Genomic DNA, 72089 nt, shown 5'->3' on the forward strand with positions numbered 1-72089 from the left:
TCGTGCTAGTGAAACACCACATTTCGTGTTTTCGAAAGGACTAATTGGCAGTAAGAGTACAGCCCAGGTGTTTGTCAAAGGTAAAAAGGTTTAACTGCCTACTTGACACAGCCTACCATCCCTAAGTCTTTCTATGATTGACACCTGACAGAATTCGAGATTAAGCCACTCTATGATCTGTTAGAGGTAGAAGGGGCTAATGGACAGCAAGTACCTTACTTAGGTTATATAGCAATTACTGTAACATTTCCGAAAGAATGTTTGAGATTGCTGGCTAAAGTGTCCACACTGGCATTGGTAGTGCCAGATACGCAAGTTGCTTCACAATCCCTTATGTTGATTGGCACAAATACCAATGACATTTTGTACGACATCTACTGTGACACTAACACCACAATTTATCAGCCGGTCCCATACGTTTACAGAGCTGTTGTTAAAGTGCTATAGTTCAGGCGGAAGCAGTCTAGCATTAGGCATCATGTTGTGGTAAAATTACCAGGCAGGGGTCCTCAAGTTGTTCCAGCAGGGAAGACTGTGGTCTTAGAGGGCAAAACTGTAGCTCGTGGCCTCCAAAATAAACGGTCTGTTGTTCTCGAACATCCGCCCTTATCTGCTTTACCTGATGGGCTGTTGGTGAAAACTTGCTTGATGGATTTCCCCAAGCAATCACCCCGTAAACTTCCAGTTGTAATCAGCAATGAGTCTGATCATAATACTTTCATCCCTGCAAAGTGTGAGACTGAAGTCAGTGCACACCATGGTATTTGCTCACAGGAGCACAACTTGAGAGGTACAGCTGCGAGTAAACCACCCCAGAGGTCGAGTTTAAAGTTTGATTTTGGGGAGTCTCCAGTTCCCTCGGAGTGGAAGAATCGCATCACTGATCTTCTTAACAGCATGCCAAATGTTTTTCGCCACTTGACCTATATTTTAGGAGGACAGACAGAGTCACGCATTGTATAAAACTCTCTGATGAAACCCTTTTTAAATACCGTGCTCGACCAATACACCCACAGGACATTGAGGCTGTCCGTGAGCACATTCAAGAGTTTCTTGAAGCTGGAGTAATCCGAGAGTCGGAAACTCCTTTTTCATCACAGATCGTGGTAGTTGGCAGTCTGAAGTATTGTGTATCTACGAGCAAGCGACGGAGCTCATAAACGTGTCAAGCTCAAACTGCGCAGTTAACGAAGTATCATCATAGAAGGAGAGAAGAAAATTAAGAATAAATACATATCAGTATTTATTCTTAATTTTCTTCTCGCCTTCTATGATGATACTTCGTTAACTACGCTTTCTTCACTTAGTATTATTATTATTAGTAGTAGTAGTAGTAGTAGTAGTGGTGGTACTAGTAGTGCTCCGAATTTATTATTATTATTGTTATTCTTATTACTATTGTAATGCACCCGCGCATGTGTGCAAAAAGCCTAAAACAATATTGTTTTATTGTGTTTATGTGCTTTAAATTTACACTTAAAAATAAACACTGCTTTTCGCAAAGTGAAAGTGAGTTGCGTGTGCGGCTTTTTGATTAAAAAGCTGATAAACGCGTGTGCAGATATGAGCAGATTTAACGATAAAACTACATACATGAAATGAAACAAACACAAAAATATGCGCTACTCGCTGAATACAATGCGACAGCAGGGTTTGACAAGAGCAGACAGAGCACTTTATGCACGTGCAGTATACCCACTGTGTGCTCAACAGCTCGATTCCGCGACTTCTCAATTCTGTGCGTGCTCGACTCTACCTGCATGCGCATGCAATTTTTTTTTTCTGTGAGTGCTTGACTCTGGCTGAACTTTGTCCAGTGTTACAAAACTGCCACAAAACCAGCCAATCACAGACATCCACACACTACTTCTGATTGCCTGTTCCTTCTCTATTAGCTGGCAACATCGACCGCATAACGCATGCTATAATTTGTATAGCGCTTTTAAAATAGTCATTGTCTCAAAGCAGTTTTACAGAAAGGAAGAAATTTAAATTATATTATTATATATAATTAGAATACAAATGAAAAGTAATTATATAAGGGAAGCATTGTAAAAAAGGTGTATTTATTTATAAATATTATAAACAAATATTATAGTATTTATTTTTTATTCAATGAAGTATTAGTATATACCAGTTTCATTTGTCCATTTTTTTTTATTATTTACTAATTTAATTATTCATATAGCTCATTGTTAGACCACATCGACTAGTTGCGTTGCTTTTGCTATGAATACTAAAATTGCTGCATGATTCAACATAATGCTAAAAAATGTGTTTATGCAGTAAACCCATGGGTAAAAACCATGATTTAAAAATTTAATAAAACACGAATATATATAAGTGCCATTTTAATTCAAATCCAACATTTTAATGGTCAGTAATCGGTGCATGGGCATCAACTCGCACGCTCTGTAATAATCTATTGTCATTCATATTGACGTTGTTTTAGAGCTCTTTACTAAAGCATTCTCTAGTTAGTAAGTAAGTAAGTAATAAGCAAATAAAAGAGAAATGAATAAATAGCTTTACTTTAGTGTAGTAAAAGTAACCTAGCAAGAGTTTATATATAATGAAAATATTATGTATAAAGAAAATCTAATTTATATATGTGTTTAATTAAATTCTTAACATTTTAATAGTGTTTGTTGCAGACATTTACACTATTTTTGGGGAAGAGCTTGGCTTTTACAGGCTACTATACGCTGATCAGCAGTCGACGCCCCGCCGTAACCAGCAGATCAAAGGAGCAGTTATCGGCTATGACACGTAGCTTCTGAGTTTGGAGGCCAGGGTTGGTTGGTTGGTTGGAAGCATGTTTGAAGGAGAAGATAACATCGCAAACACATACACAAACTCTCCGTGCATACACACCCACAGTACAGTATGAGACGCGTGTGCGGACACACACAAACTCTCTATGGAAACACACATCTCTCCATGCAGATACACCGTGCAGAGAACAACTTCGTAATACACCTGGCACACACATACACTCACACACTACAGGCAATTTGGTAATGCCAATTAGCCTAAACTGCATAAGTTTGGATGGTGGGAGTGTTACACTTGTCTCTGGTCTAGGGTCAGAGAGGAGGTAACAAAGAAATCAACAAAAGCAAACTCTTAGGGGGAAAAAAAACAAAACAATATTAAACAAATTAACTGTTTCTCCCCAGTCCCAGCACTCCAGCAAAAGACCACACTAACTTGGTAATTAACAAAAGAGAGTTTTATTTAAGAAGTTCAATGATGAAGGTAAGCGAATCATACTTCAGGAGGGGAACCAGGCCAAAATAACAAACAAAGCTAACTTAACAGAGGGACACTATCTAGTCTCACAAAGAAATTAAAACAAACAACAGAAGTCTTACCTTACTCCCTTTCTAACCAAAAACAGGAGAAAACTTGGGTCAAAAACAAATGGCGTCCACCTCCCTACTGCTCCAACAAAGTAAACCAGTTTAATATTATAAAGAGAAGTCTTAGATTTTTGGCAATCTTTGGTAAGGTCATACAGAGTGAAATTACAACAAGGACACTGCAACACCTCTAGAAGTCCCAACGCAGGGGAACACACAAACAACAAACCAAACAATAGCATGCACACTAAGCTCGGATAGGAGAAGAAACAGTCTCTGGTGGCGGGGCGGCACAGAGTAGGCAGGAGAGAGTGCTTCACACAAAGTCTCCAGCTTTATTTCCAAAGTCTCTTCTTCAGTAGCCAATCAGGAATCAGGACAAGCCAATGGTGGATGATGGCAATTACCAACAGCTGAACTTCATTAAGCTTTGCAGTAAGGTGGACGAGAGAAAAGAGAATGAGAAGAAAAAACCAAAACACGGCAAAACTCAGATTACATATACACACAATATTACAAATAAAAATAATTACGTCTTGGAACGTAACACCCCCATCACCAAATTTACAACTTATGGCTTGTAAATACTTTTCAGTGTATCGTAATGCAAAGTAACTTCTCAATCACCATCACACTCACAGGCCCTAGAGAGTGCATCCGCCACCACATTCTCTGAACCCTTCTTGTGTTGAATGTTTATGTTATATTCTTGTAGGAAAAGTGACCAGCGCATCAAACGCTGATTAAGGTTGCACATACGAGAGAGAAAAATCAGAGGGTTATGGTCAGTATAGACAACAAGAGGCATACAACTTCCACCCACATAAACCTCAAAATGTTTGAGAGCCAACACCAAGGCAAGAGCCTCTTTTTCAATTGTACTGTAGTTCCGTTGATTCTTGGAGAACTTCTTGGAGAAGTAACAGACAGGATGGTCCATTCCTGCACAATCCTCCTGTAACAGGACAGCACCCGCTCCTACAGCACTTGCATCTACTTGTAGCTTAAATGGAGAAGAAAAGTTAGGGGCAGAGAGAACTGGAGCATTGCAGAGAAGGTCTTTGGGAGCAAGAAAAGCACTCTCACACTGAGGGCTCCAGACAAATTTTTTCACAGTGCTAAGGAGGTCAGTTAAGGGAGACACTACTGTTGCAAAGTTTTTACAAAAACCCCGATAGTACCCCGCCATTCCCAAAAACCGGCGCAACTGACGTTTGGTAAGGGGAGTTGGGATTTCAACAACAGCAGCCACCTTGGCTGTCACAGGCCTTATACAGCCTTGGCCCACCTTTTTTCCAAGGTAAGTTACTACCGCTTTAGCAAACTCACACTTCGCTAGATTGAGAATTAAATAAGCATTGCTCAGTCTGTCAAATACCCTCTCTAAGTTGTTTAGGTGGCCTTCCCAATCATGTGAGTAGACCACAATGTCATCCAAATAAGCGTCACAGCCACCCAACCCGGACAAAACTTTCTACATAAGCCTTTGGAAGGTCGCTGGCCACCAAGCACGGGGAGAACATACAAACCCCATGCACACAAAGACAGGACTTGAGCCTGGCCGGAAATCGAACCCGGACCCTGGAGGTACAAGACAACAGTGCTAACCACTACACCACCGTGTCGCTCAGCTAAAACTCAATCTCCCTTAAACAAAACTGCTGTTTACCCCAGGTGATTCATCAACAGCCTGTGATTTTGCCTGGCTAACAATTGGATCACCCCTTCAGTTTCTGCCAACAATCTCAGGGTAATTCTTAACAAACAACAGTCATTTTCGCCACACATTGCTAATCTTACTTGCTCTTGTTGGTTTCTTTTTTACAACATAAGAAAAATTATTATCATTTTACACAGGCTACACACTGCTTGTTCAGCCCTTGTTATTTCAAGACTGCAACTCACTCCTGGCATGTCTGCCTTTGTTTGGTGGTGGTGGTATACAGCAAAATCTCTGGCAATCTTTAAATAATGACTAAAGACATATCGGTCTTCAATAACCCAGCCAAAAAAAAAAAAAAAACTTTCCAAAAGGGTTTTACACTGGGTTACTTAGTCACTTAGTAACCCAGTGCAAGGATTTCTTAAATGACAAAAACTTTAAAGAACTTTTATAAGTCGCTCTGGATAAGAGCATCTGACTATGCATACAGTATGACTAATGTATGTAATATTTAAATTAAAAAAGCTAAAAAAGGGGGGCCCTTTACTGTAAAACTATATAAAATACACTGTTTAGCCAAAAGTCTTCGCTTGCCTGCCTGACTGAGTTGATGTGCAGACTCTGTGCAGGCCAGTCAAGTTCTTCCAAACCCAATTCTCACTCATCCATGCCTTTATGGAGCTTGCTTTGAGTATTGGTGCACAGTCATGTTGAAATAGAAAGGGAGTATTCCAAAACAGTTCACACAAAATTGGAAGCATAAAATTGTCCAAAATGTCCTGCTATAATGAATCATTAAGAGTTCCTTTCTCTGTAAGTAAAGGCCGAGCCCAACTCTTGAAAAACTACCCCAGTTTTAACTTGACTGCACACCAGTGCACATTTAGTCTCTGGTATAGACACTTTATTATGTTACTGTGCTGTTGTACTCATGCACACAAACACATACGCACATAATTTCTCAAAGAAAACACACAAGCATACATATTATGAGCACTATGAATATAAATTACTGACGATACTAGATATAATTAAAGCGAAAGGCCAGTTCTTCACTATTAAATATATTGTGTTGGCATATTGCTACCTATTCAGAATGTAGATAAGTAGCTATGAAAATACCACTATATAATATGGAACTATACATCATATAGCAGTACGGTCACATTAGTAAGCCCTAATATATTACAAATAAAATAAATGAAAATACATTTATTATCAATTTCAGTAAGAGGAGCAGGTAATACAAACTATCCAGCATTCAGTGGCATCAGCTAGCTTAGCTGTTGTAGCAAGCTAATACTTTCTGCATAATTTCTGTACTAGCTTAAGTATAAATCGATATTTGGATTTGGAACATGGAACTTAATGTTTACATCAGCATGCTACTTTTTACTTTTTCTTCAAGAGATTTGTGAAGAAGAAACTCTTAACTCATTACATTTCTTACATGCAGCCAGTGGATCTACCACATGACTGTGTTTTAACAATCAGCCGTAGAAGCAATAATCACATGACTCCATTTGTCCAATCACCCACAGTAACAATAACCACATGTCATCACATGACTACACACAAACTGGTGGCATAGCGAAAAAAAAAATCTTCAGCTGTGATAGACAGGGAATGAAAACATAAAATTAGCAGAGGCATCAATCTCCAATGCTACAACAGAAGAGGATGAACACAACTGGCCTCATATACAAATCATGTTTCGCTTACACAGTACAAAAGAACAGCTTCAAAATGTCTTCTCTGTCTGCCAAAACAGACAGACATTTCAGCATATAAAAACTTCAGTAAGTTTATTAGTAGTAATTTAGCGGATGTTTTATTAAATGTTGCAATTATTTTATATAAAATAATTGCATATACACTAACCTTAAGGATTATTAGGAACACCATACTAATACAGTGTTTGACTCCCTTTCGCCTTCAGAACTGCCTTAATTCAACGTGGCATTGATTCAACAAGGTGGTAAAAGCATTCTTTAGAAATGTTGGCCCATATTGATAGGACAGCATCTTGCAGTTGATGGAGATTTGTGGGATGCGCATCCAGGGCACGAAGCTCCCGTTCCACAGCATATGGACCCAGCCCTTGGACCACCTAAAACTTAAATGGCTGAAGGGCTAGATACCAGTAAGTGATCACCTTGTTGACATCATTCATGTGGAAACCCCATTGGAGCTGGGCATGATTTAAACAGAGGATGACAAAGCACACCAGGAAAGAGTAAGGACCACCCACTTGATGGCTAGATGGTCCTTCTCCATGGTGCTCTACTTTTTAAACCTCAGATAATAACCAGTCAGCCCCTCGAACTGCCTCATAACCTTTTTGTATTAGGTGTCATTGTATTAGGTGTTATGAAAATGACTGTAATTCCTAAATAGGTAATGCCACACTTTTGTCACACACCTTAAATTAAAGCTAAAATGATTCACTTTGTTTACATCATAAATGTTCAATTTTAATTTCAACAGATTTGGTTTACAAAGTGCACAAACTAAAACTGAGGATCTAAGCCACATGTAAGTAGCATTTAAACAGGCTAGTTGTCTAAGGCATCGCCTGGATAGTTTAAACTAAGTAGGGCCTTTTTGTCTCCCTCTAGTGGCCTCATACAATAATGTCATCAACACTCTTTTTTTAGGTTAACCACAGGCTGACAGTGCATGTTAAATCATATTTCAAAAGTTCATACTGATTTCTACATGGTATTTTGCACATTTCATAGTGCCTCCATGCCCATTATCAGAGCTTATAACCACCAGCTTCTTACAATACTACAAATATCTATCAGTCACTTCTGTAGGTTAGCTAATGTCTACATACCATACTGTTTATAGGCATGTACAGTGGTGTGAAAAACTATTTGCCCCCTTGCTGATTTCTTATTCTTTTGCATGTTTGTCACACTTAAATGTTTTTGATCATCAAACACATTTAACTATTAGTCAAAGATAACACAAGTAAACACAAAATGGTTTTTATTATTTAGGGAGAAAAAAAATCCAAACCTACATGGCCCTGTGTGAAAAAGTAATTGCCCCCTTTGTTAAAAAATAACATAACTGTGGTTTATCACACCTGAGTTAAATTTCTGTAGTCACCCCCAGGCCTGATTACTGCCACACCTGTTTCAATCAAGAAATCACTTAAATAGAAGCTACCTGACACAGAGAAGTAGACCAAATACATATGTACTGGATACATACTTACACTGGGTTAACTAGGTTAATAACCGCCTCCGAGTGGTGCAGTGGTAAAGTACTCGCCCTATCATCTGGAGATCGCTCGAGAGAGCTAAATTGGCAGAGCTCTCTCAGTGGGGAGAGATGAGAGGTACTCCCACATTTATCACGACTCTACGCCATGTCTGTGAGCTCGTGCACACATAGGGAGCGGATAGCTCAAAAGCTAGACATCATGCCAAGATCCAAGGAACAAATGAGAACAAAAGTAACTGAGATCTATCAGTCTGGTAAAGGTTATAAAGCCATTTCTAAAGCTTTGGGACTCCAGCGAACCACAGTGAGAGCCATTATCCACAAATGGCAAAAACATGGAACAGTGGTGAACCTTCCCAGGAGCCGGCCGACCAAAATTACCCCAAGAGCGCAAAGACAACTCATCCGAGAGGCCACAAAAGACCCCAGGACAACATCTAAAGAACTGCAGGCCTCACTTGCCTCAATCAAGGTCAGTGTTCACGACTCATTAAGGCTCGTCTCAATTTTGCTAAAAAAAACATTTCAATGATTGCCAAGACTTTTGGGAAAATACCTTGTGGACCGACTAGACAAAAGTTGAGCTTTTTGGAAGGTGCGTGTCCCGTTACATCTGGCGTAAAAGTAACACAGCATTTCATAAAAAGAACATCATACCAACAGTAAAATATGGTGGTGGTAGTGTGATGGTCTGGGGTTGTTTTGCTGCTTCAGGACCTGGAAGGCTTGCTGTGATAGATGGAACCATGAATTCTACTGTCTACCAAAAAATCCTGAAGGAGAATGTCCGGCCATCTGTTCGTCAACTCAAGCTAAAGCGATCTTGGGTGCTGCAGCAGGACAATGACCAAAAACACACCAGCAAATCCACCTCTGAATGGCTGAAGAAAAACAAAATGAAGACTTTGGAGTGGCCTAGTCAAAGTCCTGACCTGAATCCTATTGAGATGTTGTGGCATGACCTTAAAAAGGTGGTTCATGCTAGAAAACCCTTAAATAAGCTGAATTACAACAATTCTGCAAAGATGAGTGGGCCAAAATTCCTCCAGAGCGCTGTAAAAGACTCATTGCAAGTTATCGCAAACGCTTGATTGCAGTTATTGCTGCTAAGGGTGGCCCAACCAGTTATTAGGTTCAGGGGGCAATTACTTTTTCACACATGGCCATGTAGGTTTGAATTTTCTTTTCTCCCTAAATAATAAAAACCATCATTTAAAAACTGCATTTTGTGTTTACTTGTGTTATCTTTGACTAATAGTTAAATGTGTTTGATGATCAGAAACATTTTGGGTGATGAACATGCAAAAGAATAAGAAATCAGGAAGGGGGCAAATAGTTTTTTACACCACTGTATGTGAAAAATAAAACATTTATTTGAATTTAAGCTCAGTAATTAAAAATAGCCGCTTTTACTTTTTCGTTTTTACATTTACATTTACATTTAGGCATTTGGCAGACGCTCTTATCCAGAGCGACTTACAAAAAGTGCTTTAAAGTTTACATCACTGGATACATACTTACACTGGGTTAACTAGGTTAATAACCGCCTCCGAGTGGTGCAGTGGTAAAGTACTCGCCCTATCATCTGGAGATCGCTCGAGAGAGCTAAATTGGCCGAGCTCTCTCAGTGGGGAGAGATGAGAGGTACTCCCACATTTATCATGACTCTATGTCTGTGAGCTCGTGCACACATACGGAGCGGATAGCTCTAAAGGAAATTTGTTCCGCCACCAAGGTGCCAGAACAGGAAAGAGTAGATGAATACCGCCCTCGATCCATAATACACAGTGTTAATGCAATACTTTTCTGTGAGAAATACTTGATTTCCTGGAAAAAGTTTAGGGGTGCCAACAATTTTGGCCATGACTGTATTACCAACAGGGATATTCCCAATGTAATGTACTTCCACTTGGAGACATTTTTTTCCTTAATATTAGGTTTATTTTTGAAAAAGGCATCCTCCAGTACCTACTGTGGAAACAAAATTGAAGATGATTAAAATGAGCAATAATCATCTTTGTTCTACCTACAAAGTATATGTTAGTTTTACTAGATACTTTTCAGCAAAAGTAATATATTACGATTATTTATTTCTTTACTATTATAGTAATATATCTAATATATATAGTAATATATCTAACACTAGTTATTATTTAAGGATGGTCTTTATTTTTGCGTTACTTTTAAATTTGCTACTTTTTCCAAAATAAAAGGATAGTCATGTACCTTTTCTAAATAAGTCATGGGATGTGGGTGGATGTTGGAAGCAGTGCTGATGCAGAAGGTACAGTATGCTAGACTAGCAAAAAAACAAAACAAAACAAAAAAAACATTGTAACCAGAAGCAGTTTTCCACTATCTTTTTCCCAGTCTTGCCAAGAACTTGAAGGACAGTATGCATCTAGATCTTAACTTGTCAGGCAGGGGCAGAGATATAAAGAGGTTAGGAGGAAAAGAACCAAATTGCAGATTTACAGCACCTAAGAGGGCGTGGCTCAGAGGCAGTTGAACTCTTCCGTGTTTTGGGGGAAAATCCTAGAGATGTAATACAGTAAAAAAGCCAGTAAATTAGTCAGCGGTACATAAATCCAAAAGGGAGAGGGCGGCGATGTAATCGTGAGCCAGTGCAAGAGCTCAAAGTCAATGAGTCAGTCAGCGATGCGAAAATCCAAAAGGGGGCGAGCAGAGACAGGATCATGAACAGAAGCGGGAGATCAAAAGCAGCAAAGAAACATATAACGAACAAGATTCAAAACGAGATACTAGAAGCGAGTACCGAGAACAAGTGGGGTCAAAAATGTAATCATGAGCACATGAGGAAGAAGACATGACAGTGTGGTAAAAAAGGAGAGATGACGGCGGTTCATGAGGAAATGTGATATAACTTTGCCATAGGCACGGGGCTCAAGAAGTTTTATAGACTAAACCTAAGTACAATTGCATTATGATGCCTTAATCCTGATTCACTTTCAAATCAACACCTCATTTTCCTCTTGCTTAGGCTATCAATAGCATTGATTTTGGTATATTTCAGAGCATGATGATTCATGTTGTGTTATTAGACATACAATTAAGCAGAAATAATGCTACAACACTTAAAGAATACACACACTATTGCATTTTTTACATCCAGTTCTATTAGGAATGTTAAGCTCAATTATCACCATATTAGACACACCATATTAGACACAATGCATAAATGAGCATTAAACAGTGCATACATGTGCGGTTATAAAGGCATTATTGTCAAGTACCAGAGTAAAACTCAAAGTGCTAAAGAAGCACTTTATGCATTGAAACTAAATACTTTCTTTCTTTATTTCATTTTCCTGCCAGTTTCTCACTGAGTTTCCTTATTTATTATTATTATTATTATTATTATTATTAAAACTCAACTAATACATATTTATTGGTAACTTGCAAATCAGGGCAGTGGAGGCTCAGATGATTTAGGCTTTTGATTGCTGATCAGACGATCGGTTTCAGCCTGGAGTTTCAGCCCCCCACCGATGGTTGTGCTCATTTAAGTGTTGCAAAGGAAAGCAGGACCCACAATCTACAGGGTGAGAAACATGTAGAGTGGTCAGTGTAAGGGCAGAGCATAATCAGAATGCTTAGACCGATACACAAACATTAAACAGTACAAGGGCACAATGTAACAGTCATGATCCACTATGAACAATGAAAGTCGTCCTACAAGCCCCGCCCCCCTCTGTTATTCCTGCTGTTATACCCCTATCTCACCTATGCAATTTGACTCTCGGTGAGAAGCGGTGTTAGGCACTGTGAGCTGCCACAAGTGACCGTCCAACATTCCGCGAAGTTCTGCAGAGTCCATGAGGACCAACGCATGTAAAGATGGAAACAAAATCACAGCGCCAAAACTCGCATGAATCATGGTAAACCATACTTACGGCCACCATGCGAGACTGCATACAGTAAGTGAGATGGGGTATTAGTAGTTAACAGATTATGGGACAAACTTTGCTGAGTGATGATAGTAGAATAATTATAAAGGTCTTGACTAAAACAACATGCATGAGGAATCACAAAGGAGTTGTGTCAATCAATCTTAAAATGTTTAAATATGTTTCAATCTTCACTTATTTTCTATACCGCTTTATTCTGTATTTAGGGTTGCGGGGACCTGGAGCCTATCCCAGGAGGCTTAGGGCACGAGGCAGGGTACGCCCTGGACAGGGTGCCAATCCATCGCAGGGCACACACATACACACACTCACACACACTATGGGCAATTTGCATATCTTTGGACTGTGGGAGGAAACCGGAGTACCCGGAGGAAACCCACCAAGCACAGGGAGAACATGCAAAATCCATGCATACAGAGACAGGAATTGAGCTTGTCTGGAAATCGAACCCAGAGCCTGGAGGTGCAAGGCAACAGTGCTAACCACTACACCACCATGTTTCAATCTTAATATGTTTAAATTATTGCATCTGTAAGTGGCCTCTAGAGGTCATTCTTTCAGAGTCAGTTTATTTATGTGACGGGGTTTGTGATTATAAGCCCAGGAACCTGTATGACCTATCAAAAGTTTCGTTGTTCAGATGTCTTTTGTTCAAGAAGCTCAGCGCATACTGTAAATGCTTTAAATACTGGGCTTTATTTGTAAATCCTTTGTTATACCAAAGGCTTATTTAACCAGCTATTTGTGTGTTTATTTTTAGTTTTCAGGTTTCTTATGCTGATTGTAGAATAATAAAATCAGTTGCACCCATTAGAGACTCTCTGCCTTTTATTCAGAAGCCGAGGGCTGCAACAGCATCAAATAATTCCATTTGCTACCCATATGTAGTTAATTTTACTCACAAAGAAAAACTAAACAACTTGTGGAAAAAAAAATTATTTAATGAATAAATGTAAAAATTAAACATTTTATGTTTAGACGATCAGTACATGTAAGTGATTGTCCTTTTCAATCTATTACCTCATCTTAATAGCTGTTACACTACTTTATCAGTTACAATGTTTTTTTTTGTTTTTTTTTTTGGTTTTGTTTAGCTGAAGTTTATTGGCATTAAAGATCTTCTCAACATAATTTGAAACTTTGGAAGCACAATGTACTGATAATAGTAATTAAAAAAAAAACGGAATTTAAAGCAGTCAACATGTTAAAATATTTATTTAACATAAAATTCAATAACTTTAATGATCATAAATTTAATGATAAATTATAATTTTGTTATGTACAAATAATGTATGATGTTTTGCCCCTTATGGTCACTTAATTCAATATTAATATACTGTAGCAAGTAATGTGAACCTCAAAGAGCCAGTGGCTAATTGTATAGTAAAGATCATTAGTTGCCCTCTATGAAAGTAAATGTATATCATGTTGTAGTCCTTTAAGAATTACAATACTCGAGGGCTTTAAAGTATTTTGTATGGCCTGGTATGAAGAAAGATACAGTGTATCCGAAAAGTATTCACAGTGCATCACTTTTTCCACATTTTGTTATGTCACAGCCTTATTCTAAAATGGATTAAATTTATTTTCTTTCTCAGAATTCTACAACACCCCATAATGACAACATGAACAAAGTTTACTTAAGTTTATTTTCCACATTACATGTACAGTAGATCTTGTCACACATGTCAGCTCGTGGGTAAGCCAAATCAGACTATTCCTCCAGCATCATTGAAGCCCATTTCAGGAGGATGATCATGGAATTTATCACCCTATTTATTTCTCCAAGAATTTTTTTTCAGCTCAACTATAATACGGTTGAAAAAAGAACTCTGAAAATACTTCCTGTCTTATTGTTAAGAAAATAAAATGTTGAATGAAATTAATCTAAATTTAGAAGTTCACATTTGTGTGTGTGGGAGGTGTGTGTGTGGGTGTGTGTGGGGGAGGGGGGCTACAACCTGCAACATGTTAATTCGCAACCATTCATAAACTGGAGAGAGACGCGGGAACGAGGGAGGTGTGTAGGAGTTGGTTGTCTTAGAGAGAGAGATTTTGTGATTGTGAATTTTGATATTGGATTGTGTATTCTAAGCTTTTTGCCTCCCATTGTCTATGATTATTGCTTTATCCCTTTGGTTCGGTTGCTTGGCTCTTTTTATATATTTGTAGATATTTTCACTGCATGTTTGTGCACCCACCAGTAATAATACATTTTATTTATAAGCGCCTTTCATAACACCCAAGGACACTGTACAAAAACAATCAACAAACAAATGTGAAATACAAACAACCAAACAACACAGAAAAAAACAAGCATGTACAAAAAACAGTGAATTCAAGGAGAATAAGCTTTAGTGAATAGATAGATTTTGAGTAGTAGGGGTGTGGTTGCCAATTATTTGGGAAAGACGGAATTTATTCACTGTTTTTTGGTTTAGGTAGTTAGTTATTATTTTGGCCTGGGTCCACCTCAAAGCTGATCCTGGTGTTCTTCCTATTGCCATCTCAGGGAGTTTTTTCTTGCCACTGTCGCCATCACCCTTGGCTTGCTCATCAGAGACATTTCATTCATTCATCTCATTATTATCTAGACCCATTTTTCTCACACATACACACTTTGAAATATTTTCTTTTCTAAAAAATTCTTTCATTTTTGTGAAGCTGCTTTGAGACAATGACCATTGTTAAAAGCGCTATATAAATAAAATTGAATTGAATTGAATCTGGTGTAAAGATGTTAGTGCCAAAATCCAGCATCTTCTGCAACCCTTGCCACAAAGAACTATTTAAGTAATTAACATATATTTACATAAAAGTTATAACTACTATAGTATATATTACTTCTGATTCATTTAGTCATTTAGTTCTTTTTGTTTCCGCCTTTCCTAGTGGCACTCTCTGTGGTGACAGCAGGATGAGTAAAGTCAGTCCAGATGTTACCATCTCCAGATCTATCTTTTCCCAGGAGTCCCCATGGCTACAGTACATTGCAAGATTTTAAAAATGGCAAAGAAACAATAAAAATAACATAAGAAAATAAAAAGACAAATAAACACTTACTGGAAACTTATCTGAGGTCAAGGCTTCATTACAATCACAAAAGAAAAAAATCCCATATGTTTTGATAAAGGTTATCCAAATCATAAATTTGCTAGTTAGGCTGTAATGTTTTTGAACCTAAGCTTCACACATCAATGTTTCCCTCGTCTCTTTTATTTATAATCATAAGCACAAATTGTGATGTGAATACTTTAAGGATGCTTAAAGTCTTTAAGCAATACTCAAAGTCTTGGGCAGAATGATAACATCATAAGTTTGTACATGTATTAAAAAGTGTTGGGTTTGTTTAAATGTGTAAACAACATTTTTTTATATCCAGTAAATTATCAAGTAGCTAGTAATGATGATGAAGCACATTTTCAAGATAAATACAGGTAGAATCACAAGCAAGTGTAAGCCTACAAAATGCAATCTAATATACAGTATGGTATTATAGTTTATCCATTCTAATATATGCTGTTCTCTAAATTATTGTATTATATAACTTGTATAAATTGTTATTGTAATTGTAAAAGGATTATTTAAACTGCTGAGTGTAATTGACTGGTGTGGGGAAGTTGATTGTGATTAAAATAAAGCTAATGTTTGCAGTCATAATTAAAAATAAGGAATTTTATTTTTATGTTTACTAGAAGGACTCATTGGACTACTGAAATAGAGTGTGTTGGCAATTAACTGCTGTTTATGTTAACTCGTATACACACACACACAGTACCATTTTACCAGATGAGGAGACTGCAGTTAAAAGTCTTTGCAGGTTGTGTGGTTGATCCTGTAGTTCACTTTAAAACAGGTGTATGTGTTTGTGTGTGCGTGTGTGTTTCGTATAGCCTTATTTTAATGTCCTGCTCCTATGTTTTCTTACTGCTATCATAACACTGCTATAATATACATATAATTATTGCTGTCATTGTTTTTTTTTTCTGTATTTTAGAGAAGAATATGAAAATGCATACTCCATATAATATTAATACTAATAATGTAATGTAATTTTTTTTACATTAATTTACACACTAAAAATATTTATATAATTATAAATATCTGTTATCTGGGGCACTGCAGTGTCTATTTTTGTACAATACAAAAATACTCCATTTTTCTGCGGAAATTCGTAATTTGGATGTTTTTAAGTCTTACTATACACTTAGTCCACTGTTTTTTAAACAATTTTAAATTTAACTTATTATAGTTTGCTGTTGTTAACTCAGTAAACACTTTTTATATTCAACTATAACAATGCATCGTCACATCACATGAATCCTGTTCTCATATCAGCAGCAAAAAAAGCAGGGCGTCAGAGTTTAGAAAGGTGTTATATGAAATGTGACTCAACAGAACTATTAGTAACATCTACAGTGCAAACTTCAGTCGTGAGGACTTACACTCTGACTGCTGGATGCTAGTAACTTTCTCAGGACTGACTGATTATTTGCTCGACTGCATTCCAGGCATTATGATGATTATAGGAGCAGAAATGTAGATCAGTAATGATCTATCCCACACTGTCACGCCTTTATTGAGATTATGTGCAGTTGGCCTTGTATAATCATATTTATTCATTTATGTAATTCCATTGTAAAGCATCTCATACAGTTATTTAAAAAAGCTGTGATTTTGGTTTATTCTATGGTTAAATTTTTATAGCTTTACACTGAGAAAGATTTAGCCTAATGTTAATTTATGCACACGTGTTATATGCCTTTTTTTAGGCCCAGTCTTACTTCTTTTACTATGTAAAACAAGACCAATGTTTTTACAGTAGTAGAGTGCACCGTGAACTTGCTGTTGCTTGCTTTACACGTTAGTCCAAAAAATTCTGATACTTTTTATTTGCCAAGTAAATGTATTCAAATAATCACAGTGCTCTTCTCAGAATATTGTCAGGTCTGTAAGTGTCCACCCCTCACCTATTTCTGATCTTTTCTTTCCATGAGAAAAAAACACTAGATTGTTGCCTTACTTTAGTAATATATATTTTTTATATATAAATAAGTTTACTACAGCATGCAAGGAAGTACCATGGTAAATACTATAGTTTACTATAGTAATTATTAAACGAGTTTTTTTTTCCCATGGGTTATGATTACATGACCCTGCAGTTCTTTTGTAGATTTACAATTTTAAAATAATCACATTAAGATGACTCAACATAAAGAAGCCATGTAAATATTGGGCATGGTTAACAAGGCAACCTGATGCATTTTAGCAAAGAAATGGGGTGAATGAGGTTAAAGAAGCTTTTTTAACATTTGTTTTTGTTTAAACATGGAACCTCCAGTCTAAGGAAAGGCAATATGGAAATCACTCTGCGTCAAACATGCTGTAATGTTTCCAGGATTAGGAGGACAGGTAAAGTAGAAAAGATATGTGTTTAGAGACAAGAGTGCAAGCAGGGAAGATATAAAACTGTGAGCTACTGAAGAAACACTGGCCTTCAGATTTTTCATGTCATAGGTATGTTTCAGTGTTCTAATATTATCTTTACAATTTAATCTTTAATATTAAATATTCATTAAATAATTGGTAAGAGCAAATTATTGGTTTATTGCAGTGTTCTATGGTGTTTACGCTATACTGAAAATTATAGTATCAGTTTAAATGTTTATTAGCATGATTTGAACACAACATAAAATAAACTGCTTTAAAGCAAACAGAATTTTTTTTAATTAGTCAACTGTCTTCCCATGTAATCAGTTCTTTAGGGTTTTTAATAACTAATAACTAATAAATTATTTTGTATATTGGCATTTTATATTTTATTTAGAGTTTGTGTATGACTTCACAGCTACTCATTCCTCATGAAGCTTGTTATTTACCTGTGTCTGACTGGTGAGATAATATATTTAATATTTAATTTATAGCATATTACAGATGTTTTTCTGTAAAATTCTGCAAATTGTAAAATAATGAATAGTGAAATTAGAATCAATTTGATTAAAATGTATTCATTAAACTAAATAATTTTTTCGGATTATTATTATTATTATTATTATTATTATTATTATTTATTGTTTTCTTCTCACCATTTACATAAAAACAAGTCACTCAAGTTAACAGTACAATTCATGAAATAGGCGGAAATAATTACATTTAATTGCGTTACTGTAATTGAGTAGTTTTTTTATCTGGAATTTTACTTTTATTTAAGTATGTTTTGTTTAAAGTACTGTACTTCCCTACATTTAAAAAAATCCACTGCACTGATTAATGGGCGTGGAGACCAAATGCGCTAAATTTACAAGAACTATGTAGATAGACAAAACAGAGGCCAGTGATGCAGACACTGCTAAAAGCGAAATGCCATCAAATTCTTATGATCAAACTCCTGGCCATATTTAAGCAACCACTTTGACTTCAAGCACAAGAAAGGCAACAGCTTTATTATGAAGGTGTTCCATCAGTTAAAAACAACTAGTTTGTGATTTATTATTTTTGAACTACACTAGAATCCTCCTTCCCACTTCGAGTATATTTTTAATGAGCTACTTTTTACTTTTACTTGAGTAGATTTTAATAATGGTAACTTTACTTAAAAATTTCACTGAAGTAAAAGTACTTTAACTTGGGTAAAAAAAAAAATATATAATACCCTTTCCCACTCTGTAAAATAGCATAAGCAATCACACACACACACACACAAAATTAAAGAAAATTTAATAAAATGAGGGCAACATATTTTTATTAGACTTATAATTGTACTGAATTGTTTTCTTAGTTTGGGGTTATTTATAATAAGAACACAAAATATCATTATTTTGCAATATGTTGATAACTGAGGGATTCTAATGATGCAATCAAATCCAAAAGGATAAGAAAGGAATCTAGACCAGAATTAACTGGACAGAGGAAAAACCTTGTAACGTTCGGCTATGTTATTAAAGCTAGTTACACTGCATTGGGGTTGTGAATCTAAATATGGGCTAATATAACTTACTTCCGGTATTGCGCAAGCTTCACGGAGCAAGTAAAGACAAGCGACAACAACAATTTCAAAACAAACCCAAAGTGTTTTAAGTGAGACAAAAACATAAAAAACGAAGGTGCACCAAAAACCAATATTTACAAAATATATACAAAAATAAACAATGAACGAAATGTGTGTGTGTGTGTGTGTGTGTGTGTAAGGATGAAAGTCCGGAGTCTGTGTTATTGTTTTGTGTGTAATGGTGGTTTTATTTTTATTTACCATCTTAATTGGCTGATAAAAACAACCCCCTTATGTGGCTGCACTACAACCTGACTGATTATGAAAACAGATTATTGTACTAAGTCCGGGCAAATTAGACAGTCTGTGTTTTCTTATGTGCTGAGGTGCAGATGAAGGAAAGTCATTGTAATGGTCCATTAGGATGTTAAGTGAAGCAGTAGGATCAGGGCCAGGGTTTGAGTTAAGTGGATAATATTCTAGATGACCTTCTAGATCAAAATTTTTCATGTTGCAAAGTGACATGGCGCATCTTTAATTTAGGCAATGCAATGGAACCTTACATTATGAGCATAATTTGTTCCGGAAGCAGGCTTGTATTCCAAAACACTCGTAAACCAAATCGAATTTTCCCATGAGGAAATAATGGAAATTCAAATTATTTGTTCCACAGCCCAAAAAAATTAATACATAAAAATAATTAACACAAAATATTAAGTAAAAATAAAATAAATGAACTTGCACTTTACCTTTAAAAAAAAAAGTATTATAAAAAAAAAAAATCCGGACCATAAGGTAAGGGCCATATTTCATTCTTGTAATTTGTTGTTGGGATACAGTAAAATAAGTTGTTGTAACTGTAATCTATCGAAGCTACAGAACACAGCAAGCGACTTGTCGTGACTACAGTGGATTTATGCAAGAAACTGTAACAACCGTTGTACTTTAATGTTGAAAATAAACAAGAGACAAAAAAATCAACGAAACGTCTGGAGTCGTCAGTGACACTGTGTAACAACAGGGACACGTGTCAGAACATGCACGTACACGGACAGATAAGTGTTGCTGTGTGTGTGTGTGTGTGTGTGTGTGTGTGCGCGCATGTGCGTGTGTGTGTGAATCTAAAGTAAGCTCCCCACTCCCCATTCTCGTCTTACACAGTTACCCTTTCTTCACTCTTTTCACACACACGCGCGCACAATGGAAACACTTTATCGGAAAAATAAACAAGAAATCTCTCTAATGACACACTAAAGTAAAAATAAAACAAATTAACCTGCCCTTTACCTTTGAAAAGAATCGTGACAAAGCAGTGTTTCTGTGTAGAGCAGAGAGAAAGAGTGTGTGTGTCTGTGTGTATCTGTGATGACGAATGTAGGAGGGGTCTCTCTGTGTGTGTGTGTGTGTGTGTGTGTGTGTGTGTGTGTGTGTGTGTGTGTGTGTGTGGCATGGTGTCCAATGATGTGCACGAGCCTTGAGCAGAGAGAGAAAATGGAACTTTAACCTCTCTAATGAGACTTGCTTTTGCTTTATGGGCGCTGTGTCACACATACAGACACAAAATAATGTTTTACGCGCACACACATGGTCACAGAGTTATAGTACACAGTACACGCATATACAGATGTTGTTTATACCAGTAAGAGACGTGCACTAAGACCCACCAGGGAAGACGATTACCCACAATTCCGTAGCGGAGAGAAGAAACACTGGCTCTGTTGTGATCACATGACACTCAAAACAAGAAGCGCATGCATGATACATAATATTCGGTACTCATAAACTAGACTTGTTTATTTTCAAAGTCAAAATTAATTTAAAATCTTTGCTCGTTCCACTGTAGTAGAAAGGTGTTAAATAATAAAACCTTGGAGTCTGGGACCATTAGTTAAACATGGTAATTGTAAACAGTCTCTTGGTGTGGGTAGAAAAGTCAATAACTTGAGTGAGACCAAATCTGTCTAGCATGGCATTAATATACCTTCTAAATTTGTAACATTATCAACATAAATAATAAAAAGCTCTTTCAAAATACCATTGGTACACATTGCACTAAGAAAATTTTTTAATATATAAACAATAAGAAGTTGAAAAACAATCAGTTCAAAGGAGGATTGATCAGGCAGAGACAAGGTGGTTAATTTTATCTTTCCAGGTAGAGTAATTAGGTTTAGTTCAAAGAGGTCAGTGTTCAGCTGCCAGGTTTCTGTTTCATGACCGGTAATAAAATCATTAACTAGATTGTCTTTGCTAATGATTGACCCAATATTGAGCAAAATCATTTTATGGCAATTCGCGGATGTAGTTGATGCAACCACATGCGGTGAAACACTTTATTCAACCCACTAGTGATCTTAGGATGCAGAGAAACAACAGGTCAAAATGACCAGATAGACTGTTACTGCTGTTAAGGTTGAATTTGCCATATAGATCCACAATGTTATGTACAATTGAGGATAAAGCAGTTGGTCGCTCATTCTGCGTCCAAACTTGGTAATGTTCATCACCTGAATACCCCAGTTGCAATAGTGGACACTAAAACAGACAAAATGATCAATTACAGTATTTTGAAGTTCAACGTGATTAAAATGTAACTTAACTAAAATGTTACTAAAACGTAACAAAGTGACAGTGACATGCCAGTGATCACTCGTCCAGGACCCCTTGGGTTCCAAGCGATCCAGTGATAGGCTCAATTCTTCATGAGTAACCAAGAAATAACACACATCTTCATTATCATCTAAATGGTGAGAAGAATATGTAATTAAATTATTAGTAATTATAAAATAAATATTAAATGTTTTGTTGTTGACATTGATGCGACACGAAGACATTTTTGGGCACCATGCACAGAAACATTAGGAATATTTATAATCAATAAAATATTGACCAATGTAAATTTACTGTGTGTTTCATTAAATATAATGTTTTCAATAGCTCTTCTTCCAGTCTCTGTGTCAATCCCGCTAACCATCCCTCACAAATATGACCTGATCCTGACATCACTGACATGGCCTGATTCACTGAAATACTGCAGGATGACGTACAATGACCTGGCAACAATGCTAAGTCAAACTGATTGGCTTAGATTAAAGACAGAAACAGCCAGAAAAGGTCTGACAACATCCGCCTGGACCGGATTGTATATGGACATCTATAACTGGCGCTGGTCTTTAAACAACCTTCCACTGAAATATTTCACTTTTACTGATTGGTATCCTGGGCAGCCTGATAATTACAATAGAAATGAAGCATGTGGTATAATAGCTGCATATCAACAATGGTATGATGTACCATGTAATCTGATTAGACCGTTCATATGCTATGATGGTGAGTCAAAATCCTAGTTTATGACTTCAGTTTTACGGCTGGTTTTATTGTTTTCCTCATTGAATTGTGTAACTGTGTTACATACATAATGAGATTAATAAATATTAATACTTGGCACTTTTAAGGTTGTACATACAGTACAGAATCTTTACTGCAGACAAAAACAACACTTTTTTAATGATGTATTTTCTTTTTAGAATATGTAAACTAACATTTTTTTTATTACATGATTTGTTAAATGAAAATAGTGGCCAAACTGAATACTCCCATAAATAAATACTTCAAGTGTTTGTTTGATGCCAAGAAAAAGTTTCTTAAGCAGTCATGGACTTTTTTTTTGATAAGGCGCGCTTGTCAACTAGACCAACATAACAGCATGTAGAGGTGTTTATGATCCATTTTAAACAGTCCTGTTTTTTAATACCCATTAAGTCTTATATTTACAAAGCATACAAAAAAGTACTTTTATCTTTTTTTAAACTGCCAGTGATTCACAACAGAATCACAAATCATGTTAAATTTAGTATTATACAACAGTTAATTCTGACCGAGCAGTCCAAATAGATGTTTAACGATATGAATGATAGGTGTTCTAATAATAGATACACTGTCAGTCACAGCATAGGTAAAAGCAAGTCGATATGTAATTAAGTACTGAGGATAGAGCAGCAGCACAACCCACATTTAAAACTACAGGCACCCATTTTCATGTCTTAGTTTATTCTTTTTTTTTTTAACAGCCAGATTCAGTGACTCTAACAAGTTCATCGGCATCGCTAGTCCTCAACTGACCTGGCCTGATGCTCAGACTTACTGCCGAACACATTACACAGACTTGGCCAGCTCTCTTAACAGCTTGGATGATGCAAGTTTAGACCAAATAAAGATTAACCAGGGTGATTCCTGGATTGGTCTATCCAGAGACTTGGACATCTGGAAGTGGTCAGATGGGACCAACGCTTTAAACATCCCATGGAATCCTGGACAACCTGATAATTATCATGGCAGCGAGAACTGTGCAATTATTTATAATAGTATGTTCTACGATGAACAATGCTTTAACCTGCATTTTCTTTTCTGTCAAACTCGTAAGTACTTATTTTAATTTCTGTAAGTTACTAGATTAAAAGGAGGATGTTTGTTTGGTCTCGATTATTTTGTTTTTTTGTGTACCACTTGATCACCAATACATGTACCTGCTTGCCCCAATTTTATAGTATATTTAAGTATAAAAAACCCTCTGACTCTCTGAACATTCATGTACATATGCTTATTCTACCCATTGGTGTACACAGGTAAATCACTTTGAGCCTACAAAAATTTATGTATACAAATATTTCACTAGGTGAAAAATAAATGATGTTTTGTTTTGTCACTGCACCAGACGCAAGTGTATGTCATCTACTTGAAGGTGAAGAGACCTTATCTCTTCTACTCAGATTAATAATTATGATAGATCTGATTCACAATTCTTCCAATTGTGACAGGCTACATCCATATGACCTTAAAAACGTAAAAAAAAAAAAAAAAACATAAAGCACCTTATAAAATCTTATAAAACAAACTGAACCAACCTTAATGAGGTATGCTATATGCAATGTAAACAATATCACCTACTGTACCTCAGAATGTTTGACTCCTAAAATGACCTACAGCATTTTATAATGACTTAGTTGTGTCTATGAGGTAAGCCATACAACATAATATCCATTAAGAAAGGAAAAAAATACATTATGGAGAAATTAGAAGAACTGTGTCTGTGTGTTTTCCATAGTTTACCCAATGAGGAGCCAGATAATGAAACTGCAGGTTAAGTCTGATGGAAGTGTGTTTGATTCTGCGGTGCAGTCATCCATCTTAGAGCAGGTGAATTGCTTTGTGTCTCACCACTCATTCTCTCTTCTCAAACATTTTGCTTATTTATTTTGCCTTTTGATTTACTAACTAAAATACTACTAAATCTACAGATCAAGCAGAAACTGGAGGAAAATGGCTTGTTGAAGAATATAAAAGTGAGCTGGAGAGTGCAGCCAGATGAAAACATCTTCTACAAGTTAAAAAAAAGATGAACTGTAACTAAAGCATGTAAAACTAAACCCTATATATATATATATATATATATATATATATATATATATATATATATATGTGCGTGTGTGTGTGTGTGTGTGTGTGTGTGTGTGTGTGTGTGTGTGTGTGTGTGTGTGTGATCAAAGGGGGAATTAAGGCTGTCTGTGGTTTCTATTTTTTAAAACTAGTCTGGTCGTTCTCCTCTGACCTCTGGCATCGACAATGCATTTTGACCCAGAGAACTGCCCTCAATGTATATTTTTCTTTTTTTTTTCCAGACCATTTTTAAGTAAACTCTAGAATAGTTGTTTTTAGAAAATCCCAGTAGATCAGTAGCTTCAGAAATACTCAGACCAACATGTCTGGCACCAACAAGTATGCCACATTAAAAGTCACTTAAAATATCTTTCTTATTTATTCTGATGCATAGTTTAAACTTTAGCAGTTCGGCTTAACGATGACTACATGCGTAAAAGTTTCTGCGATGTGATTGGTTAATTAAAATATATTTGTGAACAAGTATACCTAATGAAAAGAGTGTATTAAGAGTGAAATGTCAAAGAGGGCGTGTTCAAATACTGGTATACAACATTTAAAATATCAGTTTGTCACGGTAAAAAATAATTTTCACATTAAAGAACTGGAACTTCATATTAAAGTGATAAACATCTGGTGTGGATTTAACACTAATTTACACTCAACACGCATTTACATTCATCACGTGTGTATTTCCCTCACTGTTATTGGAATTCCCTTCTTCTTACACTACAGTTACATGAATTATTGGTATGATTGTATTTAATTTCTATATTCTTTATAAGATCAGTTGGGCTCTAATAAACTCTGAAGTTTTACTTAAACTATTATTTCCTAATGTTTATGCTGAAATTATTTCCTAATGTTTATGCTGAAATACAAGATAAGGAATGCAAGATCATACATCGGGTGCCCATGATCTTTTTACCAGTTTAATGAGATATAATTTATGAATGTAAATGTGTTAATTATATGTGGTCACCACAGACATGAGACAAGGTCTGACAGGGAAAGGGCCATTTACAACAATGTAAAGCACAGTGCCCTTTATTTCTCTAGTGGCAGGATCACAAATGCTGGCTTTTAGGGAGGGTGAAACTTTTAATGGAGATTGTGCCATCTTTGAATTTTAATATCAGTCATTATCAGTTGTTTCGGTCTTAGCAGAGCATCAGTAATTTATTTAATGGCTTGCTATTGAAACGTTATGTTAATACCATTTCTTTATTGCCCATGTCAAAATGTGCTATAGAGTAATTTTCATGTCCTTAAGAATTTGTTTAAATCCTTAATGGCTCAATCTGGGATCACTATGCCTTAAAACTTAACCAAACTAATACTGACTTCAATCACTTTTAAATCAGGAGACGTCGTGAGAGGATGGTACTGTACCAAATTCAGTTTAGTGCATTGGGGATCTTTCTTGGTGATTTCTGAGGCTGGAAACTCTAAATAAACTTCTTCTCTGCAGCAGAGACCAGTTTTGCCAGTTTCATCATGGAGCTTGATAAGTTTTGCAAATGCTCTATTAATTATAAAAAAATAAATGCACTATTATAATACTGTTCTTGCAAGAACTGTTTTAAAACAGCTCTCCTCCATGCCTTAATACAACAATTGACTGTTGTTTTTACTTAATTACATCAATAAAAATGTGAAAATGTATACTTTTGAAATCTCCAGTATTCTAGAATAAAGAAAAGAAAAAATCACTTAACAAAAACATTTAATTAAGAGGTGTGTAAAATTGTGACTGGCATTGACTAGTACAGGATAAGGCCAAAAAAGGCTTTCAAAATGTTTACACACTTCCAAATTCAGTGTTTTTGTTTAGTGATTTCCTACTTAATTTAAAAAAAAATAAGAGACAAGCTTGAAGAGGTTTGGTCTGACACAGAAAGAAATATCAAAAGAAAAGTGGAAAAAAAGGAAATAATAATCATAAAAAATAGGTAAGTATAGTTAAAAAATTAAACAAGAAGAAACCAAGACTGAGTATTTAAGTATCTTTTCTACTGTTATTGAGTCACATACTATTTCCATAGTATGGACATTGTCAAAAATCTGTTTTACAAAAGGAAAAATTCTAAATATGAATAGACAATATTTTTAGCTCCATCAGTTGGTCTGTTTAATCATGATCCAGATTTTTAAAAGAAGTGATGCATATGGTTGGAGAGCTACTTTTAAACATTATTAATTCTTTATTATATCTAGGTCACGTCCCTTAACCTTTTAAGTTGGCATTTATTAAGCAGGTTCTTAAAAAAATCTAATTTGGACCCAAATGAAATAAAAAATTACAGACCGATTTCAAACCTTCCATTTATATTAAACATATTAGGAAAAGTAGTATCAGCTTAAATATGCACATTCTCACAGGAAAACAACATCCTCGAAGAATTTCAGTCAGGTTTCAGGCCCCATCATAGTATAGAAACTGCACTAGTTAAGATTGCAAACGACTTGTTTTTAGCTTCAGACCAAGGCTGCACCTCAATACTTGTCTTACTTGATCTTAGTGCTGCATTCGACACTATAGATCTTAATATTCTTATAGATCACTTACAAAATCACACACTGTAGGTATTCAGGGACAGGCATTAAAATGGTTTAGATCATACCTGTCTGATCGATACCATTTTGTAGATTTAAATAAAGAACCGTCTGGTGTAATGCCAGTGAAATATGGAGTCCACAAGGGTCAGTTTTAGGACCTCTGCTGTTCTCAATATACATGCTTCCCTTGGGTAACATCATTAGAAGACATGGGATTAGTTTCCATTGTTATGCTGATGATATTCAATTATATACTGTATCTCAACAAAACCAGACAAAATACCCAAGTTGTCTAGATTAACCGAGTGTGTCCAGGACATAAAAGATTGGATGACCAATAACTTTCTTTTACTAAATTGAGATAAGACAGAGATATTACTTATCAGCCCAAAAAACAGCACACAACAGCTTTCACAATTCAGCCTGCGTTTAGAAGGATGTACTGTTACTACTAGCTCAACAGTAAAAGACCTGGGCGTAATATTAGACAGTATTAGACGCGTAACTCATTCCATAACGTAATACTTTAGTACATCTATCCTGAATGGCAACTACGCTAATTCTCTCCATCTGTTCTGTACTTTTCTACCCATCCCGAGGCATCTGGAGATTGTACCAGCTTCAGTAGTCAAAGGCCAACCCTGCAAGGATCCTGAGGCATCCAGAAAAGGACCAGCTTCAGCTGGATTCTGCTTTATGATGGTTGGAGCTACATATCCTGTTCCTGTGCTCCCAGTGATCCATACCCCATCTGCTCTTTGCACCTGCTGACTCCCTATGCTGAACTGGACTTCATGTTAATTTAAAGAACTTCCGTTATATTAAATTTTCAGCTGCATAACACGCATGATGTTATATAATTTTTATCTGCTATCACCCAAATGAGGATGGGTTCCCTGATTGAGTCTGGTTCCTCTCAAGGATTCTTCCTATTGCCATCTCAGGGAGTTTTTCCTTGCCACTGTTGCCGTCACCCTTGGCTTGATCATCAGAGAAATTTCATTTATCATTCATTTATTCATCTCATTATTATCTAGACACATTTTTTCACACATACACACTTCCAAATATATATATTTTTTAATTTCTTTCATTTTTGTGAAGCTGCTTCGAGACAATGACCATTGTTAAAAGCGTTATATAAATAAAATTGAATTCAATTGAATTTAATCGTTATTTTGAGAACATAAAAGATCCTCTGAGAACAGCATTTATGTACATCTTGGACTTTAGATTCAAGACTCAGATCCAAAGAACTTCCAGTATTTCTAGACGGAAATTACTTTGCCTTGTTAAAGTTGCTCACTGTTTGAAAAAAAAAAAGATACCACAAAGACACATTTTTATTACAATTTAAATTACAGTAAAAATCTATGGGGACATATAACTATTAAAGTGTGGATCACAGTTTATAGCGTTTATAGTGTTTTACTGTGGATTTAATGTCAAGTGATGTTGTAAATATTGTGTATAATAGTCCCTAAATAGAGATTAAGTTACCCACTTATACTTAAGGTATTTATACTGTCGATCAAATATAAATATTCTAATTAAATATTTAAAATAAAGTCACATTTCCACAATCTGAATTTGTCTCATCTCATTGATGAGGGCCCAAGGCCCCCAACCCGGCCTCCAAACTCAATTTTAATTTAATTCAGTTAAATTTTATTTTGTCATTGTTGCAAAGAGTCCTCACAGAATAAAACAAATATATATATTAAAAAATAATTTATTCATTTGCGTTATTAGATGGTGCATTGTTCTCTCTCTCATTGTCTATACCGCTTTATCTTGTATTTAGGGTCGCAGGGGGCCTGGAGCAAATCCCAGTAGACTTAGGACATGAGGCGGGGTACACCCTGGACAGGGTGCCATTCCATTGCAGGGCACACACATACACAGTCACACACCCACTACTGCCAATTTGAGAACACAACAATTTGCCTAATCTGCATGTCTTTAGACTGTGGGAGGAAACCAGAGTACCTGGAGGAAATCCACCAGGCATGGGGAGAACATGCAAACTCCATGCACAAAGAGACGGGAATCGAACCCGGACCGTGGAGGTGCAAGGCGACAATGCTAACCACTACACCACCTTGCCGCCGGCATTGTTCTCACGAACACTCACTCTCGCTCACTCATCTTCTATACCGCTTTATCCTGTATTCAGGGTTCCGGACCTGGAGCCTATCCCAGAAGGCTTAGGGCACGAGGCAGGGTACACCCTGGACAGGGTGCTAATTTATCGCAGGGCACACACACACACTGGCATTCTGTGTGTGATAACGGGAATGCCAATTAGCCTAACCTGCATATCTTTGGCCCGTGGGACGAAACCAGAGTCTCAAGAACACATTAACCCATAAACCGCCGTGTGACATGTTACTGACAGTTTTGAACTAAACAGAGATTGGAATCAGTGTTGTCCTTTTTTACAAATGTAAAATGTATTAAATACAAGAAGCAAGAATCCTGACTAACAATATTATATATAAAACTGCTACTCCGCCTATAAGATGCACACGATTATAAGATCATTTTTATTATCCACCATTTTTGTCATCAGTCAAAAGAACTTTATAAGCAATTAAACAAATTATGCAAGCAAATTATTTAGATAGTCAGAGAGATATCACAGAAAGTGGATTTTTCATTTAGAACAAGAATAAAACCCTTTTTTATTTTAATAATTTAATTAATAACCTTTTTATCTAAAGATTATTTAGTTGTTAACTGCAGTGAAATAAATGACTGGATGGCTGTGAAAACATGGTGTAAGAAATAAGCGCTGTATAAATAATACTGAATATTAAAATAATATGTAACGTAAGCGACCCTAGTAGCCTACCATATAAAGACGTGCATTATATGATATAATAAATGATATAGTTGACCAGTGTCTGTAATGTAACATGCTGTGTAAATGTATTTTACATGACATACACATGACATAAGCGCTATGTTTGAATTAAAATACACTTGATTTCCCAAGATGTGAGCTGGGAATCTTCTGCATTCAGTGCAGCTGCTTTAATCACTTTCTAGTCCTTAAAGGAATATTTTGTAAATATTACCTTTTCTCAGGTCAACAACGTTGCTTCAGCGCAGCCAGTTTCTCTGAACAAACTGTAAATCTGTGAAGAATACAACATTTACAAGACAAAAGACAATTACAGGTGTGAATACAGTACGCATCTATTGTTAATGGATTGCTGCTAAAGGCTTTTTTGGTTGGGCGAAGGTGTGTGGTTGTGTGTGTGTGCGTGCTCAAACATGGTTAATCTTGGAAGCGACATCACAGAGCTCCATGGCTTTTATTGATGAATCTCGGAGAGTTCCCCCCTCACCCTCAGCCTGTTCATCAGAGACACTCTGATCATCTTGATTCATAATCATTTCTATAGTTGTCTTTAAAATCTGTAAAGCTACTTTGCGATAGTAAACATTGTAATAAGCGCTATATGAATCTCCTTCTTTGTCTTTGGGCTGTTCCCTTTCAGGAGTCACCACAGCGAATCATCTGCCTCCATCTAACCCTATCCTCTGCATCTTCTTCTTTATGTCCTCTCTCACTACATCCATAAATCTCCTCTTTGGTCTTCCTCTAGACCTCCTGCCTGGCAGTTCCAACCTCAGCATTCTTCTACCGATATATTCACCATTTCTCCTCTGAACATGTCCAAACCACCTCAATCTGGCCTCTCTGACTTTATCTCCAAACCATCTAACATGTGTTGTCCCTTTGATAAACTCCTTCTTGATCCTATCCATCCTTGTCACTCCCAAAAAGAACATCTTCAGCTCTGCTACCTCCAACTCTTTTCTTCAGTGCCACTTTCTCTAAGCCGTAGAGCATCGCTGGTCTCAACACTGTCCTGTACACCTTTCCTTTTATTCCCGCTGATACTCTTTTAAAAAGCGCTACAGTATATAAATACAACTAAATTAATCCAGATCAAACTGTTACTAAGTTCTGATTTAATAGGAAGAATCCCATGAGCAGGGATATCACAAATAAACTTGGACACACGCCCACATCTAAATAATATGTGTCAGGGTTAACCCCTAGAGGGCGCCTTGCACCCACATACATTTTGTGTTCTGTTTTGTGTGTTTTTGTAAATCTGGACTTCATCTCCCAGAATGCACCTTAAAGTGGCTCATTAGTTATGTTATAAATAGCCTGTTTAAGTTCTGCCAGGTTGTCTTGCATTTGTTGAATTAAAATAATCTGTTGTGCTCTGTATGTTGGTTAGTCTGGAAGCCTAGTCTCTTAGTTTGTTAGTTAAATTTCAAGTAGAGTCTAGTTCAGCGTATAGTTTAGTTGTTATTCCAACAGAAAACTAAGTAACACAGACTATTTTATGATACCTAGTATACAATGTCTGTATTTAAAAAAAAGCAGCTATATACTGCTTTAAAAGTGATACAGAATTATTTTATGATTGTTCTTTTAAAAATTAACCACACGTATTTGTAAATCTTTATGTTTTAAAATGAGGAATGTTTGTGGGAAAGTGCATTGATTTACCACTCTGACTTTTTGCTTTCATTAGGAAAGTGGTGGTTTATTACTAAACATATCTGAGAAACTGTAACCATGTAAAAAAAAAAAATGCCACACTAATCAAGAATGCCACAGCCTCTTGCTCTTTCCTGTGTGTGTGTGTGTGAGGAAGAGAGAGATATCTCCTCTATAACACGAATAACCTACTTTAAACTACGTGTTTTTTGTGATATAATATAATTGAGCAGTTTCTGTAACATGTGGTGTACTACATGACATAAGCATGATATATAAATAAAAAGTGAATTGCTATTCTCAAGACACGAATGGGGGATCACCTGCCTTCAGTGCAGTGCAGTGCAGTGCAGCCTTCAGTGCAGTGCAGTTTTTTTATTTATTTATTTATTTATTTATTTATTTATTTATGTAAAACATGCCAGTGCAGGATTAATAACTACTAAATTTAAATAAATTTTGGCTGACATTTAAAATTTTTTTTATTATTTTGAAAGTGTATAAGAGTGACAGAGCAAGATGACATCCCTAATGTTATGATAAAAGTATGTAAACTATGCAGTGACAGCTTCCAGTGACAGTGTTATATGCATGAAATGTCTGATCATTAAAGCATAGTTAGGGACAGTACTCAGACACTGACACTGTATATATCACCAAGATTACAAGCTTGATTTACTCGTGAAAATATACTGACAATGCAAGAACTGCAGTTAACTAAAGCAGTCACTGCTCCCCCTGGAGGGACTATACAGCATTGCAACCAGTGTATTAGAACAGAGCAAGAGGGCATTAATGGGGTGGTGCTTCATTCACTGCAGCATCACGGGAGATCCGGGTTTGTGCACGGATCTGTCATGAACCATCACGAATTGGGAAGGGTCCTGTCATGGAGGAGGCTGCTGTTTCAAAAGGCTTTTACTCACTGTGTGTTAGGCAGCTGGAATTTGTATAAGCAGAGATGTGTTTAAGTAAATATGGACTCTATTCAGGTACAAAACTGTAGTCATTTCAATCCTGAAATATTGAGCAACTGCAGTCACAGGTTATCAGAAAACAGCTGTCTGCATCAGCCGAGGCCAGGACCATCTTTGTGGTAAAGTAGAACCGTGCCCAGTCATCATAATTACCCCAAGCAGACCACATGGGAACTTTATTCAACAAGATTTCCAAACTGAAGCAGGACAACAGGATGAGTCAGACAGGTCCAGAGGACAGGGGGGTCTGGAATCACTGGGAGCTCGAAAGTGCTACAGTACGTGAAGCTCAACAGAGAGAGAAGAGAAGAAAAGAGAAAGATAACAGTAAGGTATGGTCACCATTTCAAAATCAAATTCTGTTTGTCACATACACAGTCATACACAGTACGAAATGTAGTGAAATGCTTACACGACCGCCAGTGACCTTAAAAAGAGAATTAAAGCTTATAATAGTGATAAATATGAATAAAAGAAATACGATAGAAAATTTAAATAAAAAATAAAATTAATAAAATAAAATTTAACTAGGAAAAATAGAACTGAAAATAGAAATGTACTGTACAAATAGAAATATAATGGTGTGCAAATATGCATAGAAAAAGTGACTTTGTGCAAAGGTTATTAAAGTGTCTTTGTGCAATGGTCCAGAATATAAACGTAAACATTTAGTGTAGATGTGAAGGTAGATGTGCGTGGAATTGTCCATAGTGTCCATGGATGTATAAAGATTGATTGATTGATTGTGAAAATATTGTGTTAATTCTGCATAGTGGTGTGGTTGAGAGACCTTATCGCCTGCGGGAAGAAGCTTCTCCTCAGTCTCTTTGTGTTGGCCCTCAGGGAGCGGAATTGCTTCCCAGACCGCAGCAGAGTGAACAGTCCATTGTTGGGGTGGCTGAGGTCCTTCACGACCTTCCTGGCCTTGGTCCAGCATCGCTTGGTGTAGATTGAGTGCAGGTCAGGGAGCTCGGTGCACATGATGCGCTCAGCTGATCGCACCACCCTCTGTAGAGCTCGTCTGTCCTGCATGGTGCTGTTCCCGAACCAGGTCGTGATGTTTCCCGTCAGGATGCTCTCTATGGTGCAGGAGTAGAAATTCCTAAGAACCTTGGAGGGCAGTCTAAAGTCTCTCAAGCGTCTGAGGTGGTACAGACGCTGCCGGGCCTTTTTTACAACGGTGTTGATGTGACAGGACCATGCCAGGTCCTGCGTGATGTGAACACCGAGGTATCTGAAGTTGTCCACTCTCTCCACTGGGCTCCTGTTGATGATGGGGGTCTGGTAGTTCCTTACCTGCTTTGTACTTAAGTCCACTATCAGCTCCTTTGTCTTGATGACGTTCAGGAGGAGATTGTTTCTCTGGCACCAGTTCTCCAGATTTCCAACTTCCTCCAGGTAGGCCGTCTCATCGTTGTTGGTGATCAGGCCCACCACGACAGTGTCGTCAGCAAACTTGATAATGGTGGTGGAGTTGGTAGTGGCCACGCAGTCATAGGTGTACAGAGAGTACAGCAGGGGGCTCAGAACACAACCCTGGGGGGCTCCAGTACTGAGAGTGATGGAGGCTGAGACATGTCCGCCCATCCTTACTGCCTGTGGTCTGCCAGTCAGAAAATTGGAGATCCACTGACACATGGATGAGCTGAGTCCCAGGTGCTCCAGCTTGGTGGTGAGTGTGGAGGGAATTATGGTATTGAATGCAGAGCTGTAGTCGATGAAGAGCATTTTCACATAATTCCCCCTCCGAGTGTCCAGGTGAGTGAGAGATGTATGGAGGAGATGTGAGATTGCATCGTCCGTGGAACGGTTTGGACGGTATGCAAACTGTAGTGGGTCCAGTGTGTCTGGTAGTGAAGAAATGATGAAGTCTCTGACCAGGCGTTCAAAGCACTTCATCACTACTGAGGTAAGGGCTACAGGGCGATAGTCATTGAGAGAAGCAGGATGTGGTTTCTTTGGGACAGGAACAATAATGGACTCTTTGAAGCATGTGGGGATCACCGACTGAGATAAAGAGATGTTGAATATCTCAGTGAACACAGGTGCTAGCTGGTCTGCGCAGGCTCTGAGGATACGACCTGAGATGCCGTCTGGTCCTGCTGCTTTCCTGGTGTTCACTCTCTTGAAGGCTCTCCTCACGTCATGCTCGGTGATGATGAACGCGCTTCCGGTGCTTGCAGTGACTTCCTGTCTGTAGCCGTTAGCGCCGCTAGCATTAGCATCGCTAGCGTCTTTAGCTGCAGCCTCAAAGCAAGCATAGAAAGTGTTCAGCTCGTCTGCCAGAGTCACGTCCGCGTTCGTCATACTGGTTGTTGGTGCTTTATAGTCCGTAATTGTCCTTAGTCCCTGCCACAGGCTCCTAGAGTCACTCTGTTGGAGTTGTGACTCTAGTTTCCTCCCGTAGCGCTGCTTCACCTCTTTCACCACCTTCCGGACGCTGTATGATGCAGCCTTGTACGGTTCCATGTCCCCTGACGCGAGTCCCGTGTTGTAGGCAGCGGTGCAAGATCTCAGAGCGTCGCGGATGGTTTTATCCACCCACGGCTTCTGGTTGGGAAACGTTTTAATAGTGTTTTTTTCCACGGTATCATCCGCTAGTTTCCCGATGAATCCCACAACCGCTTCCGTAATCACACTGACGTCATCATCGGAGCTGTTTCTGAACATGTCCCAGTCTGCGTCATCGAGTGCGTCCTGTAACGCGGCCACCGATTGGTCCGTCCAGCGCGCGACCTCCCTCTGAACCGGAACTTCCTGTTTCAGCCTTTGTTTGTATTTTGGCATGAGGAAGATGGCGGCGTGGTCGGATTTACCAAACAGTGGACAAGATTGTGCCTTGTAGCCGTCCTTGACTGTTGTATAACAATGATCCAGTGTCCTTTTGCCCCTGGTGGGGCAGGTGATATGCTGATAAAAGTTCGGCGCTGCGCGTTTGAGGTTGGCACTGTTAAATTCCCCCGCCACAATAAGCGCACCGTCCCGCTGTTGTGATTGTTGCTGTGTGAGTGCCTCATGCAGCTCGCATAAGGCAGTGTCCGTGTCCGCTTGTGGTGGAATATAAACGGCACTGATTATGACCGATGTAAACTCCCGAGGTAGATAAAAAGGACGACACATGATGGACAGTAGTTCCAGATTTGGTGTGCAGGAGCGTGTGAGAGGAACAACGCTCGCGCTGTTGCACCAGCTGCTGTTCACCATTAAACACACGCCGCCTCCCCTTGACTTCCCCGAGTCTTGTGTCCTGTCCATGCGGTAAACCGAGAAGAACTTGGCCGGCTGGATGGTGTGGTCCGGCACCGCTGGGTTCAGCCATGTCTCGGTGAAGCAGAAGAGTTTGCAGTCCCGAATGTCTCTCTGGAACTTTATCCTGGCCCTGAGGTCATCGAGCTTGTTTTCCAGTGACTGGACGTTGGCGAGCAGGATGCTAGGCAGAGGTGTGCGATGTGCACGGGCTCTCAGCCTTTTCCTGACGCCGGCTCAGTTCCCTCGGGGCCGCCGCTTTGCGTCGCGTCCTTTGTTGTCCCTCAGGATCTCACTCGGCCAGCTCGGATCCGGGGTTAAAAACTTCGAAATGTGAGTACATTGTATACCAATAGAAACAAGAGTGTCTCTATCATAACTAATGTACTCCATGGTGGTAATTTGACTGGTTTTAAAACGCTAAAAACTAACTTAAAGAACAAAAACAAAGAAAAGGTGGTCGGAGCAGTCGTGACGGCAGCCGACCTCACCGGCGCCATCTTGGATCCACCATCACATAATGTATAAGGTGAATGTACATTTAGTGCAGAGTGCAACCAGGGACTCTGGCAGGATTAACTATGACAGCATAACTTCATGCTTTTATCACCTCTAGGTTGGACTATTGTAATGCCCTACTGTCTGGTTGTTCAGCTAGGTGCATAAACAAGCTTCAGCTAGTCCAGAATGCAGCAGCGAGAGAGTCCTCACTAGAACCAGAAGATATGAGCACATCACCCCTATCTTATCTTCACTGCACTGGCTCCCTGTGAAATTTTGCATTGATTTTTAAATACTACTCTTGACATATAAAGCATTAAATGGTCTCTTGCCGCAGTATTTAAGCGAACTGCTGGTGTCCTACGATCCGCCACGCCTACTGCGATCAAAGGATGCAGGCTGCTTATCAGTACCGCGTATTATGAAAACTACAGCTGGGGGCAGAGCTTTTTCTTACAAAGCCCCAAAATTATGGAATAGTCTTCTAATTAATGTTTGGAACTCAGACACAGTCTTAGTGTTTAAGTCCAGGGTAAAAACATATTTATTTAGCCAGGCATTTTTATAAATAGATTTGCCTTAGGCAAAGGAGCAGATCTGGGGGACTCATGGACGTAGAGTATTATGGTGAACTGGTATGTTTGGATGCTGTCTTCCTCACTCTCATTGATCACTCAGGTTTGCTGACAGTGAGGTGATTGTTTGCTTTACATCTCAGGAAGCCCTCATGTCTGTGTTTCCTTCTGGCTCTCCCTTTTAGTTATGCTGTCATAGTTAGTCCTGCCGGAGTCTCTGCTTGCACTCTACAGTTAATATACATTCACATTATACATTGTGTGACTGTGACCATATCTACTGTAACTTCCACCTCTCCTCTTCTTCTCTTCCGCCCCCCTCTTTCTCTTTCCTCTCTCTCCCTTTTACTCTTTCTCTCTCTCTGTCGAGCTACACATGTCGTTCCTGAGCTGCCAGTGATCCAGACTACCTCTGCCCTCCGGACCTGTCTGACCCATCCTGGCGGGATCTTCTGGTTGAAGATCTCGTCACATGGATGCCCCGTGTGTCTCTCTGGGATGCGTCTGGTGTCTGGGGATGATTCTTTCTACCTAGAAGATAGTTCTGGCCTCGACTGGTGTTGGCAACTGTTTCTCTGGGGACTTGACAGTTAGATAGTTCAGGACTGGAACTTTCTACAAGTCTACCTGAGTCTCCAATAACTACCTGGACTCCATATTAACATCAAGTAACATCAACTATTACAGCTGATCTGCCTGCCACCTAACACACTGTATAAATGCAGATCATTTACTGCTTTCTGTTTCACACAAATGAGGATGGGTTCCCTGTTGAGTCTGGTTCCTCTCAAGGTTTCTTCCTATTACCATCTCAGGGAGTTTTTCCTTGCCACTGTCGCCCTCGGCTTGTTCATCAGGGACTATCGGACCATTTTGATTTATACACATTCACATTCCATACAAACTTGAATAATTCTTTTGATTGTGTAGAGCTGCTTTGCAACAATGACAATTGCTAAAAGCACTACACAAATAAAATTTAATTGAATAACTAAAAGGAAGAATCAGAAGAAAACGCAGACATGAGGGGGAACAGGAATGTAAAGCAACCAGTCGCTCCACAGTTAACAAACCTGAGTGATTAATGAGAGTGGGGAAGACAACATCCAAAAATACCAGTTCACCATAATACTCTACGTCCATGAGTCCCCCAGATCTGCTCCTTTACCTAAGGCTAATCTATTCACAAAATTGATTGGCTAAATAGATTTTCAGTCTACACTTAAACACTGAGACAATGGACATTATCACAAAGCTGTTTTACAGAAAAAAAAATCTGCACATAAATAAAAACAAAAGTAGAAAAAATGTGGTAGGTTAAAAATAACATCATGGACATTAAATTATACATAACATTCAACATATAGCGATAATCATTATTCCCAATATTACAGTGCCTTGCAAAAGTATTCATACCTCTTAAATCTTTCCACATTCTGTCATGTTACAACAACAAATTTACAGTAAATGTTTTTATTGTGCATGAAGGAGAATACTATGATCACTGGTGTCAAAGGCTGCAATAAGGTCAAGTAACACAGCCGAAGAGACACAACCCTGATCAGAGTCCATTCTGCGCATCTGTGGTGTGATGAGGCCTAAATCCTTATTCAAATTAATGACTTTCTTTATCTGACCCAGACCAAATGTCTTCACCTTATCATTCTTTCACTGGCAACTGCAAATAGTTTGTTTTTGTTCTATTTTGGCCTTTTTTTTCTATAAATTCAAATTCAAATTTTATTTGTCACATACACAGTCATACACAGTATGATATTTTAGGAGACTATTATTAGGAAATAAATATAAAAAAGAAAAATAGAAAGTAAATTTAACTAAGAAGGAATAAAATATATGTTTAATACAAAAAATACAATATAAGAAAAATATAAGAAAAGATGTACAATATAAAAAATATAGACTTTATGGATTTTTTTTTTTTTTTTTTTTTTGGGACTGAAGCTGAATATAAATAGAAATGTCCAGGAGGTGCATATAGTCTACTTGGCATAATTACTACAAAGATCAGAATTAATACATGATTAAGATGTATTTTTTTCCAGTGCAGAAGTTAACTATTTTGTAAATTATTGTGATATATTCTAAACAGTGGCTCAGTTATTTCTCCTCTTTTTTATCACTTTTTTTTTGTTTCATCACTTTGTATTAGTTTATTACATTGGTTTATAAAATAAAATCACAATAAAAATACACTTATGTTTGTGGTTGTAACCATGACAAAATGTGAAAAGATTCAAGAGGTATGAATACTTTGCAAGGAACTGTTATATTGGGTATAATTATGTGCATTATAATGTTTGTTTAATGTTATGTATAATTTAATATTTATAATGTTATGTTTAATCTAACACATTTTTTTACTTTCATTTTTATTTCTGTAAAACAGCTTTGTTACAATGTACATTGTTAAAGGTGTTCTACAAATGAAATTGAGTTTATTTAAACAGATTTAATAATAACATCAATTTATGTAAAAATTTAAATGGTCCGAAAGACAGGCAGACAGAAATCACCATGAAAAAAATTAACAGCAGTTCAGCATAAGAAAAGACAATGCCGACAAGCTGAGTGGATGTGGCGGAAAATGAAACTTGAAATTCACTATAGCATCTATAAAGACAGCTTTCAGGCTTTTAGTGTGGAACTAGCCATAGCTAGACACTGGGCCAGGGGTAGCTCAGTGGTTAAGGCATTGGACTACGGTTCGGAAGATCCCAGGTTCAAACCCCACAACCACCAAGTTGCCACTGTTGGGCACTTGAGCGCGGCCCTTAACCCACAACTGCTCAGATGTGTAATGAGATAAAAAATGTAAGTCGATCTGGATAAGGGCGTCTGCCAAATGCTTAGATGTAGATGTAGACAGACCCTCTACATACCTCTAAGATAGTGGTACATGCTGGAGCTAACGGTACACGCCTTCGTCAGTCGGGAGGTTAGTAAGAGTCACTTTACAGATGTGTTAAAATTAGCGAAGGTGATGTCCGACGAATGTCCATCCCAATGCGATGTGGCGATATAGCTTACAGCAGGTTATGGTCGCTGAACCGCTGTCCAGGTGGTGCTCGGAAAATAATGTGGGCTTTATAAATAATTGAAATACCTTTGAGGGCAAAGTTGACCTGTTAGGGAAGGGATGGTGTCCACCTCACTCAGAAAGGTGCTGCTCTTATTTCTTGTAGTATAGCGCATAGTCTCAAAAAAGGTCTAGTTAATCAGACAAACAGGCTAAACCAGCGGTCTCTAGCTACATAGAGTCGTTCAGTGTTTACTATATTGAGACTGTGTCTGTTCCCAGAGCTAAACAAAAATGTAGAAAGACTCAAAAAGTCTGTTTTAGTAATTTAATAAATATAGAGATCAAAAATTCAAAACACACTGAATACACAGCCAGCACCTCTGATCTGAAGCTAGGACTAGTAAACATTAGATCTCTCACTTCTAAAGCAGTTATTCTTAATGAAACTATTACAGATCAGGGCCCGTATTCACAAAGCTTCTTAAGCCTAAAAGTTGCTCCTAGTGATGAAATTCTAAGAAAATTCTTAGAATTATGACATTTTTTTAGAATTTCCCCTTAAATTTAGGACTAAAGATAAAGATAAAAATGATTCACAAAATATCTTAGCCCTAAAAACAGCTCCTAAGGCAAAAATAGTTAAGAGGAGGGAGGAGGACTTTTAAGAGGCTTTAGAGTTTCTATAGCAGAGGACAAAAATGGTGGAAAAAAGCAATATTCTCGAAACACTGAACGTAAAGCTAAAAGTAAACACAACTCTACTGTCCAATTTGATTTTCTTGTTTTACTTCCTTCCATCTCTCTTGGATTGTTGGCTACATACCATCCAAAAAAGCAACTTAAATAGACTGTCCTATAATCATGTAAATTAGTAAAAGCTGAGCCATTTTGCTCCCATCAATCTGAAATATATTAAAAGTAATAAAATCACTATGATAAATAAATGTAAGAACTTAAATGTAGTATACATTTGGCTGTTTAATTATCTTTAAGATATTTATCCTATAACAGAAACTTTGCATAGTCATGCTTATACAATTTCTTTATGTACAAACATTTTAATTTTACTGTCTTTTCTATTATCATACAGTATATTCTATTTTCACAAAGAGCGCATTTCAAGACCTTTACAGAGGTCAGAGGTTATTTTTTATTAACCAATCACAGTCCTTGAATTGCTGCATCATCCCTAGCAATGGGGTTAACCACACCTCCTCACTAAGTTAAATGTTTTTGTACTCTCCTTACTCAGAGTAGCTCTGAGAAGTTTCCTAAATCACTTTTAGTTTAGGACTCCCAGCTAGGACTTTTTAAGCTAAGATAGGAGCTCTCTAAGAAAATTTTAAGGAGCTTTGTGAATACGGGCCCAGGAGTTTAATATATTATGTTTAACAGAAACCTGGATTAAAGAGAACGAGTATTTAGCTCTTAATGAAGCCTCGGCTAACTGGTTGAGGAGGAGGCGTCACAGTTATTTACTATGATAATCTGTCTACCGTACAAAAACACAGATTTAAATTTAATGCATTTGAAGCTCTTTATAGTACAAGTATAAAGTTAGCTCAGTCGATCCCACTAATTATCATTTACAGACCTCCAGGGCCGTACCCTAAGTTTCTCTGTGAATTTGCAGATTTCCTCTCAAACCTAGTCGTTTCTATAGACAAAGCGTTAATTGCTGGACCCTCTGAGAACAGCAGTCATGTCCATACAGGACTTAGAAGGAGTAAATCAGTGTGTAGTAGGACCCACTCATAAAGCAGGTCACACTTTAGATTAAATACTATGTATTATATATTATATTATGTATAAAAAATATAATCACAATTCCACAGTCTGAAGCTATCTCAGATCAGTCTTGTCTCCAGTTAAAAAAATAAAAATAAACATTGTTTATAATGGTGAACAGCTGAATGAATAGATAAAATGGCATCATGTTTAAAAATAAGGAATAACAAAATGAGTTTAACATGTTTTATTTGTCAAATTATTGACATTCACTAGATGTGTTAAACATGTTAAATATATTTTTATCTTAAAAGATTTGAACTATCACTAGTATGTTTTGTCTACATTTGGGCGTCACGATGCCCTAGGCTATTTACAAAAGTAATATTTGTGACCGAAAATTAAGCAGATAGATAATGCTACTAAAATAGAAACTTAGTGAAGACATGGAAACACATGTTAGGTGCGGAAAGCTGTTATGTTTAGCACACATGGGTCTGCTATACTATGTTCTCCAATTAGAATTTTTGATTTTTCAAAACATTATTTTGTAATTCAATCCTACCTTGTCTTCCAATTTGCTGCCACTTACTATAAAATCACAATCAATAATGAGTTTGCTATTTATTTACTTTACACATTTATTTATTAATTTATTTTTAACACCCACAGGGGTATATTGTGGATTTAAAGGCACAGGCTCTGCTTACTGGCTTTATCACTGGAGACAAGTAATAGCTTTTAGTTTGCTAGTAAAATTCATTCAAAAGAGGGAGCATCTTTCTGACTTTTTTTTCTTTTATTCATGTTTTTTAAGTGCAATAATGTTTTTTTTTTTTCAATTAAATTAAAAGTATACAGACACTTTGGACATCTTAAAGTAAGCACAGGGAGTTGATTACTAGCAGGACTTAGTAACAACTAACATTAACAAAGCAAAGTGAAATGTTCTTGGGCACTACAGTACTGACTAATTAATACAGAACTAAACAGGTTACTCTTTCAGCATACTCATATTCAGACAAAAAAAAAAAAAAAAAAACAGTATTGGTGACTTTACCAGGAACTACTGCTATAAAAGATTTCTTTGCAAATTCTCAGCCATCCTATCCACATGCAACAAACAATTTTAAATAAGAAATTGTTTAATTAAACTTGTACTCACCATTGTAAGATATAATGGGTTTCAGTGTTGTGCAGTTGCAGTCCTCTCGGTCCCCAAGACTATGAGTTATATCACATTCTTTCACCCCATAGTTTAGTCAGGTTGTCTCTGGCAGTAATTCATTGAAGTTCTGACCATCAGTGTAAGGCTTCTGAAAAAACAGCACTAATTCTTAAAGTCATTGTACAGTCTAATGCAGATAGGTAATGATGTCAGACCTTTATTTTCTGTTAGCAAAACATTAAAAAACTTAACCCTAGCCAGGACAGAGAACATCTGCTTAATGATATTCAGAGCTTAAATGTAAATTGTAGCTTCAAAATTACTTTTGAAAGAAATGTTCTCATAATTCTTTTAAAATGTAAAAATATAATGAAAATCAAATGGATTTTGTATTGTCTTAGAACTGACAAAGATTGCAATGCCAGAGGAGGTAGAAAAAATAATACAAAAGTAAAAGCTCAACCAAAGAGACGAAAACCAACAAAATAAAATGAGGCACAAACTATAAAAAAAAATTAAAAAGCTATAAGATGGTCAAAAAAAATCAACAAACAATTAAATGATTTATGGTGGGGGTGATGCTGTGTCAAGGCCATGTGTTTGGCCCTATCCCTTTTTCCTATTTAAGCCATTTTCAGTTTGTCAGTGGTTCATGACTGTTCTTGCTGCTAAGATGTTTTGCTTGTTGTACTGTCTGCTCCCCATGTACCATATTTTTCTACACTACACAATGTGCTTTTGCAGCAAGTAAATACATAATTTTAAAATCGTGAGGCAATGCAGTGTTATAAACAACACAAATGTAAATTAATGTTGACTTTATAAAATGACATCTTAATTTTTACTCCAATGAGACAGCTAACATAACATTTTTATTTGTGAAATATAATTATAAGTTTTTATTATAATATAAGATATTTTACAATAATTACAACTTAAATATTGTAATATATAACCAAAGAATATATTTCCTTCTTTCTTTATTATTATAGCAATACCTTCTTGGACAACACAATAGCAGTTGTGATTTACATGACACAGACTTATTTCCATCCCACCTCTCATGGGATAGATACATTTAAATAAAAACAAACACACTGTCTCTCCTGAAAGGTAAAAAACAATAAGCCCAGCATGTTGGCTTTGGGTGCTGTGAGTTGCATCTTTGTTAGATACATCACGTAGTTGCTCAATCAGATTTAAATTTGGGACATTTGAAGGCCAGGCTGGTGGCCTTGTGCTCTTTGCCTGCAGGCCTGTGTGGTGGGCTGTTGTGCACTGGGTGTTTTGATACATTTCTGTTGTAACCATCTTTGACTTTTTTTGGAAGTTTGTGCTTGTCTGTGAGACTAACTAGAAATATAGAAGTATATAGAAGGTGAGAAGTGAGTTTGTCCCTGGTGAGCAAGCTGACCCGACAGTAGCAAGGAAAATCTCCCTGAGATGGCAATAGGAAGAAACCTTAAGAGAAACCAGACTTAACAGGGAACCAGTCCTCATTTGGGTGAAACAGAGAGCAGGGATTGATCTGCAGTCATACAGTGTGTTAGGCAGCTGGAGGTTTATGTCTTAAGGTTAATATGTACTGTATGTAGTTCAGTTCGTTATTGGAGGCTCAGGTAGACTGCAGGAAACTCTAGTCCAGAACTATTGAGCGACTGCAGTCATAAAACACAGATTACAGTTTGTAAGACATAACTTTAGTTGTTCCAAAAACTAACTATAACATGATAAGAAGACTTAATGCAATATCTTTATCTATATCAATATTTAAATAGGAAAAAAAAACATATTATTTAAATTTAAATATAAATTCATTATGTTGTAATAATTCAAAAATCAAATTTTTATAATGAGATCTACAATGTCAACGGAAAGTTTTCAAACCCCTACAAATTTATTATTTTTTGTTATGGCATTCTAATCTGATTTATTTTTTAAATGCCTTTATTCATCATTTTACATAAAATTTTTCACAATGACAAAGTAAAAATAGGTGTTTGAAATGTTTTGTTAAATTTTAAATAAATACATTTATTATCATGGGCACAGACTTACCCAAATATTTCTAGTACTGTCTAGTTCAATAAGACTCAATCGACTCAGGAAAATAAATTAAATAGTCTTGTTTTGTCAACAGTATGCTTATAATTGTAATTCCAATATTTAGCCTTGTTTTACACATTATTCTAAGACTAGTAAATAGTAATTCCATAGAAAATCTATTCAAATAATAACAAAGCACTTCTCCTAACATTGTAGGATGTGTACAAATCTAGCCCTGACCTGTTTATAGTCTTTCTTACATAATGTAAATATTGTTTTATAATTTAAACACTCTTTAGTTTGTAGATTTAATATTTTACATCTACTGTAAAGGAGCCATAGTAATATTCAATTCAATTCAATTTTATTTATATAGCGCTTTTAAAAATGGTCATTGTCTCAAAGCAGCTTCACCAAAAATTAAAGAATTTTTTTTTTTTTTTTTTTAGAAAAGAAAAGAAAAGAAAATATTTGGAAGTGTGTATGTGTGAGAAAAATGTGTCTAGATAATAATGAAATGAATGAATGATGAATGAAATGTCTCTGATAAGCAAGCCAAGGGTGACGGCGACAGTGGCAAGGAAAAACTCCCTGAGATGGCAATAGGAAGAAACCTCGAGAGGAACCAGACTCAACAGGGAACCCATCCTCATCTGGGTGATAACATCATGTGTGTTGTGCAGGTGAAAGTTCAATATAACAGAAGTTGTGTAGATTAACATGAAGTCCAGTTCAGCACAGGGAGTCAGTAGGTGCAGTGGGCAGATGGGGTCTGGATCACTGGAGGCACAGGAGCAGGATGGTAGCTCCAGCCATCATAAAGCAGGTTCCAGCTGGAGCTGGTCCTTCTCTAGATGCCTTAGAAACCTCACAGGGTTGGCCTTTGTCTATTAAAGCTGGCACAATCTCCAGATGCCTCGGGATGGGTAGAAAAATTCAGAAAAGATGGAGAGAATTAGTGTAGTTGCCATTCAGGATAGGTGTACTGGAGTATGAGGTTATGGGATGAGTTACGTGTATGCCAGATTAAAGAGATGCGTCTTGAGTCTACTTTTAAATTGGGAAACTGTGTCTGCTCCCCGAACACTGTCTGGAAGGCTATTCCAAAGCTTTGGAGCCAAATATGAAAAAGCCCTGCCCCCTTTTGTAGATTTTAAAATTCTGGGAATTACCAGAAGTCCGGAGTTTTGTGATCTTAAGGAACGTGGCGGATTATAGCGTATCAGAAGACTGGTTAGGTATGTGGGAGCTAAACCATTTAAAGCCTTGTATGTAAGTAGTACTATTTTGTAATTAATTCTAAATTGAACAGGTAGCCAGTGCAGGGATGATAATATAGGTGTTATATGATCATATTTTCTGGATCTAGTGAGAACCCTGGCGGCTGCATTTTGGACTAACTGTAGCTTGTTTATTGAGGATGCAGGACAACCACCTAGTAATGCATTACAATAGTCCAGTCTGGAGGTCATGAATGCATGAACTAGCTTTTCTGCATCAGATACAGATAGGATACTCCTAAGTTTGGCAATATTTCTAAAATGGAAAAAGGCTGTTTTTGTGATATTGGAAATATAAGTTACTGTCTAATATTACGCCCAGGTCTTTTACTGTTGAGCTGGTAGTAACAGTACATCCTTCTAAACGCAGGCAGAATTGTGAAAGCTGTTGTGTGCTGGTTTTTGGGCCGATGAGTAATATCTCTGTCTTATCTGAATTTAGTAAAAGTAAGTTATTGGTCATCCAATCTTTTATGTCCTGGACACACTCGGTTAATCTAGATCAGACAGGTATGATCTAAACCATTTTAATGCCTGCCCCTGAATACCTATATGATTTTGTAGGCGATCTATGAGAATATTATGATCTATGGTGTCGAATGCAGCACTAAGATCAAGTAAGACTAGTATTGAGATGCAGCCTTGGTCTGAAGCTAAAAACAAGTCGTTCGCAATCTTAACTAGTGCAGTTTCTGTACTATGATGGGGCCTGAAACCTGACTGAAATTCTTCTAGGATGTTGTTTTCCTGCAAGAATGTGCATACTTGAGCTGATACTACTTTTTCTAATATTTTTGATATGAACGGAAGGTTTGAAATTGGTCTGTAATTTGTTATTTCATTCGCGTCCAAATTAGATTTTTTAAGAAGCGGCTTAATAACTGCCAACTTCAAAGGTTTAGGGACGTGACCTAGATATAATGAAGAATTAATAATGTTTAGAAGTGGCTCTCCAACTGTAAGCATCACTTCTTTTAAAAATCTGGTTGGTATTTGGTCTAACAGGCACGTTGTTGATTTAGCTGAGGTGATAAGTTTATACAGCTCTTCCTGTCCTATACCTGTAAAGCACTGAAAATCTAAATGTGAAGCTCCAGGCTGAACTAGATCATGAGATGCTATTAGAGGTTGAACTTCCGTTATTTTCTTTCTTATGCTATCGATTTTTTCATTAAAGAAGTCCATAAAATCTTCACTACTAAAATGTTGTGGAGTACTCTCTGCAGGCATCTTAGGTTTTGTTAGGCGGGCTACTGTACTAAATAAGAACTTGGGATTGTTTTCATTTCTTGCTATCAGTTGGCTAAGATGCTCGGTCCTAGCAGTTTTTAGAGCCCGTCTATAGCTGCACATACTGTCTTTAAACGCAATTCGAAAAACTTCTAATTTTTTCTCCATTTTCGCTCGAGATTACGGGTTGCTCTCTTAAGGGGAACGAGTATGACTATTGTACCAAGGAGCAAGTGTTTTATCTCTAACTTTTTTTAATCTGATGGGAGCAACAGTGTCTAATGTACTGGTAAAAATAGTACCCATGCTGCTAGTCACTTCATCTAGATCGTCTGCATTTAGGGGTCTAATAAGAATTTGGGACAGATCCGGCAGATTACTTGTGAATCTGTCTTTAGTAGTCGGATTCATATTTCTAACAAATCGATAACGTGGGGAGACACAGCTAATCTGTTCTACGGGTAGAGTATATATCAGGAGGTGATGATCTGTGATATCATCACTTTGAGGTGAAATCTCTATATTAGAGACATCTATACCATGGGATATAATTAAATCTAGTGTATGATTACAGCGGTGAGTTGATCCATTTATATTTTGTTTAACCCCAAAGGAATTTAGTAAGTCCATAAATGAGAGGGCTAAAGTGTCGTTAGCATCATCTACATAAATGTTCAAGTCACCTACTATCAACACTTTGTCGGAGTTAACAATTAGGTCTGATAGCAGATCTCCAAATTCTTTAAGAAAATCTGCATATGGCCCTGGGGGTCTGTACACGGTGGCCAGAGTAAAATATAGCGCGGGTTTATTATGTATTTCATTAAGTGCAACATTAATGACGAGCACTTCAAATGAGTTAAACCTGGGCCTTATTTTCTGAGTAACAGTGAGTACATCTTTGTAGATAGTGGCGACACCACCACCGCGACCGGTTAGACGGGGCTCGTGCTTATAAAAATATCCTGACGGAGTAGACTCATTCAGACCAATATATTCATTTGGTTTAAGTCAGGTTTCGGTGAGGCAGAGTGCGTCAAGGCAATAATCTGATAACATTTCATTAACAATAAGTGCTTTAGGCGCAAGTGATCTAATGTTGAGAAGTCCAAACTTTAGAGGTAGACTTCGATTACTTATTTGGCCTTTTTCTGGTTTAATGGTTACCAGATTGTTTTGGGTGGATTTAATGAATTTATTCTTTTTTCTCGCTATTCGGGGAATAGACACAGTTTCTATAGTACAAGCTATGTGTGTGCGTCTATTAGTATGGTGGGTTGTATTGTGGCTGATATCTAAAGAATCTGAGGTATGACTTACCGCCAGTCAGATGGTTCGTAGTGTCCTGGAGATGTTGTCAGAGAGCACCGCTGCTCCAGCTCTGCTAGGGTGCAGGCCATCTGTGTGGTAGAGTCTAGGACGCTCCCAGAAAACATTCCAGTTATCAACAAAGGGTAATCTCTGTTGTTGACACCAAGATTGTAACCATTCATTAAAGGCAAATAATCTACTGAACCTCTCGATTCCTCTCTGAAATGTCGGAAGTGGTCCAGATACGAAGATCTTTGTCGTGGGCGATGTGCTGCGGACCTTCTCAACCAGGCTCCTGAAGTCCTTCTTTAGGATCTCCGTCTGCCTCAGCCTGACGTCTTTCGTGCCAGCATGAAGAACCACAGCTCGGATGTTCTTCCTCAGGGCCGCAGGCACCTGTGCAGCAACATCAAGAACATGTGCACCAGGTAAACAGCGTGTGTACGCCTTACCTTTAGCCGTGGTAGCACGCACGTGCCGGACGATGGAGTCTCTGATGACCAGCGCGTCGTGTGCCGTCTCGCGGAGAGGAGCGAAGCGGTTTCGGGTCGAGATCTCGAAGACGGGTGGTGGCGGAGGAGGAGAGGTCCTCGCCCGGGGCTTGGCGCGCGTCTTCCGCTGCTGCAGTATCCTGGGCGGGCTGCGTCCTCGGTGCGTTGGACCTGGGCAGAGAAGCACGCGGGGTTGAGGTTGTCGGAGGATTCTCATGTCGAGAATTTACCTGGGACAGGTGAGCGTCGGTCCGCGACGATTCCAGCGTGGCTTTCCGCTGCTGTAGCCGGGCCAGCTTCACCTGTAGGTCGCGGATCAGCTTCTCCACAGCCTGCATCTCCAAGTCCACCGAGTGCAGCTCCAATGTTTCCTCACCTGCACACAGAGGCAGAGACACAACCGACATGGTGTCTAAAAATAGAAATAACCGGTGCGAAAGAGCGTAAACAAACTTGTGATAGCCGGGCTAACGGGCTAGCGATGCTAATGGAAAGCCGGCTAGATGAGGTGTGCTGCAAAACAATTTAAACTTATACGATATAAACTTATACGAAAACAATATAACGCGCGTTTCGAGTGAATATATTATAAGGTAGTATGAAATACTTATCTGTTATATGTTTACTCTTCATAAGGGGGCGAAAAAGTAGAAAAATTATAATATTATGCATGCTAAACGTTGTATTATTTGCACATAATTTATAGATTCCACACTGAACTCATGCATTCCTTCCTCTTTGTATTGAAATTTAAGGATGATTTGGCAGCATTTGGTTATGTTTTAATAGCAGGTCCAGAGGCTAAGGAAAATCTTAAGTTAAATGTAAGATTAAAAAAAAAAAAAAACAGAAAAAACTTTAGATGTGTTGGACTAATGGTACTTAGTTATTAACCTAGTTAACCCAGTGTAAGTATGTATCCAATGTTGTAAACATTAAAGCACTTTTTGTAAGTCGCTCTGGATAAGAGCGTCTGCCAAATGCCTAAATGTAAATGTAAATGTAAATGTAAATCACTCTGCGTCATACAAGACGCATAGGATTTTAAAACATGTGGGCAAGCAATAAAGATCTAAAGCTACTGAAGAAACATCAGCCGTTGGGTTTTCGGTGCTATCGGTATGTTTTTATGCTCAGTGCATGATATATAATCATATTATTATTATTATCATTATTATTATTATTTAATTCCACAGTTTATCATGAAGCTGAATGCTCTCCTCCTCATTCTCACAGGTGAGAGAATTTATATAAACCATTTTTTGCTACTCAATATATTTAATAATAAATGTATGTATATTATTATATACAGTACTTCTATATAGAATCTATATAGAATTCCAAATATATAAATAATATAAATACATGCTGTTAAATCTATTAAATGAGCAATACAAATTAAAACACATCATAAAAAATCCTTCTATATATATAACAATTCTTTGGGCTTTACTTTATCAAAAGAGATACAATTTATTATAAAATAAATTGCTACTGTATGTGTAAACACTTATTTAATATATATATATATAGTAACTATTAATTATTAATAAAATATAAGCTGTATATAAATTAATTAAAACTTAGTGCCATATTTATAATAAATCCTAACACTGAAATACATTATATATCCTGCCAACTAGAGCAAACTTGTTTCATACTAATTCTCTGTAAGAATACCTACGATTAAGCACAGACCAGTGTAACTAGACCATGCGTTTCATTAAACATATTGTTTCCAACAGGTCTTCTTTCAATCTCTGTACCAAACCTCCCAACAGGCCCTTACAAATATGAGGTGATCATGACACCAATGACATGGCCTGTTGCACAGAATTACTGCAGGGTGATGTACACTGACCTGGCAATTATCCTTAGTGATGCAGATTGGCTAAGATTTAATGAAGAAGCAACACTTAAAGGTCTGGGAGGATCACATGCCTGGGTTGGATTACAGAATGATATCAATAGCTGGCGCTGGTCCTTAAATGACCTCCCACTGAAGAATGCCACTTATATTAACTGGTCCCCTTATGAGCCTGGTAATATTGGTGGACGAAGGGCATGTGGTATATTAGCTATAAATAATCAGTGGTGTGCTGTACCATGTGATTTAAGAAGATCCTTCATATGCTATAACGGTGAGTCAATATCTTGGTTTGTTTAGTTTACTAATGATTGTATGACTGGTTTTATTTCTGTCATTTTGGACTTTATTTACTTTATTACTTTCATGTGTGTGATGTATTGCATAAAATGATTTTCAAACACTTATTTCACAAAGTTAATTTTTCAGCACTATCTTTCCAGGTTTTATTTATGTGCTGGAAGGTTCATAGCCCATATTCCATTCATTTCGGAAATCTGTTTTGTCTTTCTTATTTTTGTTGCTTTCTTTGCTTGTTGCCAATAGTTAGCTATAGTTCACCAATGATTCACCTCTTTCATCAATATAAAAATCTGTAAATACACTTTCTCTATCACTTCTTGTTACCTGTCACTCTTTTATTTCCCGTTGAAGTTTTTGATAAACATTTGTTTGCTTATACATAAAGCAGTTTAAATATTTTTATTAAAAAGAGAGCAAGAGAGATAGATATCTTTCTATAATAATCTTTAGCATAAATTATTACATTGATTTGGCACTGCTGAGGTGTTACTGAAAAAAAGCTGTATTGTTGGGTCAGGTGTTTTTTTTGTTTGTTTTTTTGTTTTTCTCGACATACTGATAGTTATACCCTATACTTTTCCCTGTATATATTCCCTGTATACAAACTTAGTTCCATATACTGTATTCCTTAAATTGTTAAAGCTGCTTTGCAACAATGACCATTGTTAAAAGTGCTATACAAATAAAAAAAAATAATTGGATGAAATTGAATTGAATACCCTATAGCTTCTCTATAGTGTTCAGGTCAGGTGAACTGGCTAGCCAATCAGGTACAGTAATACCTGTACTGTGGGTCCTGCTGAAATGGGAAATCAGCATCTCCATAAAGCTTATCACCAGACAGAAACATGACGTGCTCTAAAATTTCCTGGTAGATCACTACATTGACTTTGGATTTGATAAAACCCCATGGACCAACACCAGCAGATGACATGGCATACCAAATCACCACTGACTGTGGAAACACTGGACTTCAAGCACCTTGGACTGTGTGCTTCTCCACTTTTATTACAGTCTCTAGAAGCCTGATTTCTAAATCATATGCAAAATTTCCTTTCCTCTGAAAAGATGACATGGGATCACTGTGCAATGGTCCTGTTCTTTTTATCTTTATCCCAGGGTGTCATGACTGCAGTTCAAGGAGGCAGATGCAAATGCTGGCTTAGCACACGAGTCTTTATTGCTGCTGAAACAGCGTAGAAACAAACAAACAAAAACCAAAAGAACGTAACAAAAGAATCCCCAGGCTGGGTCTGCAGGCGGGCGTGCGGGTTGAAAATCCAAAGGCAAATAAACAACAAAATATAATCTTAACTGAAAAGGCTGAGAACCTCTCAGCCTTGACCTTGACTTCGGTCAGGGGAACTGAAAACGTCCCGACACTGCAGACACGGCTCAGTCCTGGGGAGATAGTAAACAGAAACGCTACGGGTTCGACTGGCTTAAATAGGGGAACACATAGGGCAGACATAGGTCCACTTAGTTTAGTGATTAGGTCAAACATGTACACACAGACACACTAGAGAGAGACAAAGCGGCGGCTCAATAATTTGGGGAACCAGATCTTATTCCCTGGCACAGGCGTGACACAGGGATAATTCTTCTGATGTTGTTTCTGGTTTAGGGATGACTAGGAATGCAACACTAGGAATGCAACAGTTGTGCACCATTTCCTGAAGATGAATGTTTCATGTGAACTGACTCCAATCTCTCTTCACTTCTTCTGCACTGAGAAATCCACACACAAATGCCCGAAGGGTTACAAATGGTGAACAGTTTATGAATGCAGATTCGGCAGTCTGTAAAGAAAATGTTATCACAAAACAATATGACAAAATAACGTTATGTCAATAACTGATCTTACTCCATAGCCAGAGGCCAACAATTCGAGAGAGATAGAGAGAGAGAGAGATGTCTGCATACAGAGAGAAAAAAAAAAAACTTTATTTGTTGTACTTTTTCAGAGCTGTGTGTTTGTTACTTTACAGCTAACTTCACTGGTGCTAACAAGTTCATTGGCATCCCTAGTCCTCAGATGACCTGGTCTAAAGCTCAGACTTACTGCCGAACATATCACACAGACTTGGCAAGCTCTCTTAACAGCTCAGATGATGCCATTTTAGTGCAGATAAAGCTTATCCAGGGTGATTCCTGGCTTGGACTATACAGAGACACCTGGAAGTGGTCAGATGGCACAATAGCTTTAAATGCCACATGGGCTCCTGGACAACCTGATTACGCTTCAAATGCTCACAACTGTGCAGTGGTTTATAACAATACGTATTATGATGAACTATGCACCAACCTACATTATGTTGTCTGTCACACTTGTAAGTACTGAACCAACTTCATGTGAGCTAATACAGTTAAGGGAGAAATAATTTAAAAGGTTAAAAATGATAACAATATTAAATGAAAACTGTGTGTGTGTGTGTGTGTGTGTGTGTGTGTGTGTGTATGTGTGTGTGTGTGTTTAAGTTTACCCAACAAGGATTCAGATAATAAGACTGCAGGTGGAGTCTGATGGGAGAGTGTTTGATCCTGCTGTGAAGTCATCCATTTTAGAGCAGGTGAGTTGCAGGATATCATTGCATTTCAACTCCCATCTTAACATGACTCACCTGCTGAAATGTTTGTTATGCTTAATCATGGTACTACTTCTATTAATTGGCTTTAGTGTAAATAGCTGTTTCCTGTCTGGATTAAGTAATAAAATTATAATTCTGATCTTTAGATAAAGAACCAACTAAAGGAAAATAACATCACAGTGACTTGGAGGGTGCAGCTAGATGGAAACATCTTCTATAAAAAAAAATGACCTGTAACTATATTATTAAAACTAAATCGTAAACTGAAATTTGTTATTTCTCATTTTAACTGAGTAAATGACAACATTTATGCTTCAACTCAGTAGTATGCATGAGAAAATATTATATGTATAATGCATATTATTAATATGTATTATATATAATATGCATGCATACACTTTTTTATCTTTTAAATATATAATTGTATTTCACTTTCATTTTACATACACATTTACTTACATGTACTGTTTAATAAAGATATAATTGGATATTTAATAAAATTTTTGGTATTGACTCACACAAAAGCAAAATTATCAAAATAAAAAATAAGACAATCCTACATCAGTATTTGCTTTTATATATATATATATATGGAACCTTGGATTATGAGCATAATTTGGTCTGGAAGCAGGCTTGTACAGTATTCCAAATAACTTGTAAACCAAATTTAATTTTCTCATAAAAAATAATAGAAAATCCACAGCCCCAAAAAAATAAATACATAAAAACAATTAATACAAAATATAAGGTAAAGATTAAACAAATTAACCTGCAAAGTAAAAATAAATCCCGACAGATTTCCATTTATGCGCGCAGGCACTGTGTGTGTGTGTGTGTGTGTGTGTGCATGTGTGTTTGTTTGTGTGTGTAGCTAAAGTGAGAGGAGACTCTTACTCTTCCGTCTCCCCCTTCTCATCTTACACAGTAAACCTTTCTACCCTCTTATTTAAATTTCACACAAACACACACATACACAGAAATTAAATCGCTAATGACACTCGTGTGAGCGCATACTAACGGAATCACTGCTGTAAAATGAAACTAACAAACGAACCTGCACTTTACCCTTTGAAAAAAATTGCGGCAATGTTTCTGTGTGGAGAAGAGAGCGTCTGTGTTTGTGTGTGTGTGAAACAGAGAGGGGGTGCTTCACACACACGCAAAAACACACACACACCCACACTCCAGGCGAAAGAGAGTTTGTGTGAACCGGCGCAGTGTCAAATTACGTGCGCGCACACATAACAACAGGCTTAGATGGGTGGATGGGTATTTTTTTCTTTGCTTATTTTTTTATTTAGAGGTTTAGAGATGATAGTTATGCACATAAAACTAGGCACAGTGCATTTTTATAAACAAAATAACGTAATATAATGGCAGCTGCATTAAAACAGAATTTAAAATTAATGTAATTAAAAGGCTTTTAGTTAAAACTCTGAAAACATGAATCGTGGATCATTGTCCAGTCTCTTCAGTTGTTAAAGGGTGTTTTCAAAGGCAAGGGAGGTTCTCTCAAAAAGCAGAGACCGCATTTAAAACTTCAAAACCACTATTATTTCTCAGTTAAAATCAGTAATACCCTTATCAGTGTAAAAAAAAAAAAAAAAAAGTTAAGTCACTTAAACATTTATACTACCCACAGTACGTTCTGTCTATATGTCATCACACACACAGTATGTATGCATGTATACAAACACCAACAGGTCATTTATTATATACATAAACGTGTGTGTGTGTGTGTGCATGTGTATGACAGTTGTCAATAATGAATGCTATATTACTTGCAACTCAAACAACAGACTACAGTCTATGTATAATTCTGTGATTGTGTTGCTTGCGATATTTGCATGTGTTTGTTACACAACATTTGTCCACTAGATGGCAGTACAATAAGCTTTTAAATAAAGCTTCATGAAATTAACCTTTTGGTGAAACTTTCGGCTGGAAAGCTTCGACACCTAAATTAGGCTTTACAGTATCTTACTGTTCTTCTGTCAGGATAACTTTTGTGCTGGATGAACACAAAATCTTTCACCAAAAATTCAGTTTTGTATTTTTCCACACCTGGAAGATCTTTATACATTTATGATTACATCCAAGAGTTTTCTAAACCCCTATACACAGAAACGCAACTACAACCTTTAAGACCCATGTCTTTTATGACCCATGTAATGCAGTATATTCATTGTGATAATATTCCATGTGGCTATAGTGCTTCAACCTAAGCTTCATGAAACTTTAAACCCTTAGTGTGTGTAAAAACAGACTATTAATATTGTGCCATGGGCGGGGCGGCGGCTGACGACCAGCATGCCTTGCGAGGGTTTCTATGCGTTCACCCTGTTGGGGAAGGGTGTTTGGGTTAGTGGCTTCGGCCCTGTTTGTGTGTGTGACCTGTTGAATGTGCTCCAGTTTATGCTAAGGCCAAATTGGATGTAGGTTCTCTTGTGAATGTGCTGCTCATGCTATACATGCTGTGTATTAAATAAAGTACTCCCAGCCATTGCATTGAGCAGCAACTAAGCTCACTCGTCTCTCCAACATCTTTTCCAACGGTACAACGCTACAATATTGTTCTTTTTTGCACACACACAAACTACTTTTCTGGCTCTATAAGAACCACTATAGTCACAAGGACTGTTTTATAGACGTTTTTACCAACATTCTTGACTTTGAAGAGGCAGCTGTTTATCTGTCTATAAGGGAAGTTTATCACAGATATGTTAATTTCTTTTCTGAACATAAAAAAGATCTTACTCTGTGAAATGACACAGGATTAAGTAATGAAAGAATTATCATTTTTACCTAATTAAAATTTTAATTACCTAAAATAAATCAAATATTCTTTAAAAAATCATGTCCTTTAACAAATATCGCTTTAAGCTAGGAAATCATGACCACTGGAATAAAGAATTCTTAAAATACCAATTACCTGTGCGTTTCAGTCATATCTGCAGTAAGAATCTTGACCTTTTTTCACCTCCTGTTGATGTCAAATAAGCATTCCAAATATCCAGGTCACAGACACACACTCACAATTCCTGCTATATCTTTAGCTCTCCTCTTTCTTGTAGGGCTGTCATTACTTAGAAGGATGATGTCATCAGATTCAATGCTTGAAGTCTCAATTAAGCTTTCTTCACTTGGCACTGGAAGAACATGGGTCAATTCCGTTGACTAATAATAATAATAAAATTAGACATGGTCGAGTTAATTTGAGCTAAGTTTCCTAAAGTTTCGTGATTCACTACAAATAAATATTAAAAAAGTTCTGGAGCATGATTGAACTGTCTTGGCTAAAAATAAATCTAAAAATATATCAGTGTTATTTTACATTTACATTCAGTCATTTGGCGCCTTTTAAATAAGAAAAACAGAAGAAATAACATTAACAGAAGTGCTTTAGTGGTTTGAGTGCAACAAACTTCTCACCTGTTCTGGTGCAAGTACACGAAGCTAAGTGTTTTGGGGTTTTTTTTGTCTGAAAATGTACACCAATGTTTTTAAAGGAAAGTTTGTAAACATATTTCAATGTCTTATTCAACTATGACCTTTGCAGCTAAAATAAAAAAAAAAATAAACAATGAATGACAAACTGTCAAACCCTGGTACTGCTAACAATCTTTTAATTTTTTTAATTTACATAATTGAATACCTGTTTGCGTTTGCAATGATATCTGAATTCCGTTTCCTAAAAAACATGTTTACACTTGGCTGTTAATGTGTGCGTGGGTGTGATCTTAGACGCGCTGCTGTTTTTATATTTCGTCAGTACCACATACAGGCAGAGAAGGCACATGCCAAAGAACACATACACCTGTCTGGCAATGCCACAAAAACAAAACAAATGGAGAGACAAAACAAGAAAGAACTCAGAAGCAGAGCGACCATTTCTCTCTCTCTCTCTCTACACATGCATTCTCCGATACACATGCTCATTTGCTCCACCCAAACATCTGTCAGGAACAGTCATCTTAAAGGAGCAACACATTAGGTGGTAATTAGGTGGAATCTGGCAATAGTATCTGAAAAACATCCAAATTTGGTTGCTTCAGAACGTGTCCTCAAAGACGTCCTCATCAATTTCGAGCAGAGAGCAAGGTATAAGTCCATTACAGCTCCGAGTCCAGTACAGCTCCAGTCATGCTTAACTGCACTAGAGGCAATTTGGAGCAAAATGCTGCATGGCTTTGTTTAAAAATTAGAACTTCAAACTTTTTACTCAATTTAAAGTTCAAAGTACATGACGTTCTAAAATGTATTTAAAGTGAAAAAGTTCTACAAGTACTCCACAAACAAAACAGTGTACTTAAACATTATCGAATTTGCCATTAATGAAATAATTGTAATCCAAGTGAAATACAGTTTACAGTATGTATGTTGTGATATGTAAATTATTATCACACTGTATTATTTGGACTGTCTTCATTAAAAAATATATATATTTTATTCACCCTGCATCTGCGTTCACTCTTTCAGCATGGAAACTATGACAGGAAGCCATTAGTGTCAAACTTGTCCATATGATTAATTTGCATAAAAAAAGTAATAGGTTACATTTTCCAGATTAACCATATTTGTTAATGCATTATAATTGACAGCATTGATTTGTTAATGCATTTTAATTTTACAATAAAGTTTTTTTTATTATAAATAATAAAATAATAACTACAATATCAACATTGACCATGAATTGGCAGTAGAACTATCAGTAACAATATAAACAGTGCAGAGCTGGACACCAGAACTTCAGATTTATTCAGCTCTTAATCTCTTAATCATCCTGTTGCAACAATCATCATGACTTCCACAGGAGAGCAGGTGATGAGGTATGCATGAGACAGCATCCAGCCTACTGTAACCATCTTGCTTTTACAACTTATGGGAAAACAGCACTCATTAGTTTGTGTCTAATGTTAATTGTCCATGACATGCAATTGCTCTAAGTTAGAATAGTAATTTGTATGTTGGATCTCTTTGACTTTTGAATTACAACAATATTGGTTGGTTGTTCTGAATACCCTCACTACTTACCTAATGCCAAGATCTGCAGACTACACTAGCAATGGACATATTGACTTCAAATCCTAGAATTTAATTTAGCATTTAATCTGCAAATTCATTTTCCTGACAACTGTGTAATAAGATACTTTTTGTGACATTTGGACCTGTGAGAATGAATGCTGGTTTTAGGTGACTCTTTTTTTCCTATGTAAAACAGCCATCTTGATATGGTTATAGGGTTTAACATAAAGACTTGTTTTATGTTCTATTTATACATTTCTATGGGGCAAGAATGATTTCCACCCACCAAGCAAATACATTGAAATAGTCAAATCAAACTTCTAACTTAAATACTACCTAACTTTGTAAAGTTGTGATCTGTTTTTAGTCTTTAATACATCATATAGATCTTCCTTTATGATTACAATACTCTACAACTTATTTGCAAATTTATAATTTTGACATAATTAAACTTAAAATACCTTTACAAAATGCTGCCTCTTGGTTACCAAAAAGAGGCAGTAATGATTTGCAGTTGTGATGATATTGTATATGCTGAATGTCATGTACAGTTATTGGCATATAACTATTCCACACCAATGTCTTTAAACTTCTTCCTGTGCTAAAAGTTTGGAAGTGTATGGTTTTATTTGAATAAAGAGTCTTGACTCTAAGGACAAGGGGGGAAACAAACAAACAAACAAACACACAAAAAACAGCAGAACTAACCACTGCTATCAGGTCATAAAGTTTTAGTTTAAAAACTTGATACAGTAGGAATAAGCTGTAAATCCAGCAGAAATGTTATCATGAAGTAAATTAATAGAAGATTAGGTAGTTGTGTTGTTGTCATTGTGTTAAATAATTAAAAATAATTTGCACATTTGCCAGGTAAATAGACCATTTACAACACACACATTCTGTAAACAAGATTGTGATTACATTCAAAGTAAATATAATGAATAAAAATAAAGGAGGAGTTCCCTTAGCAAACAGGAATTTTTTTATTGTTTGTAGGGAAACATAACAAGCTTATTCATGTCTATTGGGCGAGTAAAAGTGCTTTTAAATTATGTTTTGGGGCCTGGACTGGACCTCATTTAACTCCAAAGGTTGGTATGTTTGTATAGTATTAGTGCTCCTATCGTGCCCAGGCACTGGCCATTGGGTCATGCATGAGTCTACGTGAAATGGTACACCATTCTCGGTTTAAATTAAATATGAAAGCCAACTGCATCTGACCATGGAAGTGGACTAGTAATTAAAGCAAAAAATGTTGTCAAAAGAAAACAAAATGAAAATGATGTGTGAGCGTGCTTGTGATTTTATTATTCCACAGCTGATAAAGTAGGAAGGCATGGGAGAAAGTCACTGCTTAGAGCTTCCTTGTACTTATTTGTGTTCACTTGTGGCTCACAATCCAACCAGAGGCATAGTGCAATCTGCTGTATCAGAGAATGTAAGAAAGCATCATTGAAGAGGCCAAAAGATTCATTTCAGAAGACATTGTAATTGAATTTGTAAGAGAGATGCTGATGTGAAGCAAGAGGGTTCAGATTTCTAAAAATTTGAAGACTTGGCTGAAGGCTTGAGGAAAAGGCTGAGACTAAGCATCAGCTGGTTCCAAAATGAAGATAAGACGAAAAAAACAGGTCATCAGCAGCCAGCTTCAGGACCAAAACAAAATCGTCAGCAGCTAGCAAGTAAAGAAATATGAATGTCAAAAATTGGTGAAATTGAATAGTCTTCTTTGCCAAGAAATGAGCCAGCTTGCATGGCTGCCAATGTAATAAGGATGCATCCAGGGCCAACACGGATGGCAGTTACTCATGTGCAGAACATTAAGTCTTCTTTTTGTCCCAGATTCTATCCAGAAAATATTCTAGATTGCAATAATTTAGAAAGAAGGCACATTTTTTGCAACAAGGGGAAAGGACAAACCCATTCACATGTTAACTTTAGAGGTTCTGATCCTTGTTGGAGTTTTCGGGTCCAAAGGGGAATCCACAGAATCCCGAGAGGATCCAGAAACTGGCAGAAAACATTTTCATGCAACAATGTCCACATAATTTCCAGGATTACCCACTTTAATAAACAAGATTGATGGCAGACACATTGAGGGACAACTAAGTGCATAGCCTCTCCCTATTTCACAACCCTATTACAGCCCTATTATTCTAGGTTTCGGCCAGCAAAAAAAAAAAAAAAAAAAAAAAGTGCTGTGAAGTGAATAAACCCAAGATGAACAAAGAAACACCATGTACATGGATCAAAAAGTACATATACAACGCATACACAGTAAAACTCTGCCCCTATGAGACTGGTATGAAAGGCAATGTGTTCAGTGGGGCTGATATGTTCAGCTTGTCTGGACTTACATGGTTCAGCTTGTGTTGTGTAAAAATGACCTAAAAGGGTTAAACTTTTAATTAAGTTTATATAAATCAAAATCAATAGTTGCATTAATATTTTTTTTGTTTGTTTAATGCTTTGTAAATGTGTAAGTTTGTAAAACAAGTTTTCTTGGAAAATAAAAAGTAGCACTGTTTTCCACAATGCTTGGTCAACATTTCCCTTCCCTTTGATTTTTGTTTAAACAAGGAGATCTATGCCTCATCCAAAATGGAAATCAGCTCCCATCCTATTAAAAGTTTTTACTGTTGCATCAGTCACTAGGTCAGGAAAAAAACAGGGTTTGTATAAGAGATTTTACATCATAAAGGCTCAGAACCTATTGAGGAAAGAACAGCCACGTGACTGTGTATGGTTTGATTATGGATTAAAGTGTTAAATAATGGCCTAAATGCTTTTAATACATAATTATTAGAAAATGTTCCACTAATTATACCTCTGGCATTACACAGTTGTCCTTATGTAGAGCAACTTACATAAATGCTTTAAAGTTTTCATCAATATATACACTAGTTTACTATGTTACTAACTAGAAGAGCCATTACACAAACACTTTTGCAAGGGGGGGGGGGGGGTCTAGGGGATCAACCCAAATGCCAAAGAAGTCATTTAAATCTGACTAATCTTGGTCAAATAAATTGTAATAGAGAAAAACTATGCTGACATTTTTAAAAAAGCAGACTATGCTAAAAATCTACTAAATTGTAATAATGAAGTGTAAACACTATGACACTAAAATTTAGTACATATTTTATAAATCACTCATGAATATGTAAATTAATACACACATGATATTACAACCAACATTAATGTTACTTGTTGACTGTCAAGATATTAACATCAGTGCAATTAATGAACCCTGAACACCATTATACTGTCTTAAAAGGGCAAACGCCAGATCGCAAGTCGGGAGCCTTTGCAGATCAGATGCACCGCTCGCTCACCTAACCTAGGCTTTCTCTCCTATGAGGTCACGCTAGATGGCGCACTACAGCGTAACTGTCACAGCCCCTCCCCTCCCAAAAAAAAAAATTTGAAGACCGGGAGACCCCTCCATTATGCCTTGATTTAGGTTTAGCATTCTGTCAGGTGTAGGATTTAACAGGTGATTCATATTTGTAGAGGTTAATACTTCAAGATTAAAATAAATAAAAGCAAACACTAACTAAACATGGAGCTATGACTAGGGAACTAAAGCAAAAACATGAACCATGGCGAAACAGGAGAACATTGTACAAACAGCATAAATTAACAGTTAGCAACACAGTTAATACAGATGCAAGACAAAAACTGAACCAAGCACATGCTGTCCAAAACAGAACAGAAGTATCTGGGCACAAGGTTTCCTCTAGTGGTTATCCCTGACACTCGGTCATCTGCCCTAATTAATGAATTAATTATGCAATATCAACAGGGTTAGAGTGTACCACATGTAGAATTATAAAGCAGTTGTGAGCATGTGGGCACACATAACTTCTAACATGAGCGTATGTCGAGACTAATTAGTGCACATGAAACTGATGTACAGTAAAAGTGTGTAATGAATGGGTGGCTGATTAGTAGCTTTTTAATGCGTGCAATTTTTAATAATGTCATGACATAAAAATGCATTCCTTTTGGACCACTCAGATACTTGTACACTTGGCAGGAAATTGGGTAATTCCAAGGCTGATCAGTCATAGCTGATCATGCTGAAAAAGTTCTGGTCACTGGCTGATTGACCTGTGCATCTCTAAGAACTCATTTAAAAATCGGTTTTGGAGTCAACATGGTGATATAAGAATCTGCGAACACGCAATTCAGAAACGAGTGAATTTTCCCCCCTGCATCTCTATTTCTCATCATGGTTATTCAATTCAAAATCAGATTATGCATTCAGAAATATCTTGCCTTGCTACAGTCCTAATCAGCTTCTGAGTAGATGGGTGTTTTATTAAATTCTGTTCAGTTTCAGCTGTCACACCAACTATTACATAAAATCTTACAGCATACATTGACTATGTAAGCCTTGGACAACAACACAACACACCAAACATTGCTTGTTCAGTTCTTGTGCACATAACCACATATGTCTTCTCTTAAGATTCTACAGGTTTCATTCAGCGTTTGTAAAGGGGATAAACAGTTTCCCATACACTACGTGCACGTGTTGTGATGGTAATGTCTCTATTTATCTTTCCTTTGGAAATATTACAGTGAGATGAATGTTAGTTTCCAGATGACTATATAAATACAGTGTTCAAATAACATCCCTATTGCTCTTATTTGTTTTTGTTGTTCTTTTATCCCATGCAACTGCTTTCTGATTTAATGTATGGTAAACTTTAGTTTTGTTAGAGACTTTTAGTGTTTTTTCGGGGGATTTTTTGGCAATTTTATAATAATTTTAAAATAAAGCTTTTAAGTGATCTCTGTGTCTCTAAATTGTTATTGTAAAGGTCTGCTATTTTCATACACGCCCAGGTCGAACCAAGTTTATTTGCAGCCATCTTGTTCTCCAATTCTACTTTGTAGTTTTTTTTTTTAGCTTTAAAAATTTCAATTTTAAACTCTTTTGTAGCTGAATGCAAATCAGGGGCTGCTCCCTGTTTAAAGATGTTTTTTTTTTTCTTTGTAAGCAGGACTAAAGAGTTTTAGTAATTCATGATTTGTTATTGGGATATTATTTAACATTCTAATATAGAGTAATTCAATCCCTTCAAAAGGAAACTTGAGCATGTTACATCCACTACTGAGTCCAAATAATCACCTAAGGACTGTGTAAAAATGTCCCAATTAATACAGATGTAACATTTTGCAGGCTGGACACAGACTCTTCTGACCATACTTTTAAATCTTTGATCTTTGTTTCCTCTCTCTTTTTTAAACACTCTTATATACGCCCAGTAAATTAATGCAACTGTGATCAGCAGAGTTCAAAGACGTAAGAAAGAGAGGTAAAGTAACTTGATAATCACTGATTCTATAAGCCATAAAAACATTACACTGATGTGATGTAAATGCCATAAGGATATGCACAGAAGAAGCAGTGGGAAGAGGAGATCAAGCTAATTTTCTGGTGAACATTCTCACCCACAAAGAAACAAATGGAACGATTAACTTGATGCAAATCAAAAGGTGATGTGTAAAATTGTTAATTCAACATTGACTTAACTGAAAAATATCTGTTCACTGAAACTGCTAAGGAAAAGCAAATGTATTGGCTCTACAATGAGTTAAACACAGTTGCAAAGGAATGTAATCTGTGGAGGCACTTATATAAAAGTGTTTTCAAAGAAAGAAAGAGGTTACAGTGAACCCTTGGATTACAAGCATAATTTGGTCCAGAAGCAGACTCGTATTCCAAAAACACTTGTAAACCAAAGCAAATGTTCCCATAGGAAATATTAGAAAATCTAATTATTCATTCCACAGCCCAAAAAACAAATACATAAAAATAATTAACACAAAATATAAAGTAAAAATAAAACAGTAACCTGCACTTTACCTTTTAAAAAAAAAAGTAAGACTAAATACTGACAGATATGTGTTTCCATTTATGCGCGCAGGCGCTGTGTGTGTGTGTTTCTCTCTTGTGCTGCGGAGTGTGTGCGTTATGTGTGCACGCATAATTTGACACTGTGCCGGTTCAAACACACACACGCTCTCTCTCCCTCGCCTTTAGTGTCTTACTAAACAGTACACGCGCGCGGTACACACGCGATTTTAAACACGTTTTAAAATATGTTTTACACACACATGGTCACAGTGTTACAGTAAACAGTACATGCGTGCACGGATGTTGATTATACCAGTAAGAGACAATCACTAAGACCCAGCAGGGGAGACGATTACCCACAATTCCGCAACACAAGAGAGAGAAAACCCGTTGGCTCAGTTAGATCACATGACACTCGTGTCAAATCAAGAGGCTCATTGTCATGATTCCTTACAAAGGGCCGGACGCAGATGCAAGTGTGGGGAACAAGTATATTTTATTTTCTTCCACAAGAAACAAAAGGTAATTCAAAGAAACAAAACTTAAAGTCTCTGTTCTACTTTGGAACGTGCCTGGGTTTTTTGACCCGTGACTTCACTGTCTGCTTATTCCTGAGAAACATGCAAATATATCTTCTTATGAATGGCTTTCATACACACAACATTTACAAACACAACGGTGGACGGACAGGGAGAAACGGGGTCGGCTGGTTTAAGTAGGGTAGCACACAAGGGAGACACAGGTGAATCTACTTTAGTGATATTAGTGAGAACATACACACGCAGACACACTAGGGGGAGCCAAAGCGGTGGCTCAAAAGTCCGGAGAGCCTGATCTTCCTCACTGAGACCGAGGTAGCACAGGTGTTACACTCATGCGTGAAACATGATACTCGTTTCACTGTATATGTTTACATGAGAAGATGTAAACATATAACCTAATGTAATTATTTCTGTCCTAAACAACGAACATGGTTATGTGTAACCATGATTACATGTGTTGTAACCTAGTTATGTTGAACCAAGCAATATCTTTTATGATTATACAATATTTTGTGATATCTGAACTGCAGCAAAAAACAAAAGTGTTAAATGTGGTGGCATGTTGTGTCAAGTGTAGGTTCAGAATAAAAATAACAGTTTAGGGAAATGTCTGGGCCGCAGGCACTTAGCTTTTCAAAAATGTATCTCCAGGAACAGTATAGTTAAATAACCCTGCTGTAAAACTACTATTGCTACAGTGCAGGCAGTGTGTCTATACCCATCTAATTCCACTCTAAACACAAAGCCTGTTTCTTTTCTGGAATATTGGAGGTTGACTAAGGACATGAATAGGTATTTTCATGTTCTGCTTTTGTTTAAATAAGCAGACTCATACCCTAGGGAAATTAGTTCTCCACATTGTAAATTCCTTCTCTTATGTATTCTGTCGATGCTTAAAAGGGTTTGCATAGGAAATCAGAAGTTTAAAGAGATCACTACCCAATTAAGACTTATAAAGAATCACTTGCAGCAAGGTTCAGAAACAAAAAGCTTCAGAAGAAACAACAGCCATAACATCTTTTCTTCACAGGTAGGATATGAAGTGGGACCCTTATAGTTTAAAATTGATTTTTTACCTTGGTTTTACTAGCACAGATAAACCGTATGCCACATATATTTGTATGATACTGGCGATTAACCCATGCACAGTTGTTCCTATGACCAGAATCTATACAACAGTTTACAAATCTCCCAGCAGCACCCTTAAAAATGTTAATGCTGTTTGTCCAAGTTATATTAGTTATTTTAAAATAGTAGTAGGGTTTATACTTTTTATACTTATGCTTTATATGCTTTAGTATAAGTGTGTTATAAATATATTTTATAATATATCCTAACCTATCTGTGGCAGATCTTGTTATACTTTTGTACATTAATGTGGGATTTTCCTTCTATATGGCCTCAGACTTTAAATTAATTATTGCTTCTCTTTTTGTCAGCTCATTTATCATGATGCAATTAACAGGTTTTATTTTAACACTTGCAGCTCCATCATGAAGCTAAGTCTTTTTCTCTTGTGTCTCACTGGTGAGTTTTATGTGTGTGTGCATGTTAATTTTTTTCCTTGTTTATTTAATTCCCTACTCACTGATGTCATTTACAGCAAGGTTGTACTAGTAGAAAGGGAAAATATTATGGCAAAAAAAAAAAAAAAAGTTGTTATACAGTGGATATACTCTGTATTGCAAGCATAGTTCGTTCCAGGAGCGTGGTTGTATTTCAAAACACTCATAAATCAAAGCATAAGAAAAAAGGAAAACTCCGATATTTCTTTTACAACCCAAAATATCGAGTAAAAATCAAACAAATTAACCTGCACTTTATCTTTAAAAAAAAAGTTTAAATAAATCCAGATAAGTGTTTCCGTTTGTGTTTGTGCGTGCAAGCACTGTGTATGTGTGTCTGTGTGTGTTTGTATGCGTGTGTGAAGCTTAAGTCAGACGAGACTTTCACACGCACACACACACACACACACACACACATTAACGGAAACACTGCTTCACACGCACACACACACACATACACACATTAACGGAAACACTGCCTAATCAGGAAAATTAACAAGAAACATTTTTTTAATAACCCTTACTGCTGTAGAGTAAAAATAAAACAAATTAACCTGAACTTACTCTTTAAAAATAATCGCGACAGAGCAGTGTTTCCATTAGAGAGAGAGAGAGAGAGAGAGAGAGAGAGAGAGAGTGTGTGTGTGTGTGTGTGTGTGTGTGTGTGTATGTGTGTGTGTGAAGGCGAGAGGAGGAGGGGTGTGTGAAGGGGTTAGCTGGAGATAGATATTGACAAAGCAAGAGATAGATAGAGGTAGACAAATGTGACTACATTATATAATGTACTACACACTGATTAAAAAGAAAAGAAACTTAAATATTCTATGTACAGTATATTAGCATAACATATTTGATAAGACAATAAAACCAAAGTGGGGATCAAGTCCAGTGCATTTACCATCAAATAAATGTTTCCTCAATGTATGCAGGTCTCAGAACCTCAGCCTTTACAGCTGTGAGAGAACAAAAAATGTCAGGGGGTTTATTTTACTCTTCTTCTTAGTTGAGTATGCTGTTAACTTTTTGAGAAGCAATGCTTATGACCATTACCCTGCTCAAAAACTGGGTTTTCTGTTCTGTAGAGCATTGTGTTTGCCATTTCATTTGCTGCTTAACATAACCAAACATTTATAGCTTGAAAATATTTTTGACGCAATGTAAATCTGTTAAATTGATCAGACAGCGCACAGAAAAAGTGTGCTGAAAAACAAATTAGGATTGTTATAGTTTATTTTGACTGATTTATCATTAACGACGTTCAACTTGACTCTGGTGCTTTGTTTATTAAATTACTGCCAACAGGTACTGTGCCTCTTACCCTGTCCACTGTCCCTCACGCCTACCACCTGATCATGACGCCGATGACGTGGTCAGCTGCGCAGAATTACTGCAGAGAAACATATGTTGACCTGGGTGCTGTTGAAAGTTTTAATGATTGGTTAAGAATATCAGCAGAAGCACTAAGACACTTTATGATTTTCCCTGGATGGATTGGACTGTATAACAATGTGAACAGCTGGCGCTGGTCCTTAAACAGCGTTCCATTGAAAGAAACACCTCTGACAAACTGGGCCTCTTCAGAGCCTTCTAACGGTGGTGATGCATGTGCTGCAATTGATTACCTGGGGTCCTGGTCAGCCCTTTCCTGCTCAATCCCAAAATCCTTCATCTGCTACGACTGTGAGTCACCATCCCGATTTTACTATCTTTGTTTCTGTTTACTGACTAGGTTTGTAACAATTTATCAACACCTTAGAAATCATCTACTTTATTAAGATGTACAATTACAATTTCTGCATGATCACATCATTAAGCCGTTTTTATACAGTACGTGATCCTGGAGAACAACAGGACTCTACACTGGGTCTCAACCTTATTCCGGACCACTTATGTCCTTTATATTTTAGTTATATCATCTCTACTTCATTAGAGAAAAGACTGTTAATTAGTTGATTAGATAAATGAGGTCTGCTGGGAGTTGAGAAAGCAGTAAAATGTACAGGGCAGTGGCCCTACAGGACCGGAGTTAATAGGCACTTGTTTAGAATATTCCCTGCTTTAATGTACAGAACTCAAGCAGGTACCCTGGAGGGGTCACTTGTGCCTACTTGAACTACTTTATGTTAAATGTGTTTGGAAGTTTAACTTGGAAATTTGTGTCTCTGTTTTTTGAATGCTGTGGTGATGCACAGGTATTACAGCTTGCCTGTGCTGATTAGTGACTGTATTTAAGCGCCTGATTACAGTCAGTCTCTGGCTCTGTTCATCAGTTTGTCTACATTTTTCTAAATTTGTCTTAGTAAATAAATGAAACCTTTTCTGTTCGAGTTATTCTGTATATTGTTGTCATTTATTTTTTTATGATTCTTTATTTATATATATATATATATATATATATATATAGGTCTTAACATCTGTGACTATGTTATGCCTCCAGTTCATTTACATAACATTTGCTGATCAGTTTAAATTAGGTGTCCTATTAGAGCAGGGCACACTAATAATGTAACTCAGATGTTTTAACAAATTGTCACAGTGCACTTTTCTGAGATCAGGTCCACAGCAACAAAATGAATCAACAGCTTATTGCTGATTTGACTCACCTGATTTGTTTTGTGTATTTTTTCTCAAGAGTCACATTCAGTCGTCCCCTCAGGCAACGTGGGTCCAACAGAATAGCACACAATCAGCACTGTCCCAATGCATACCAAAATGAACATACATCTGTTGACCATAAACAGACAGCATTTTATTTATCATTCAAATTATCTTAAAAAATAAGACAATTAATCGTAAGACAATTTTACAAGTGCCAACCTAGACCATTTCTGACCAAGAATTTCACAGCATGGTATAATTGACCCTGGAGAACTCCTGACAATATACAGAATTTTAAAAAGTACAAAATAAAATGAGTGATGTTTTGAGAATTTGTGTGTTCTGGGAATGTTTATATAAATAATATTTTATGCACATTATCATCTACTAACTAAAGAAGTGATCTGTTACTTCTTATTGCTATTTCACAGCTAGATTTATTGGCAGTGCCAGGTTCGTCCCCTACATCTTTATTCTGCTAAACTGGTCTGGAGCTCAGGCTTTCTGCAGACAATTTCACACTGATTTGGCCAGTGCAACCACCACAGTGGAGAACAATGACATAAAGAATCGAGTTCCAATCTTCCTTTCATCTTGGTTTGGTCTATTTAGGGACACTTGGACATGGACAGATGGAACCATAGCTACAAACCTTCCATGGGGTATTTTTCAGCCTGATTATGTATTCGGCAACAAGGAGTGTGCAACATTTACTGTAGGAATGTACTATAGTGGAACCTGCAGTGATCAATATGCCTTCTACTGCCACTCCAGTGAGTCTTTATTTTATGGCTATTTAATAAAAAAAAAAAATCAATGATTTCATAGGTAAAACAGTTCTTTCTTCATGATTTTAGTATAGACCTACCTTCACGCATACAAGTCCTTGACTGTGACAATACTGTATTACAATAATGTGACATATTAAATTTTCAAATTAAATTTAATAATTTTTTATGTAGTCATCAATAGAGACAAATGCATCAAAATCCTGCAAGGATGATAAGGATTCCTTATCAAAATTTTTATATGTAACATCTGATGGCACTAAGCAACTCTAATATAATTAAAATTATGAAACACTGAATTATGTATGTGTGTTCATGTACGTGTGTGTGTGTGTGTTAATTGCAGCTCCACCAGTAAGGCAGGTGCAGATAATAAAACTGCAGGTGAAGTCTGATGTGAGAGTCTTTAATCCTGCTGTGCAGTCATTCATTTTGCAGCAAGTGAGTTGCTCAATACAGACTTAAAGTAGTAACAATCTGTGTTTAACTTGTTTAGAAGCCACAGGGTCGTATTATCATGTCTGCTCTCATTTTGGCATAAGCTACTACCATTCCAGTACAGGTAGACCCTGACTTATGAACATTCATAGATACAAACAGACCGCGCTTCTATGAACATCCATAGATGCGAACAAATCACAGAAGTAACTTACGTTTATTGTACAAAACAAAGACACTGCAGTGCACCAGATACCAATGTAATTTTTTTTAGTGTGTAAGTGAATGTATAAAATGTCTAAAATAAGGTACATTGTGTGTGGGGGGCAGGGGTGTGGGGAGGGGTAAGTTGTGCAAAAAAAAAAAAAGTCAGTCTCATCGGTTTCAATGAATCAGTCCGAGAGCACAATGTTGGAAAATGTCTGTCCTGTAAAGCTGTTCCGATTGGGAATAATCCTAGTTTTGGAAAATCCTTAACAAAACATACTTCACAGTCGAATAGTGTAAAACAGCTGAGACAAAATGGCATTCAGGATTTTCCTAATAACTTCAAGGCACGGAGACAAAACTGTTACATGTGACGTGTGTGAGATTCATTACCTTAGGCATGGTAACAGTTTTGGGCTCCATGGTGACAGTGTGGGGAAAGGGGACAAAGCTTTAGTTTCATGCTTTACATATATTTTTATATTTGTGTCAAAGGCATATAAGACTCTCTGACTCATAAGTCTGGGACTACCTGTATACACCCTTAACCTTAACCCGAATAATAACATGCAATTTAATACTTAAAAAGTACTGTCATGCTACATTTTACATGACCCCAAATCATTAGAAGTAATTCCATCTAGATATATATTCACTCAGTCATCTTCTATACCGCTTTATCCTGTATTCAGGGTCGCGGGTACCAGGAGCCTATCTTGTGACTTAGGGCAAAAGGCGGAGTACACCCTGGACAGGGTGCTAATCCATCGCAGGGCACACACACATATACTCACACACTTATTCACTACGGACAATTTGGGAACACCAATTAGCCTAACCTGCATATCTTTGGACTGTGGGAGGAAACCGGAGTACCCGGAGAAAACCCCAGCACGGGAAGAACATGCAAACTCAATGCACACAGAGACGTGAATCGGGCCTGGCTAGGAATCGAACCCAGATCCTGGAGGTGCAAGGCGACAGTGCTAACCACTACACCACCATGC

Source organism: Clarias gariepinus, chromosome 20 (genome assembly GCF_024256425.1).
Source record: "Clarias gariepinus isolate MV-2021 ecotype Netherlands chromosome 20, CGAR_prim_01v2, whole genome shotgun sequence".
Taxonomy (NCBI): domain Eukaryota; kingdom Metazoa; phylum Chordata; class Actinopteri; order Siluriformes; family Clariidae; genus Clarias; species Clarias gariepinus.